At 33.2% G+C, this 72089-nt stretch overlaps 3 protein-coding genes across 4 annotated transcripts; 2 read left to right on the top strand and 1 right to left on the bottom strand.

Moving 5' to 3' along the window:
• The first annotated feature begins 1149 nt into the window (after window positions 1-1149).
• On the top strand, window positions 1150-9337 carry LOC133330391 (phosphoribosyl pyrophosphate synthase-associated protein 2). 2 transcript variants are annotated; one of them, XM_061538863.1, is made up of 7 exons: window positions 1150-1386; window positions 1456-1744; window positions 1806-1972; window positions 6138-6188; window positions 6495-6603; window positions 8952-9098; window positions 9164-9337. In XM_061538863.1, the coding sequence occupies exons 1-7, from the start codon at window positions 1190-1192 to the stop codon at window positions 9320-9322; spliced, it is 1119 nt and encodes a 372-aa protein (XP_061394847.1). In that variant the 5' UTR covers window positions 1150-1189; the 3' UTR covers window positions 9323-9337. The 2 variants fall into 2 exon arrangements, with proteins under 2 accessions (XP_061394847.1, XP_061394919.1); XM_061538935.1 differs by lacking the exon at window positions 6138-6188.
• A 50647-nt stretch (window positions 9338-59984) lies between these two features.
• LOC133330568 (sodium-independent sulfate anion transporter-like) lies at window positions 59985-68140 on the top strand. Its single transcript, XM_061539042.1, has 6 exons — window positions 59985-60329; window positions 65168-65223; window positions 65292-66019; window positions 66084-66386; window positions 67580-67725; window positions 67793-68140. Exons 1-6 carry the CDS (start codon window positions 59985-59987, stop codon window positions 68138-68140), a joined length of 1926 nt encoding a protein of 641 aa, XP_061395026.1.
• A 3266-nt stretch (window positions 68141-71406) lies between these two features.
• LOC133330286 (sodium-independent sulfate anion transporter-like) lies at window positions 71407-72001 on the bottom strand (the record flags this gene model as incomplete). Its single annotated transcript, XM_061538772.1, has 2 exons — window positions 71407-71784; window positions 71856-72001. Coding segments are annotated over 2 exons (524 nt in total), but the record flags the coding sequence as incomplete, so codon positions are not given.
• Between the last annotated feature and the right edge of the window lie 88 nt (window positions 72002-72089).

Below are 72089 nucleotides of genomic sequence, written 5' to 3'. Positions count from 1 at the left end.
ATTGTTTGATCTATACTTTACGGGAAATCTATCAATACAGCCATCTGCCGAAAAAATAATGGATTTGTTTTTCCCCAACCTAACCTGATTTATTATTCTTATTGCGATTTTAATCCCACTTTTTCTTACGAGAGATTTATGTTTTTTGGTAGTTCTAAGTCCAGTTTCCTTCTGTCACCTGGTACTAGTATTAACTTAGTAGATTTCGTGAAGTCTTCCGCCTCAAGTTCATCATTTGGAGGACATTTTATTTCATAAAGAGTAAATTTTCATTCTCCATAAGAATTTCCGTAGTGTTGGCGGCTTATTTGGGATACCATAGTCAGGCGTAATCCCATTTTGTTGTTTTTACAAAAAACAACTATTTATTATTATCCACCAAGGGGTAAGGTAGGGAAGACTATAGTTTCATATCTCGCCATTGATACTCATCAGTTCCTTACTCTTTTCTAAATAGTTTGACCGTACCTGTCTCTACAATTGTATTTTGTATCTTGTTTTTACAAAAGGCGTATTCCTATACCTCTCAAATTTTCTTAATTTGGCTGTTGTTGTAGTCCCACTAGTTTTACACATTGGTTTGGCAGTTGTTGTTGCAGCAGCCCTATTGCTTTTACACAATGTGCTGAGGTGACATACGTTTGCCGAAAAAGACTCGGATCGTTTCGGATCGTAGACCCCTCTGTCTTAGAAACGTGGGGTGAGTCGTTCGCCGAGTTAAATCCGGGACGTTGCGACCCGTGTGTGGAAACGCCTGAATTTGATGTATGTTCTTCTTTGACAATATCCCAACTTTATTTGTTACGATTTATTTGATCCATACTTTCCATAATGTCCATATAAAACCCTTTTATTTCACAATTTTATTAGAAAATCAATAAAACAATATATATTAATAAAAATCATCTAGATTTATTTGCAAACTAGAATTTGTGTTATATATATAGAAACTGTGCTTACAGCGAATATAACATCTTGTGAACGCACACTTACTCATTTTTGTTGCCTATTTTATAAAGTTTTTGATTTGTTAATTGTTTACCCCTGTTTTCTAAAAACAAGTTAACGCTGTTTTTTGTTCCTTACAAATTGCTACTGATCATTTTAAGGATTCAACTAAAACCATTCCTTTTTTCCTTATTTCCATAGATTGGGAAGTGTTCGACCACCGAAGCGTTGTCGCAGCGATATGGATACCACATCGGCATCAGATATTGTTATCATTCATGGTAACTCTCATCCAGATTTGGCCAATTTAGTGGCCGAACGTATGGGTGTTAAGAGTGGCGGCTGTTCAGTGTTTCACAAAACAAATCGTGAAACAATGGTGGAGATTGGTGATTCTGTAAGAGGCAAGGATATTTATATTATACAAACGGGAACCAAGTAAGTTTCAAAATACATTACGCAAAGTAAATAAATATTTAATTGATTTTTTTTAATTCTCTTCCTTAGAGATGCCAATAACAATATTATGGAATTGTTAATTATGGCCTATGCCTGCAAAACCTCCTCGGCCAGATCAATTGTGGGTGTGATTCCATATTTGCCCTATTCGAAACAATGCAAAATGAGGAAACGTGGCTGCATTGTTTCCAAACTATTGGCCAAAATGATGTGTACTTCGGGTTTGACACACATCATTACCATGGATCTGCATCAAAAAGAAATTCAAGGATTCTTTGATATACCTGTTGATAATTTAAGAGCTTCACCATTTCTGTTGCAATACATTCAAGAGAGTGTAAGATTTAAGATATTTCTAATATTCTACCATATTAATGCGATTTTTTCCATTTTATTAGATACCAGACTATCGTAATTCAGTTATTGTTGCCCGTAATCCTAATTCAGCTAAGAAAGCCACCTCATATGCTGAACGTTTACGTTTGGGCATTGGTGTCATCCACGGTGAACACAAAGAAGCTGAAAGTGATCAAGTTGATGGTCGTTATTCACCACCACCCAACAGGTGAGTCATTTTATGTTCATGTATTTTTTTTTTGTGCTACCTCCAAAGGAATCCCATAGCATTGGGGTTCTAATTGTAGAACTTCATGTAGTTGTATGTGACAAAAATAAAGAATTAATAACACACATATGTCTCGGCTCTCTAGGTGTATATATATGTGTGTGTGTGTTTTGGTCCAAATTGCATAATGTCATTGATGTCATATGCTATGCGTCGATTTTTTATTTAAATGTTTATTTTTATTTCATATTGGCTTTGCAGTACTATTTTTAATTTGCTAACTAAATTTCATTAAATTTTTTTATTAAATACTTCATGCATTCTTGCTTCTACATATACGAATTATTTCTAAAATATCCTTATCTACATTCAAACATACACATCTTCTATCTTCTGACACAGCATAATATTTTTCACACATTTTGTCTTTTGAATTTATTATATTATTTTCTTCTCAAATATACAACAAGTACATTTCAACTTTCGAAGTTCTTCTATACAACGTTTTCAAGACTGGGTAATATTTTTGATTTTGAATTGTCTCTAATTTGATTTTAAAATGGTTATTATTTGTGTTATGCATGTTTAACTGGAGTTTATTTATTATTAGCATGTTTAGTGTGAGGTTTTTGGATAATTTCAAAATCACAAGGCCGAGCTAATTTCTTTAACGCAGAGGGAGGGACCGGTATTTGAGAGAAAAATTCTCCGAAAGATCTATGGGCCGATCTGCGTCGACGGTGAATATTGCCGTCGAATAACCCAAGAGTTGTACCATCTAATCTAGGACATAGACATAGTCAGACAAATCAAGCTACGTTGACTAGGTCATGTTGTGAGAATGGATGAGGATGCCCAAGCACAAAACGCATAAAAGCGAACCAGCTGATGGTTGACGCAGAAGGGGAAGGCCACGAATTCGATGGAAAGATCAAGTGGACGAGAACATTTCGGAACATGATATTTAAAATGGAAGAACTGCGCACAAGACTGACGCGCCTAGAAATCTTTTTATTATGCTTATGGAACAAATATTCTGACCAAGCCATCTAAGTAACTAAGTAGAGCCTATATTAGAGAAAATTAGTCTCGATATTTGTAGACGTCAAATGTTATATTTTGAGATGTCACATAATCACCAACCAATGTTCCATAAAACAAGCAGGGATTGCATTTAAAAATGTAGATTTAAGACCAGTATATAGAAGTATAATCCAAAAAGTTATGACTATAATTCGTTCATATGACCGCATGTTTGCGTCTTTCGACGTTGTTTTGAATTGGTGAAAATATCAATTCATACGGAGTTCCACGTTATCGGATTGCAGTTTTGAACCCAAAAATAGGATTTTTTATAAAGAAGATCTAAATTTTCAATTCCTCTTAGAGGAGGTTACCTGGCAAAATGCCGTTTAAGTGCATATTAAACTAGTTAGAAGTTATCAGTTGGTATTGCCGTCAGATGCAGAGGGCAGCCTACGACATATATACAATAAAGTACGGTTATAGTGAACTAGGACCAAGCAAATTAGTTCGTTATAGACGAAGTTCGTTATATGGGACCGAATAAATAGTTCGTTATAAAAAAGTTCGCTATATCCGAAGTTCACTATAAGTGTTAAGATTTGAAAATAAATCTTAAAATGCCGGGATCAGGGAATGTGTTCGCTATAAAGAAAGTTCGTTATAACCGGTGTTCGTTATAAGCGTACTCGACAGTACATATATTTTTGTATTCATTTTACCAGTTCTGCGGAGTTGGAATCTATATCTCATGGTCGCCCAATTGTGTTGTCCATCTTATCTCGGAGAGGACATTAATATTTTCCGTCTAAATAACAAACTACATATTCCCGATTTGGGACAAAAAGGTACCAGAAGGAGTATAATGATAGTATGCATTTTTGCACTCGATCTAGGTTTGGTAAAAATATTACGAGTGGAAGTCACGTAATATTAGATCAGTGATACACAGTGTGAGATGATGGCAATTTGTGAATGTATGTGTGAGACTAACAAAAGTAGCACAAAAAGCTAAGCATAGCCGTAAAAATGATGAGTACTACCACACACATGTTTACTTGTGAGTTAAACTCCCTGCTAGAGCAGGGTCGCATACATACATTTGCTGTAAAGAATTCAATGTGCCGTTGCCTGTTGACCCGTTGCGAATAGCTACCATAAAGAGTGGACCAATAGGCTACATTTACGGATAGTATTTATGTGTGGTAAAATTATTTCTTTGCGCGAAATTTGGATTAAATCATTTAGCAGAATTTTAAGACGTTGACCTTTTTACGACATATCTCATTTTTGAATTTAACTTCGGTTTGCTACAAATCTTACGGTATTCGCTTCATATGAGACAAATTTTCAAAATATTGGCATATATTGTATATATAAACAAAATGTTGACCATTTTGTGGTGGAGGAGTGTACCGATTTTCTCCATCTTCGTAATCGATTTAAGTTTAGAAGAAATATAACGATATGCAATGTTTGGATCAAATCGGTAACTCCCTTCAAGAGTTACACAATTTTGTTCCGATTTCGGTACAAATTCGGCATCATAATCGGAATTTTGTGCAGAGTTTCGTTCCAGATTGGGGAACAATAGAAACAAATTGTTAACTGGGAAAGTATACAAACACATCTTTAAAATATACTTCGCATTAGTACGCATATAGAAAAACGTTGCTCTCATTTACATTCTTCATCATATATCATTTAGCCGTACAATATGAATACAAAATGAATGATATTGATTGATACGAATTCAGTTTATCATTAAAATACAATAAATAGTTTTAGATCCCGTAGAAAACGTTTCTTCTAACCGCTATATTAGCGGTTTAAATATTTCCAAATCTTTAATAATATTGTTTTTAATTAGATTTTAAATGTATGTGTTTTGGCATTCTTTAGTAGTGCTTGTTTAATCCTGTTAACCATGCTTTAGGTTTTACAAAAGTTAAACTAAATACCACCAAATATATTTCAAAATAGAAAGTCAATGTGTTGATGATTAAATATTTCTGATATTTCCCAATGGCAATGAATACTGATTATACGTTATAATACTTTTATTTCAATACAAGACATCAAGTAATCTATAATTATGTATGAAGAGTTTTTTATTTTGTCCGTTTTTTCAACATTCATCGTAATTAGTAATTTTCAATGGGATTGAGAACAAATTTTGAATGTAGAGAACAAATCGTATGTTCAAATTACACGTAAAACTTAGTACAAGCCACAGTTATGAATCGTCATTGAAATTTTGCATATAGATTCGGTTTGGGGCAAAGACGACATCAATAATTTGTGGTCATGATCGGTTAATATTTTAGGACCTTTATTATAAAAATTAAAGGGTATCAACCCTGTGGTCAACCCCGTCCGACTATACTGTTCATTTTACAGTTTTTATTTAGACATTCTATATTAAGTGTTTGCCCAAAGCGATCAATATAGTATCAAAACGTTCAAAAATGTATTATTGTAATGAAACAAACATGTTGTTCTAGTTTGTTATTATTTTCCTTCTTTTTTAGGAATTCACAACAAAAACCTACAATCACGATGTAAATTTACATTTGTCACCTCATGAATTCTATGATTTAAAGCTTTGTTGTCGTAAAATATGGTGATGTATGAAGAAAGATGTTTTCTTCTACACCAAACAAACACCTGCAAAAATGTGGAAATTATATGCAATCTACATATCAAATCAAAAATACAAAAACTGCACATTTTTTTTAATTTTTTTTTGTTTGCACAATACTAAAAAAATTAAAAAAATGTGCAGTTCATTTGAATGTTTTAATAAAGTCATAAATCATTTGTTACACTTGTTGTGTTGTTAGTGAAATTTTTAGAGATTGTGTAACAAGTTGTATTTTGTGTTCAGTTTTTGTAGCAGCTTTTGTATTTGATTTTGTAATTTCATCTATATATTTTCTGGAAATTGTTATTGCTTTTTGATTTAGTTCTTCAATAAATGTTGTTTGTGTACGTATGGTGCTAGAATTTGGTATTGGTATTAAAATTTGAAATTTTGAAAATACAAAGAACAAAACAAAGAACGAACGAATTTTGTTTTCTTATTTCATTGCGGTGATTTGTTTTAATTTATTTTTTGCAAAATTCCAAAAAATCACTCCAGTTCGTATGATGTAGCAGATACAGTTGAAATGTGCTTACCAGCAACACCTAGGTTGGTATACCAAAAATCTAAAACAACTACTATTATGCAAAAGTGTGTTAATCTATTTCGTTTCATCGTATTGGAATAATAACAAAATAACCAAATATATATTTTTACATCATAATTATTTTCTTCATGTGCATTTTCTTTATTATCCATCTTTCATTTGAGAATTTTAACTAACATACTAATTCATATCATATATGTTAAGGATGATATTCGTTTTGGTTTTAAATATAAAATCATTTAATTGGAAATATAATTTTAAAAAATAATGGGTTTTTGTTTTTCCAAAAAAATATATAATTACTTCAGTCGTGCTCGTACCATTTCTGTATCGGTTGGTGTACCCGAACATCCACAAAAAGTTAAACCTCCATTGAATCTAGTTGGTGATGTTAATGGTCGCATAGCTATTATGGTGGTAAGTACATTAAGTTGGGAATACTTTTGTATATACATATATTTTTTAAATTAACATGGAATATTGACATTTCATTATTTTAGTTTTTAGGTTTATGTGAATATGACCTTGAAAAAAATATTCTTTAATAAATCCACGCCTTTTATAGTCCTTGAAAAAAAATATTCTTTAATAAATCTACGCCTCAGTTGGCCCTTGAAAAATATTCTTTAATAAATCTACGCCTCAGTTGGCCCTTGAAAAATATTCTATAATAAATCCACGCCTTTTATAGTCCTTGAAAAAATATTCTTTAATAAATCCACGGCTTTTATAGTCCTTGAAAAAATTTTCTTTAATAAATCCACGCCTTTTATAGTCCTTGAAAAAATATTCTCTGATAAATCCAATCCCCTCATAGTCCACGCCTTTCAAGTCCTTGTAAAAATATTCTTTAATAAATCCACGTCTTTTATAGTCCTTGAAAAAATATTCTTTAATAAATCCACGTCTTTTATAGTCCTTGAAAAAATATTCTTTAATAAATCCACGCCTTGAATAGGCCTTGAAAAAAGTCTTCTTTAAAAAATTCGCGCCTTGGTTAGGCCTTGAGAAAAGTCCTTAAAAAATCCACGCCTTGAATAGGCCTTGAAAAAATATTCTTTAATAAATCCACACATCAGTAGTCCCTTGAAAAAATATTCTTTAATAAATCCACGTCTTCTATAGTCCTTGAAAAAATATTCTTTAATAAGTCCACGACTTTTATAGTCCTTGAAAAAATATTCTTTAATAAATCCACGCCTCTTTATAGTCCTTGAAAAAATATTCTTTAATAAATCCACGCCTCTTTATAGTCCTTGAAAAAATATTCTTTAATAAATCCACGCCTCTTTATAGTCCTTGAAAAAATATTCTTTAATAAATCCACGCCTCTTTATAGTCCTTGAAAAAATATTCTTTAATAAATCCACGCCTCTTTATAGTCCTTGAAAAAATATTCTTTAATAAATCCACGCCTCTTTATAGTCCTTGAAAAAATATTCTTTAATAAATCCACGCCTCTTTATAGTCCTTGAAAAAATATTCTTTAATAAATCCACGCCTCTTTATAGTCCTTGAAAAAATATTCTTTAATAAATCCACGCCTCTTTATAGTCCTTGAAAAAATATTCTTTAATAAATCCACGCCTCTTTATAGTCCTTGAAAAAATATTCTTTAATAAATCCACGCCTCTTTATAGTCCTTGAAAAAATATTCTTTAATAAATCCACGCCTCTTTATAGTCCTTGAAAAAATATTCTTTAATAAATCCACGCCTCTTTATAGTCCTTGAAAAAATATTCTTTAATAAATCCACGCCTCTTTATAGTCCTTGAAAAAATATTCTTTAATAAATCCACGCCTCTTTATAGTCCTTGAAAAAATATTCTTTAATAAATCCACGCCTCTTTATAGTCCTTGAAAAAATATTCTTTAAAAATCCACGCCTCTTTATAGTCCTTGAAAAAATATTCTTTAATAAATCCACGCCTCTTTATAGTCCTTGAAAAAATATTCTTTAATAAATCCACGCCTCTTTATAGTCCTTGAAAAAATATTCTTTAATAAATCCACGCCTCTTTATAGTCCTTGAAAAAATATTCTTTAATAAATCCACGCCTCTTTATAGTCCTTGAAAAAATATTCTTTAATAAATCCACGCCTCTTTATAGTCCTTGAAAAAATATTCTTTAATAAATCCACGCCTCTTTATAGTCCTTGAAAAAATATTCTTTAATAAATCCACGCCTCTTTATAGTCCTTGAAAAAATATTCTTTAATAAATCCACGCCTCTTTATAGTCCTTGAAAAAATATTCTTTAATAAATCCACGCCTCTTTATAGTCCTTGAAAAAATATTCTTTAATAAATCCACGCCTCTTTATAGTCCTTGAAAAAATATTCTTTAATAAATCCACGCCTCTTTATAGTCCTTGAAAAAATATTCTTTAATAAATCCACGCCTCTTTATAGTCCTTTAAAAAATATTCTTTAAAAATCCACGCCTCTTTATAGTCCTTGAAAAAATATTCTTTAATAAATCCACGCCTCTTTATAGTCCTTGAAAAAATATTCTTTAATAAATCCACGCCTCTTTATAGTCCTTGAAAGAAATATTCTTTAATAAATGTACGCCTTTTATAGTCCTTGAAAAAATATTCTACAATAAATCCACGCCTCTTATATAATTGGTTTCTAAGTCGTCATATTCACATAAACAAAATTGTTAGGATACTAATTTCACTCATCCGATACAGTACTGGAATTTTTTGAAAATTGTATTAAATTTAAAAAAAATTATATGTATTACAATTATTTATTTAAGGATGACCTGATCGATGATGTCCAATCGTTTGTGGCCGCTGCCGATGTTCTGAAAGAGAATGGTGCCTGTAAAATTTATGTATTGGCCACACATGGTCTGCTTAGTTCAGATGCGCCACGCCTAATTGAGGAATCTGCTATTGATGAGGTATGTCACCAATAATTTATTTTCCAGTATAATTTAAATTAATCTTCCCTATTCTTCATTTGCAGGTTGTTGTTACCAATACCATTCCACATGAGGTACAAAAATTACAATGTCATAAAATCAAGACAATTGATATTTCCATTTTAATTGCTGAGGCAATTCGTCGTATCCATAACAAGGAATCCATGTCTTATCTCTTCCGTAATGTTACATTGGAGGATTAAACAAGAAAACAGAAAAACGTAATACACGTTTTTAATTTTTTTATTAAATATGGTGTATTTATTGTAGCTTATTTTTTCTAAATTGTTGGCAAAAAAAGAGTATGCATTTCGAACTAAATTGATTATGCCTTGGGCATAATAAGATGAGAAGAGGAACAAGGAAATATGAATCACATTTTATTCGTTTCATTTTTCCTTTTTTATATATAACACACCTATATAAATATATATTTTTCATATTTATATTTACAACATACAAATAATTATTGTCAATGTTTTTTGCCGCAATGTGAATTAATTTTTTATATTAAATGCATTAAGATCTGGAGCATTTTATTATTATTATTGAAGAATAAAAATCATTTTGTTTGATTTGTTAAGTTTTAATTTTTTTTGTTTTTCTATTTTTCTGAAATACGTATTTTTCTCTTAAATCATTTTTATCTCAATTTTTTTGAAATTTTTATTATTATGTATTGATTTTTGTATAAAATTCAATTAAATAAAGATATAAATAGTTATAAATATAAATACTTCGTTTTTTTCTTCGTATTCAAATTTTGAAAAGAATTTGTTATACAATTATGAAAACTAATCAATTTTGTTCTCAATAAATACATAGTGTATAAATAATATATTAAAATAAAAAGGGTCAAGGTATGGTTATTTAAAAAATTTAAAGAAGAGGCACGGATTTTTAAAGAATATTTTTTCAAGGCCTATCCAAGGCGTGGATTCCTTAAAGAATATTTTTTCAACGCGTATCCAAGGATTTTTTAAAGAATATTTTTTCAAGGCCTAGAAGAGGCGTGGATTTTTTAAAGAATATTTTTCAAGGCCTACAAGAGGCGTGGATTTTTTAAAGAATATTTTTCAAGGCCTAAAAGAGGCGTGGATTTGTTAAAGAAAAGGCGTGGATTTTTTAAAGAATATTTTTCAAGGCCTAAAAGAGGCGTGTATTTTTTAAAGAATATGTTTCAAGAGCCAATAAAGTTGGGTATTTTTTAAAGAATAGTTATTCAAGTGCCAATAAAGTTGGGTATTTTTTAAAGAATAGTTATTCAAGTGCCAGTAAAGACTGGAATTTTCACCAGGCGTCTTCTTATTTTTTTTTTTTATAAAATATTACTCATACCTCGTCTATTTTTTGTTTAAGAATAAACAAACAAATTTGCATTTTACAACCATATTTATAAAATAATAAAAATATTAGATATTTGGGGTTCGGGCGATGCGATAATAATTTAATTAAACAAATTGACTTAATGGCAGTTGTATGACAAAACAGTCATTCATTTCATGTACATACATATGTATATAGATATGCATATTTTATAACGCGCTTTATGATTCCAGAATTTTCTAAAAAAAAATTGGTGTTTTCTTATTAAATACATTTTCATAGAGATTTGTATTTAGTTGAACAAAAAAAACTAACTCTGGAAATTGAACGTTTTAAACGTGAAATGCGCAAATATTTGTCAATGTCGACAAATAAAAGTTAATGTAATTAAAACAAATGATCTGGTTGGTTAATTATCTATGTCTGATAGGCGAGTTAACTTTTGCAAACTAATAAAATGTGTCTGTAACACAATTTTTTTCACACCATCTAAATTATAATAACAGATAAACAAATTGTATTTGTTTAGATTTTATTGAAAGTAAAATTATATTTTTTATTAGATGACAGATGGCAAATATCTGTTGTTTTATTATATTTCACGTGGATAGGAAGTGTGGCTTTAGAGAACGTGTTGTGTTATGAAAGTAGTTCAATATAGTGGATATCTATGAATCATTTTAAATATCAAATGACAATTTTTATTTTCACCCGTACAAATTAATCAATTTTATGTATTGTATTAAATGTTTACTGATCTGAATTTGTGCTGAGAAAAAAATTCCACAACTTTCGTATTGCTCTGAAAATTGAAAAAAATATATCTTTTTTTTAAGTGAAATATCTCATCTTTATACAATTTATACACTATGCAAGATTATGAACAAAATACTAAATAAATTATTAGGGTGTAGGTGAATTGTGATGATCAAAAATACAGTTTCGCTGGGAAGTTTCATAGAATAATTAGTCAAATGTATCAAACCTAAAATCTCTTTATATTCGAAAGTATATTCAAATCGCCGCTAACGCAACAACTTTTTGTAACCTGGTCCTTGGTCGCTTGCTGTCATAATATTGGGCTCATATGAAGACAACCCCATGCAAAATCGTCGGGAGTACTTATTTGGAGGTTTGGGGATAAGTTATTCCAATTAGTATAATAGAGTTAATTTCCACGTCTACACAAAATTCTATATATATATATATATATATATATATCCAATGTATTTTTATATCCGATTATCGTTGTCTCAAGTGTTTTATCTGTGATAATAGACTGGCTCGTGCCTAGTGTTGTTCTCCATTTCTATCAAGCAGATGGGGGGGCGCCATGTGTTATTTGTTCCGTCTTTTCCTTTTACAGTTGAAATTGCACTGAAACAATGCATTTTCTTAGAACAACAACAGTGCGGACATAATTTATTCAGTTTCATAATTCTTATTCAAAAACAATGCGGCAGTAGGTATTCAGTGAATAGAGTAAACAAATTAGCAATTATTAATAAAACTGTATTAGGTTAGCTTGATATTTTGGTATTTAAGGGAACCCCACCCATTCTCGATTTTAATTTTTCAAGATTTTCAATGGGCTGGTAAATCAATACCAATGCTTGTTAAGGTTTGTAACTTTGCACATATATATTTGAAGATTTAAAAGAGAAGAAAAATAATTTACAAAAATTTTTTGTTATTGTTTTTGTAATTAAAGAAAAGTCCTTATTTTTGATGGCGGGCATGATAACTCCTCACTGGAACATCGGAATCCGAAAATTCCAACGGTGTTAGAAAGAGTAAATGTCTGACTTCGCTCTAAAATTAACAAAATGGTGGATCCTAAAAAAAATATTTTTGGAAAATCGCCGATTTTTTACCAAAAACCAAGTTAAAAAATAAGGAAGATCTTCACCGATTGGCTTTATCCTAGTTCATACGATAGCTATACACTCACAGAGAAACGTGTAAAAACTTGAAATCGATTGGGTTAATAGTTTTTGAGTTATCGTGACCGCCATTCACAAAAAAATGTTTAGAGAAAAACGCGTTTCAAGTTTGAGAAGCCCTTCAGCCGTCACCTGATGCTGACACAATAAATCGGCTATATCTTCAAGAGTTCTTGAGATTTTCACTTGAAATTTTGTAGGGACATTTATTAATTAGTGTAGATTCGAATTATATCAACAAAATTTTTGACCCCGAGAATGGGGGGGTCCCCTTAAAGGAGATTTTTTTTTGTAGAGAAAAATTAGTGAATATTTATTTTCCATAAATCTTTAATGCCCTTAGGATGATTGTATGATAATTGAATTGGATATATCGATACATGTTTTGGTATATCTCCAAATAGCAGTACTCACCAATATTCGGGGTACATTTTCAATCAAATTTGTTGTAATGTGTTTATTTTGAAATTCCCCCTACCAAAATTTATCAATGTCGGTCTAATTTTCATGGTAGATCTCAATAACTGTGCCCCTCATTATTAATTTTTTTATTTTGATCAATTTTTTCAGCCGAATGGGTTCTAATTTCATATGCAGGGTTCTAATTGTCAAATCTTTCTAGCAAAAACCCATCGGTATTTTTTTCATATATTGAGAATTTCATTAACTAGTCTACTTTTTTGTAAACGTTAACGGCATCCTCAATGTTCGGTATTTGTAAGGATTTTTATTTCCGGTATCTTCTCATTGCAGGAATTTACCATATATAAATTTATCACCATATAAATGCCCCTATCAATTTCGGATATTTTTAATATCTATACCAAGATGAATGCTATAAAAGGTTTATATTGGACGAACTTAACAACGTTAAGAGGAAGCTTTTCTCGGGACTTTTGAAAAATTCGATATATCTGAAATCGTTATGTTATAGCCCCCATAGAATATTACCCTCCAATTCCGTATTTTGAACAAATTTTCTAATCTAATTGTCTGTAATTTAGTATTTGGGATTCTCATTGGGTAGCAGATATTTGAAACAGGAATTGTCAAAATTGGTCATTTTCCAAATTTCGGCATTTTTGGGAATATTTGACAAGCTTTAACCAAAGTGGCTGAAAATTAGTATTTTGGATCCTCATTGGGAAAATATCCATAACAAACTGATCAATATTGACTTAAGTTTCGATGTAGGCATATGGATATTGACTCTTATTTGATAATTTTGGTTCTCATTAGGGGAGACTGGGGCACCTTCGGCACTTTTTTTTTAGAGCTCTATATCTCAGGACTTATTCAACATATATAACAACTTTATGGCTGATTATTGTCCTCTGACACTTAATTATAAAAAATAGTACCAAAAAGATATAAAAAAATAGTATTAGTTAAAAAATTTTACAGTTTTGTAAAAAAAGTCAAATTCGCCGAATGTGCCCCAACCCGGGGTAGCTTCGGCATTTGATGGGACACATTCGGCACCATAGTTATAGCCGGGTAATTGTCATCGCTTTCAGTCTGGTTGAAATTCTGATCCTATAAAGGCACTATTTGGTTTTAATACGCGACACAATGTTTGGATTTTAGGGCTATATTTTCTAGCGGCGGACGTTGAAATCTCAAAGTCGCACACACCATCAGAAATAGGGGTTTTCTATCGCATTTTCGTTAATACAAGCACGTTTAGTCTTATATATGTAATTTCGAACCATATTAAAGGATTATTTTTAAAGCCAAACTCAAAAACATTTTAAGGAAATAATATTGCACTATCTGTATATGGCCGAATGTGCCCCACTTTAAGATGCCGAATGTACCCCGAATGTACTTTTTATAGTTTTTTTCATTTTTTTCGATCAGTTTTGTAAAAACATTATATTTTTAAATATTTCTATAATAATACACATCGTAGTTAACAACTTTTATATAATATTGTCTTAAAAATTTCAAAAGTTTTATACACGAAATACTTACGAAATGAAATTGAAATATTACAGAAACATTTATAAAAATACAAAAACCCATGTATCTAAAAAAGCTTATTAGCTAGAAATTTCAAACTTTGTGTCAGTTATTTATTTCGATACTCGATACCTATATATCGAAACTAGTGATGTACGGTGAGAGCTTCATATCGAAAACGCGAATGCCGAAGGTGCCCCGATGCCGAAGGTGCCCCAGTCTCCCCTACTTGTCAAATATTCCTACTAAAATTATGACATAGTTTCGATCGATTTTAGGTGTTTTGAATGATCACCTTATGGTGAAATATATAAAAAGGTCGACCCTGAACTTACCGACGTTGTTACACTGTGGCACAAATCGAATTTACGGGTTGGGTTGGAATGAAAACTCTTGGCGAGTATATTAAGAATCCAGAAGGACAAATTCGTCATATGTCAATTTTTTTGTGATTAATTTTTTGCTGGTAACTCTAAAGGGCATAAAGAAAATCCTTTATATCTTTGTAAGCGGCTAATGCATATTATTTTCGAGATGATATGTCTTCAAAAAATTGCTGCAAGGAGAGTATCCACGTCGTAATGGACTGAATATATATAACACAAGTATAAATGTATAAATTAACCAGTGAGCGGAGCAGCATAGTCGGACGAGGTCGAGCATATGATACCCTTTACAACGACCAAGGAACTAAACATTCTACGGATCAATATTCCGAGCGTGAATATTTTGCGATATTTGCATTTTTTGATAGACTTGAATCTTATGATTTAAATATGTCTTTGCTTATTTGACCCCCTAAATATTGACCGATCAAATAAAACATTCTCAATAGTAGATGAGGCCAGCTTCCCATTCCCCGTGTTAAATTTGTGAAAGAGAGACAAGTAAACCTGACAGAAATAACTGTTTCGATCCATTTCTAAAACTACTTATACATCTTAACACTATACACCAATTCTAACCGCAACAGAAATATATATTTCATCACTTTATTTTTTACCATCCAAAAAAATCTATTAAGGGGACCCCCCATTCTCGGGGTCAACAATTTTGTTGATATAATTCGAATCTACACTAATTAAAGAATGTCCCTACAAAATTTCAAATGAAAATCTCAAGAAGTCTTGAAGATATAGCCGATTTATTGTGTCAGCATCAAGTGACGGCTGAAGGGCTTCTCAAACTTTAAACGCGTTTTTCTCTAAACATTTTTTTGCGAATGGCGGGCACGATAACTCAAAAACTAATAACCCAATCGACTTGTGAGTGTGTAGCTATCGTATGATCTAGGATAAAGCCAATCGGTGAAGATCTTCTTTATTTTTTAACTTGGTTTTTGGTCAAAAATCGGCGATTTTCCAAAAATATTTTTTCAAAGGTCCACCATTTTGTTAATTTTAGAACGAAGTCTAACACCGTTGGAATTTTCGGATTCTGATGTTCCAGTGAGAAGTTATCATGCCCGCCATCAAAAATAAGGACTTTTTTTTTAATTACAAAAAACAACAACAAAACAATAACAAAATTTTTTTGTAAATTATTTTTCATCTCTTTTAAATCTTCAAATACATATGTGCCAAGTTACAAACCTTAACAAGCATTGGTATTGATTTACCAGCCCATTGAAAATCTTGAGAAATTAAAATCGAGAATGGGTGGGGTTCCCTTAATGGAAGCTATATCTAATCCGATTTCAACAAAGCTTGTCACGGGCTAGTTTATACTAATTTTAGCACATTTTGTGCAGATCGGCCATATTTAGGGTCCTTGGTGCATCAGTTGCTTAAATCGGAGGAAATTTATATATATGAGCTATATCCAAATCTGAGCCAATTTGAACGAAACTTGCCACACGATAGGCTATACTAACTTCATTGCGTTGTGCACAATTTTGTGAACTGTGAACCGATTTTCACGAAAACTGACACACATCATTCTAGACTTAATTCAGTACGCTATGACAAATTTCGTGCAAATCGAAAGATATATAGGGACTTTGGTACACCATTTACATTAAATCGAACAAAAAAATATATGGGAGCTATATCTAAATCTGTACCAATTTTCACAAAACATAACACACATCATTCTAGACTCAATTCAGTACGCTATGCCAAATTTCATGCAAATCGAAAGATATATAGGGGCTTTCGTACACCATTTATAGTATAGTAAATCGGAGGAAAATATATATGAGAGCTAAATCTAAATCTGAACCGATTTTCCCAATTTCAATAGGGTTCTTCCTTGGGCCAAATAAATGAGCTGTACCAAATTTCATCCAAATCGGATCATAAATGCGACTTGAACTTTGTTTACAATTTAACATCGACATAAATCGACTCATAAAGTGATTCTATGCATATTATCAAAAGGAACCATGGGCTATCTCGATTGCTTTCGCTTGTTGCAAACATACGCACAAAGACATAATACACTGTTGCACAGTGCGGTGAAGGGTATAAAAAACGATTTTTTGAAACCGAGATTTGTTTTGAAATGTTGCACATACATTGCTACAACTACTAACATATTTGCTATTAGAAATAAAGTTACCACACAATATTCCGTACTTTGGACAGTTTTCAACCGATTGACATTGAACCATGTTCTAGGGCATAATGGTGCCTTCCATTATTCGGCATTCTTGGCACGTTTTTCAGTCGAATTAGCTCTAATTTCATATGTAGGTGTTCCATTGGGTGTCACATCTTCTACCACATTAAGATTCCGATCGATTTTAGGTATTTGAAATATCCATCTCATTGCAAAAAACATTTGGCCCGACCGAACTTAACGATGTTTCTACATGTTAGTAATAAAATGTCCAAGTGACACATACAGAATCCATTTAAGAAATTATAAAAATGCCACCAAGTGCCTAGATACAATCTTTTACGATCTTAATTGTCATGTTCGGCATCTGTTGGAACCTCAAACCTAAAATGGTACAATAACATAAAAATCTATCGGTTTAATTACTGCCATGCGTAATTGTCACAGATCCAAAAACTCTTGGGTCTAAGATTGTTATTTGGAAATCACATTGTTGATCGAATCAAACTATACTAAATAATAATAAAATGTAGATTGTTAATTTCTTCAATGTGGTCCTCGGACTTTGAAATTACCATGAATAAATAAAATAAAACATATATCCACAGTAGTCACAAGGTTGATATTATTTATGATGTCAATCCCTCTTCTCTAACACATGTCGGCATGAAGTTTGTTTTCGCAAAAAAAAAAAACGTGTATAACCTTGAGACTGATTCGGTTACATATTATATATTTTTGATTGTTTGGTTTCACGTGACGCAAAATTTTGTTTGCTTCCATTTTGTTTATAAAAACTGTGACGCTTAAGAAGAAAAAAATGTTACTTTCTTAAGCGTCATAGATTAAACATTTAGATTAAAGTCATAAATTTCTTAGTGTTCTCATTTATCTCCCACTTAAGCGTATTAACGTAATACCTAATTAACCTTTTTCGAGGTATATAAACAATTTCCATGCACGTGAATTAAATCGCAAAATAATAAACAAAACGAAGACGAAATAAAAATTATTTAATTTAATGCAAAAAATATTATAAATCATTTGCGTGGTTTTGTTTTTCAGATTAAATGCGAAGATAGTTATCTTCACGTTTTATCTCCTTCTATATCTTAAATGGTGTGTGTGTGTACCTTTTCCATAAAATGGTAGTATTATCTGGCGGTGCTAACCACACAAAACACTTGTTTTTATCTTTGTTGTAAGATAATTAATAATTTTAATAATAATAAAAAAGAAAGAATGAAGCGTATTTAACATGAAAATAATAACAGCATTTGTATGCGCCCGCCACCCTCTTTCAAACACGTTGAATGCTTTTGTTTGTCCATGTCACCGATAATAATGCTGTTGCTGTAGCTTTTGATTTTTCGTCTGTTTGTTTGATGTTGGCTATGAGAATTATGATGATGTTGATAGCCGTTGAGAACAATAACCAGCGTTGAAATCAAGTTCATTGCTTTTTAAATGGGCCTTTTCAGAACTAGAGATGAGATTGGCTACCAATGTTACACGGCCCGAGTCAATGACTAGAATGTCATTGCTCCAAGTCAATGCTGGGAGAGAGAACAACAATTCCATTTATTTTTTCATAAATACTAATTGTTTTAAAAAACTATTGTACAAGTTACTACATTATTTGTTTGAATGATTGATTTTGCAAATCAATGCAATTTTATGAGAGACAAAATAGAAACATTCAATACCAATGCTTTATATCGTCTTTAAAATTTGAAATGTGATCCCGCCGCGTTCGTTAGCGAATGTGGGTAGTATTAAAAATCCAATACCGACCATTATAAAATTTTAGAACCATTTAGTACCTATGTTCTTCCAAAACTACATCCATTTTTTGCTTTGTACTTTTGTAACACTTGGTTTGAAAAAATCCAAATTTCAAACATAACTTCACCCAAATCCAAATTAAGTACCAGTTAGTAAACATTAATATAAATTTGCATAGCTACCTTCCTTAAGAATCATAAGTACGAATTTTCAACACTTCCAACATACCCTAATCTTAATTCCAAATTTCAGGATTCTATCGGTTCATCTAAATCCAATTTGTATCAAATTTAGTACCATTTAGTACACATAAGTACAAATTTTCATTACTACCTACATCATGCAATCCAATGGAAATCTTGTTACACAATTTCAGAATTTAAGCTCTATCGATTTACTTTTAATTCAAATTGTATCAAATTTAGTGTCATTTAGTGATCGTAACTCAATATGTCAAGATTACAGCTCTATCGGTTCACCTAAATCCAAATTTGGTACCATTTAGTACGAATTTCCAAAACTTTCTCATATCCCAGTCCTTCCAGGATTCAGAATTCCAGATGTATTGGTTCACCCAAAATTTAAATTGTACAAAACTTAGTACACATTAGTACGAATTTCAAAAACGTCCTACAAAGCTGAATCCTACACCCTAACAGTGATCCAAATATCAAATATCAAGATTCCACCTCTATCGGTTCACCCAAATCCAAATTTGTTTCGGTTCACCCAAAATTTAATTTGCACGAAATTTAGTACACATTAGTACGAATTTCCAAAGCTTTCTACAAATCCCAATTTTACACCCCAATAGTGATCCTAACATAAAATATCAAGATTCCACCTCTATCGGTTCAACCAAATCCAAATTTAATACCATTTAGTACAAATTAGTATGATTTTCCAATACTTTCTCTCCAATTCTACACACCAGCAAATTTAAGTATCCCAGCTCTATCGATTCATCCAAAATTCCAATTGTACCAAATTTAGTACACAGTAGTACGAATTTCCAAAATCTCCTTCTTACCCCAAACCTACACCTCCACAGTGGTCCTAAATCCAAGTTTCAAGGTTCCAACTCTATCGCTTCACCCACAATTCAAATTGTACCAAATTTAGTACAGAGTAGTACCAACTTCCAAAACTTTCAACATACCCCAATCCTACAACTCCACAGTGATCCTGAATCTAAATTTCATGACTCCAACCCTATCGCTTCACTCACAATTTAAATTGCACCAAATTTAGTACAAATATCTAAAACTTCCTACATATATCCAACTTACACCCCAAAAGTGATACTGACACCAAATTTCATGATTCTAACTCTATTGGTTCACGTAAAATTTAAACTGTACCAAATTTAGTATCATTTAGTACCCATAAGTATTAATTTCTTAAACTGAATCCTGACCCTAATCCTAATTTCATTGTTCCCGCTCTATCGGCTCACCCTAATCCATATTGTACCAATTATAGTACGATTTAGTACTTTTCGTACACATAAGTAAACATTTTCCAAAACTACGTACATATCCCACTCCTACACTCCGATGGAAATGTTAATTTCAAATTTCAGGATTCCAGCTCGATTTGTACCTCCAAAATAAATTAGCACCAAATATAGTACCATATAGGACTTTTCGTACACATGAGCACACGCTTTCAAAACCATCACCTAAAATGGAAGCTACTTCTCAACATTAATAATTTCAAGTTTTTAGCGCTATACGTTTCCATGCTACGAAATATTACCAAATTTAGTATATTTTCGTACATTTCGGATTGTTATAGCTCGAAATTCCAAAAAACCCTTTGCTATACTTATCCTAGACTCCATCAACGACCACCAAACCAAATTTCAGAGTTCTAGCTCCACCGGTTCGCCAAATACAAATGGTATCACATTTAGTACTTTTTAGTACATTTCGTACCGTTCTAGTACCAGTTTCCAAAAACCCAGCCTTATCTGTCACATTTGGACAAAGAGTGACCCTCACCCAAAATTTAAAGATTCTAGTTTCAGACGTTTCGTTTGGGCGTTGATGAATCGTTAAATCCGTCAGTCAGCCAATCACTTTACTCTTTTATTAGTATAGATAATCCATCCGGCACCATGGCCTTTAATCATATCAGCATAACACATTCGACCACAAGTACCGACCTTGAAAACATAAAAATTTAACAGACCGGAATTAATACGTAGGTTTACCAGTCGTTTTCACTAAAAACATTTTTAGTTTCCAAATTTTAATATAAATTCGTGTTCAATCTTATTTATCCTCTGCGAATATTTAAGCTTTACAAGTATTTCAAAAATCGCGAATAATTTTTTTTTAACGAATTACTTTTTATTCTTCCGTATCTGTATCTTAGTCGATGGAATACCAAATTTACTTCATCAAATGCTATGAATAGCTTACAACTCAGCTAAGAAAGCTCATCTCTTATCATAATGACAATATTAGTCTATACTAGATACTAGAATATTGGTATGCAAATGAATTCCATAAATTCCTCGAATTCCATAGACCATATTGTTGATGCATTACGGGTAAATGTAATGAAGTCATATTTGAAAACAACCCACCCTCAATGGCTTACTAAGCGATTCTTCTTAGTACTTCAAGTAAATAATTATTTTTTCCATGATGAATATTTTCTTGACGCGAGAGAGAAACTCAAGAGGAATTTATCGCGTAATAATAAACAAATATTTAATAGTTTAACAATGTGTTTTCAAAAAAAGATTTTAATTTCTTTACAATGTAATAATATATGTGACCTCGATAAGAAATTGTATTCCATTCGCGTGGATAAAATTTAGTGTGGTAAATAATAACATTAAGATATACATATATGCATGATAATTTGAATTAAAAAGACTTAATTCCCAGGGTTTGTAATCGCAAAATATCGACCCAAAAAAGCAATCAAAATTTATGAAAATACAAGCTAAGCGGCTAAAATTGCGTATTGTGTTTATGGTTCCGATACTTTAAAAAAATGTCCGCCATTTTAGATCCACCCTATTGAGTTGTTGCGTTTTTCTTGCAGCATATAAATCAGCGTCACCGAAAGCCTTATATGTGATATATTTTTTTGTTTCATAAACCCACTGCTATAAGTACGGCCAAAAATGTGATCTCTGTGTCTCATACATTGATATTACTTCTAGGATGTTTCATATTGAAAATGACATACATATGTCAGTCCCTCATATAACGGCACCGTTCCAATTTTTTGTATATTGAAAATGTCGGTCGCATATTCCAAACAAATCACTGCCCAGATTTGGCATTTCGTGTGCTTGGATTTTTAAGGGTCTATACGCTTACTCATACCGAAATTAACGCAATTTGGCATTTCCATTTCCATTTCTATTTTTTTTTTTTTTTTTTTTGAAGATGTTTATGTCAATTTTTTTACATGATTTCCATAAATAAGACTACGCCCATTTTTTAAAGCTCTTTGTGCCATTTTGTAACACAAGTGACGGTATTATTGATATATATCCAAATTTTATCACAGTCGTCATATGATGTTCCCGCACCATTATCGGCTTTTGACGCCTTTTTCCATCGTTGAGAGTTTTATCATTACATAAAAAATGTAAAGGTCCGGGCGCATTTTCGATATTTTGAAGGGTTTTGATTACCTTAGCAGCATTTTCCATCTGAATTCGGCATTGCGGGCTTGGAGAGTAAAAAACATTTTTGCAGAAAAATTTCAAGTTTTAAAAAAATCGCCCATATTATCCATACTAAAGCACAATTTTCGATATTTTGATGGTTCAGAGTATTTTCCAATCCTCCGGATTCATGGAGCGTGAATAACATATTTGCTTACCACTTATAGCTCCTATATAAAGGTCCCACCCCATTTTATATATTTTTATGGCTCTAAGCGCATTTTCCAATCGAAGTGGCGCTCAAAGCCTAGGTAAATACAAAAATATGTCTCATCGAAATATTGTTTTAAACCCCATGTTTCTTTGGACCAAATCTTTTTTTAGACAATATTAAGTCGATTTACAAATGTCCGTCTGTCTGGCCGGCTGATGTGCTCGATAACTCTCGAAGGGAATAACCAATTTCATCTAAACTTTGCCCATCGCAATATTTCTTCCAAAGTTAGTTCAAGTTCGAAGATTCCCTATCTGAACTAATTTTGGCCCACCCCTTCCCTTCAAAATTGTGCTGAAAATTAATTTTGTAGTATCATGCGTCCATAATAGCCGATTTGAACAAAACGTACCGAAACCTATTATATTTCCAATCTAAGATGAAGTCCGACGATGGGACACATTAGTCTACTCCTACTGGTCAAAATTTTCAATATTTATTATTATGCTAAAAATTGTGCTAAAATGCATGTTTTAATAGCATGTAAACAGAACACCCGATTTAAACCAAATTTTGCACAACCTAATATTTTAACCATGCCTCTATAATGTTGGAAGATCGGACTTATCGGTCCACTCCTTCTAGTACATCTCCCACAAAGAGTCAAAAATTTCAATTTTTATAAATCAAACATTAAGGGAATGTGAATCCGATTTAATACAAAATTTTGAAAATCGTAATACTTTTACCTAACATAGATCATTTCTTAAGAAGTTACCAACAGGTCCACTTCTTCCGGTACATCCCCCACAAACATTCAAACATATATTTCTATAGAGTAACTTCTTCTGGTACGAAACGAATTTTCCCACGGAAGTGATCACAAGTTGACATTCCGGGTTCTCGGTGGGTCATAGCCTGGCTATATGTATTATGATACAAAACATCCATGTAGAAAATTTACAATGTAAGTCCATGTTTTGATGTAGTCTCCATATAAGGATCCCGACCGATTATTGATATTTTTAATGTCATCTCATGGTGGAGGGTATTGATTTTACTTCGTAAATAGAATTTCACCACTTCGTTATAAATACGAATTCAACGTAATGACTTTTATGAAGCCACTGCTAAATATGGCCCGTAAATAACGGCAAAAGTCGTCGAATAAGTATATATTTCTCTAGCCAAATAGATCGACCTGAAAACATAGACTCTGAACTCTACGGTCAATAACCAACAAAAATGTACGTAGAAAAATAAACGGGTACATTTGTAGGTAATATCATTAAAAAATATATATATGGGAAAAAATATTTTTTTTTTCATTAATTATGGGTAAAAAACATTTTGAGCAATCAAAATTTGATCCATTCTTGAACAATTTATAGCATTTTTAATGAAAAGGTACATATGTGCCCGGTTATTGATCGTAGTGTTAATATGCATTCGTGATACGGTCATAGGTTACAAACCTTCCAAACATTTTTGTGACTCAATTGCCGGAACTTCTTACACTATTCAACTAATATGAAGTGTATATTCTCAGTTGTTATACGACTAAGGACACCCGGTTTTTTTTATCTGCACTAAGCCTAAAAACAACATTGAAACTTTATCAGAAACAAAATCACACTAGAAATTTAAATATGTTTCGCCAAAAACATGATTCATTTTTTTGTTTTGAATCTTTTTAACGGATATTATGTTTATTTGTTCTGCACACATCCACTATCAGTGATAAGTGAAATTTTTGCACCACCACCACCATCAGCAACGGAATTGCTTTATTTATTTTATTTACGTCACGTGAACTTTCTATCTAATTAGAATATTTGCATCAAGGTTAACATATCAGTTTCATTAAATTAGCGTACAAACATTTTTGGATTATGGAATTTTTAAGTTATTTTGGGTCAATTGCGATTATCAATTATAAAAACTTATACGCTCATACGTCCAATGGTATTATCGTCTAGTATTTTGTGATAACGGGGTTTCGATTTGAATTTTGTATTTTTATATTATTTACAAATTTGTAGAAGATTTCCTGGCATGGGATTATTATTTATTGCTATTGATTATGGGCTCAATGAAGAACTGTCATTAGGCCCATTAGATTTTAATGACACAAACCTGTGTGTGTGTGTTTTAAATTTATTTGACAATCTCAAATGTCTTAAAACAATTATAATAATTCTTTATTAGTTTATTATACCACACACACTGCTGATAGAATGTTTATGGACGCGTGTAATTTTAATGAACGTGTGATCATCTAACGATGATCATCCAACGACGCCAAGGTCTCATTTTATAATATGATCACATTAACCCCCATGAACAAAACAAAGTAGATAAAAAACAAATATAACACCAATATAATTTCTAATTTTTATTAAAAAAATATGATAATAAAATTATACGTCGCAAAGATAAACTTTTTCTAACCATTGAAAACCTAATATACAGTTATTTTATTAACTTTCTCCTAATTATTAGTTTTGATTTCACAAATACTTATCTCGTTCGTTTTAATGCGCGACTATAAGTTATTATCTTTGTTTCCTCACTAGTTACTCCCTTAAACCAAAGTTCTGTATCCATTGACCACCTTCGCAACGCACTCTATTATTTATTTTAACCATAATAAAAAGAAAGACAAATTTTTGTTTGTTTTTTTATTTTTTTGGTTATGAGTTATAAAGACCTACAATTGGACGAGATAAATTTCAGTTGAATTTTTAATATAAACACGTGAAGTTAGTTAAGATTGAAAGTGGTGTGATACAAACATATTTGGAGAGTGTACAACAATAATTGTTATAGAATAATAGCCGGCGGCGCCTTGTTATCTTATTGCGGATGAGTGAACAAGTTCACTAACCAATTCAAGGATTTATTTTATTTACGTTCATAATTGTGATTAAAGTGGTGGGTGTAAAAACATAAATGTTAACTAACACATAGTCGAAATAAATTTTTATGTGATCTTGTTTATGTGCATGTGTCAACGAATTATTGCGAATTAATTTGTTGGTTTTTTAAATAGATATTTTTATATCTTAAATTAAATCCCTTTAAAATATATACAATCTCATACTATATAAAATGCAAACTGAATAAATGGGATGTAACTTTTTTTAACCCGAGCTGTGCTAGCTTGACCATATGGCCACACTCATAATACGATCAATGAATCATCTAAAAAACCTGTAACTGTAAACCTGTGCAGTGTTAGTGTAAACATACGACCACAGCCCAAAAATTGATCCTGTCGATTATCCTGATAAGACAAAAAAGGATACAAATCAAATTTTTGGATTCAGTGGCCCTCAATCTAGAGATGCTGAAAGTTTCGTCCCACAATTCGAAAAAAAAAAAATAATTACAGCACTATTCGGGTTTAAAATAAAAAATCTAATAAAAAAATCTTTAATTTAAAATTTATTTTGAAATAAAAAAAAAATTGTGGAAATCTAAATTAACCCAATTTTTGCTTGGTCAAAACTAAAGCAACTTTTTGATTTTTCTTAAAAATAGACAAATTTTTATGGTAAACGACAGCTTGGTTATTATTTTTCATTACTCGATTTGATGCTTGGGTTACTATTCCTTGCTTCCTGAATCTTTTGAAAGAGGATATGTCTGTTTATTTGCGAAACTATTTGGATTTTGTTATCTATGATACTCCATAGATAGGGTAAAGATCTGATGACGGCGGTGATCATTATAAAACCTTGATTTTTGACTCATCGAAATATTAGTTTAGTTTTAGACCCCATGTTTCTTTGGATCAAATCCGTTTCAGACAATTTGGAGTCGAATTACAAATGTCCGTCCGTGTGTTGTCCGTCTTTCTGTTTAAGATGGAGAATATCGGTCCACTCATTCTGGTTCCTCCCCCACAAAATGGTCATATTGTGCTAAAAATTACTTTTATAATATCATGCGAACGGACTGTTCGAGGGTCAAAATGTTCAATATTTATAAATCCAATATCAGGCGAATAGAATGTCCAATTTGAACCAAACCTTGCACAACCTATTATCTTTACCAACCCTAGAACAAGTCCGAATATGGGAACCATTGGTCCATTGCTGCTGGTACCTACCCCACAAATGGTTAAAATTTTCAATATTTTGTAAATCCAATATCAGGCGAATGGAATGTCCGATATGAACCAAGCTTTGCACAACCCATTATTTTTACGAAGTCTAGAATAAGTCAAGGTACCACTCCTTCCCTCACAAATGGTAAAAAATATTTCTTATATACAACTAATAATAACATTTGTGTGTAATTCCGAAGACATCCGCAAACCATAGGCTTGGGGTATATATCTGTCGACAACACCGACTGACACTTTTTTACTTGTTCAAGTATACAAGTATACATTTAGGCTTGATTTTTAATGAAGATTTTCAAGCATGCATCAGTCGCGGATTTTTAAGAAATATATTGTATATAGGTGTAGTTTTTTTACTTTTAGTAAATACATTTTAAGGATAACTTCAATGTAATGGTACTAACAGAATTATTTGTGGTTCCCCATAGAAGACATGCCTATAATAACGAAATTGCTACAGTTTGATACAAAAGGGTGTCTCATGGAAATATCGGTTTTTCGACTACAAATCTGTTACAGATAATTCAAAGACCATCGTCTGGCTGACTGGTCCGCATGAAAATCCTCTAATGAAGTAACCGATTTAGTCCAAAATTTGCACACCGTAATTCTTCTATACTAAAATTATGTTGTAAAATGTGAATATCGATCTGCCCCTTCAGGTACTACCTTATAAAGAGTCAAAATTTTTAAAATTTGCTACACTCATCTGATGCTAATGTATGATCAAAATTGATCGTAACACAAAACGTTGAACAATTATAAAACTTGCAGATTTCATTCAGTATACGATAATAACATAAACCGATGATGGGGTCTATAGAACTACTCTTTAAATAATTTTGTCTCCAATTTTTAGTCTTCAACGTTTTAAATATAACGAAATAGATAAAAATACACGTCGAAATTTGAAATGAATTTTAACCGCGTGTGAATTGCTTAAAATCCATTGTTTCGTTTGTTCTAGTTTTTATCAATTTCATATATATTTGATATATCTTTCTTTACATCTGTATTTATTTTTATTGGGTTGTTGTTTGTTTGATTGTCGTTTCTGTTCTGAAATTGTTGTTGTTACATGACTTCTTTTTCTGTTAATTGAAAAAGCAAATAAAAATTGTAATTGTTTATTATCAACATTTTAAATTAACAACAATAAATCAATCCTACTAAATGAAAATGAAAACGAGAAACAATTACAAATGTTTAAATGATGTGTTAAGTAAATAATTATTGTCATATAGATCCCTTGGCACCTCCTAGCAGGCAAGACGTCTTATAATAAAAAAATGAGATATAAAGGAAATTTTATAAACACAGTTTTAAAATGTTTCAGAGTTATATATATATATATATATATAGGGGAGAGGGGGGCACCTTTGAACGGGGGACACCTTTGAACAACGCTCATAAAATCTTGGTTTAATATTTTTCCGACCCGCTCGTAATCCTTAATTTAAGGGTAAAAATATTTTTTATATAATTCTTAGATATATAAATATAATGGCTTTTTAATACACGTGTTATTTTCAAATTAAAATCAAATCAGCACTATTTTACTTTTTTACAATTTTCCACATTAAAATGTCATCTCTTAATTTTCTTCCTCGCCATTTGAACACAACATTTAGTTTGTCGTATTTGCAAATTGTCTGCCGACGGCCATTACCATTATAAAAAATTATATTATTATTACCAATTTACCGAGTTTTTGTTACATGTTATGAGAATTTTATTGCGCTTTAGTATTTATTTGTTTAAATGTCTGTCAACTCGGGCAAGTGAGTTATATGTCAGTCAGATAGTCAGTCAGTCAATCCAAAATAATGGAGGTTACTGCGGCTATTCGAGATGATAAACAGCGACGAGGGGAAAACAGATAAACAAAACTTCCTGGCAGTTAAATAAATATTTTGACTTATATTTTATTTTTTGCTGGCCGCTTACAGTTCATTAATACAACATGGAATGTTTGTTGTAGTGCTGTAGCGATTATCATCGTGATAATGGAAAATAACCATGAGGAGAAATAAAGGAGACATTTTGGTCTTCTATAAAGAATACCTTTTGATTTTTGGTCTTTTAAAAAAAAACATTTTGGTTTCTTTAGTCGTATAAAAATAATACATTTTGGTCTTCTATTATGAATACCTTATGTTCTTCTATGAAAAGACCTACCGGTCTTCTATGAAAAATCAGGACTTCTATGAAGACGACCTTTGGGCCTTTTATAAAGGAGGTTTTCTATAAAGAAGACCTTCTGGTCTTCTATGAAAAAGACCTTCTGGCATTCTATGAAGAACACCTTCTGGTCTTCTATGAAGAAGACTTTCTTGTGTCTATAAAAAATATCTCCTATAAAGAAGACATTACGGTCTTCTATGGAGAAGACCTTGTTCTCTTATATAAAGAAAACCTTGTAGTCTTTTCGCCTTCTATAATGAAGACCTTTTAGACTGACATAAGAAACCCTTTTGGTCTGCTATGATAAAGACCTTCTAGTCTTCTATAAAGAAGACCTTCTCCCCTTCTATGAAGAAGATCTTCTGGAATTTTTAAAACAAGACACATTGGTCTGAAGAATACCATCAAGTAAAACACCAAATCGAAGGCTTTGGTGCTGGCACATCCTCCTGAAAATATGAAGAAAGAAATATGGTGATAGATGCAGACAGAATGTTGAGGATCTGGAAGGAGAATTTTGAAAAGCTTCTGGTATCAAATAGTGGCTGCGAAGAAGATACTCCCTGAACCAATAAGAGAATAGCAATCAATCAGCTGAGAATAATAAAAAGCAGCAGGTGTCGATGGGTTACCAGCCGAACTATTCAAGACCGATTGTCAGATGTTGGTCAGGAGCATGCACCAGCTGATAGTACTATTTGGCTAGAGGAATGCATTCCCAATGTCTGGAACCTCAGCATCCTGTGTCCTGTGCACAAAAAAGGAGACAAGACGATATGTCCCAACTATAGAGGAATTGGTCTCCTCCCCATCGCGTATAAAGTGCTATCCAGTGTGCTGTGTGAACCACTGAAGCTAATCGTCAATGATATTATTGGACCATACCAAAGCGGCTTTAGACCAGGCAAATCCACCATTGACCGGATTTTCACTTTGCGTCAAATCGTCAAATCCACATATCCTTCGACTATACAGCCGCATTCGACAACCCTATCCGTTCAGAGGTGTACGCCAATGACAACGATATAATGGGTCGAACATTGCGAGAGGTAACAGCCACCTTTGAACAAATTGAGGAGTCTGCCGAAGTGGGTGTAGCAGTAAATAACGAAAAGACCAAGTTGATGGTATCAACGCACAAGACGTGCAGTCGACTCAGACCAACTGTGGAACTTGAGAACTACAGCTTAGAAGTAGTCAAAGATTTTATTTACCACGGCACCGCCACAAATAAAAGTAATGACATCCATTTTGAAATCCGGAGAAAAAAATTGTTGGCCAACAGTTGCTACTATGGTCTAAGTAAGGAGTTTATAAATAAGTCCACTCCCCGCCAGACCAAACTCATACTTTACAAGACGCTGATATAATCCGTGCTGTTGTGTGGATCTGAAGCATGGGTACATGCGCAAGCAGATAAGGCAGTTCTTGGAGAGATTTGCGTTGACGGTGAACATCGACGCCGAATAAACCATAAGTTGTACCATCTATTCTCGGACATCGGCATTGTCAGACGTATCAAGCTGCAGCGACTACGTTGGCTAGGTCATGTTGTGAGAATGGATGTGGATGCCCCAGCTCCAATGGCATATAGAAGCGAGCCAAGTGATGGTTTACGCAGAAGGGGAAGGCCACAAATTTGATAGAAAGATCAAGTAGAAGAGAACATTTCGAAACATGGTACTTGGTCTTCTATGGTCTTCTATACATAAGACCTTTATGTATTCTTTAGGAAGGTCCTTTGGTTTTCTATAAGAAGACCCTTGGGCCTACCATTAGAAGACCCTATTGTCTTCTATAAGAAGACTCTTTTGTCTTCTATGAGAAAACCCTTTTGTCTTCTATGAGAAGATACATTTGTCTTCTATAAGAAGACCCTTTTGTCTTCTATGAAAATACCCTTTGGTCTTCTAAAACTGGTTTGGTTTTCGATAAGAAGATCATTTGGTCTCCGGTAAGAAGTCTCCTCTAAAAAAGACCCTGTGATATTCTACAAAAAGACTTTCTGATATATGAAGAAGAACCTCTGATTTTCTATGAAGAAGACATTCGGATATTCTATGATGAATACCTTCTTAACTTCTGTGACGTATACCTTCTGATCTTATATGAAATAAAGACCTCTTGACCTTCTTTTAGAAGGCATCCTGGTCTTATATTAGAAGGTCTTCTACGAAGCTGACTATCTGATCTTATATAAAGAAGACTATTTGATCTTCTATGGAAGATGCCAAATTGAATCAACATCGGTTATGTGAGAAACTATTAAAATAACTGAAATTGTAGTGGCTCATTTATACGTGGACTATTTCAAAACATGAACCAGATTTTAAAATTGTCTGAATTTCTTCACTTCAAGAAGTCGAAATGACAAATTACAGTCATATCGGTTAGGACTCTTTATATCAGGACGAGTCAAGACAGGGACTTGCAATAAAAAGACAAATAACAACCAAGTCGGTTGAAAGTGACCTAGGACCTTTAAAATAGCTAAAATTAGGGCGGAACTATTGTATGTGGAATATGTCAAAATCTAGAACTGAAGTGAATTAATTTTTTGCCAATTGCGGCTAGAACCTTTAGAATATCAAAAATGGGGCATTGCGGTGGTATTGGGGCTATATCAAAAAGTGTACCTATACTTTATTGGGTTACAGGGGAATATTCGAAGTGTAACAAAATATTATAATAATATTTCAGTTCGCATTGATGTCAAATCTTCGACAATCGCATCTTATTATTATTTAAAGTAAATTAAATATATATTCTTACGTCAAGGTTGCCAAACACCGTCGTTCTGTCGTCATGCTTATTGATTCATATGGTTTATTTTTGTCTGGAACAAATCGGTAATGATATATTTTGCGCTTTTTCGCCTGGCACGCGTACTTTACTGACCCAATATTGAACGTAAATACACCCGGTCTAAAATTATATGCAACGACGACATTTGAGTTGCATTATAATTAAATCAATTTGATGTAAACAACCTGTAAATAACGAAATAATGAAAAAAGAAAAATATTGAAGTACGTACTTGTTTTTAAGACCCTTTTCAAGAATTCAGACAACCTACTGACATAAACAAGTTTGAATAAGATTTTTCTGTGTGAACTACTTTGTTTTGTGATTATGGTCACACTTCCTTTGGCAGCAGACTCCAAAACCTTTGGATTTTAACAATATTTGGTATTAAAAGTACAACCACAAGACAAGACTATGAAGATGAAAGAAAACGAGGTTGTCACGTGCCTTGAGATTAAACGAATATGTATGTACACGTAGGTGTGTTTATATCAGCGTACATCAAACAAAGGAGTGCAAATTTTAGTGTTTGGCCTTAAAATAATAATCATTATTGTATTTATTCGTTTACCCTGAAAAAGAAGATAGCTGCAATAAAATGTAGATTACTGGAATTTAAGTCGCATGGCGCCCAATGTTTGCGGAGATATTTTTTCTGCAAACATTATAAACAATGAAAAAAAGTTTTTAAACATATGAAATTCACACAGTTTTTCATGAAGATATTTTCCAAATGAATTTTTAAATATTTATTTTTATTAAAATTAAAGAAACAAAATTATATGGCTATGGTTTACCTTTTTCCCGAAAATGTCCATATAGTACGATTTTAGAGAAGAAACGTTAGCATAACGTAAAATAAGAATAGAAAAATAAGAAAATAAGAAGAATAGAGAGAACTACGATTGTCACACGAAACGTCGATTAGTCTTCTGTTATTTTCGTTAATGCATTTTTTTCTAGCTAAGTACTAGCCTTTTTTAGGTGAAGAGGGTTGCCATCTACCGATGCCTAGAAACAACGCTTCCTTGGATTTAGAGCAGTTGTTGAAGTCATTGCTTATTTAGGGTTACAAATTTTCTCTAGATGGCGCCTCTTACAATTTATATTTTGAGTTATCATCATGAGTTGATGTTAATGCCGAGCTTGGTTAATAGAATATTCAGGGGTGTATTTTTATCTTTCGAAACTAAGAAATGCCTCTTTTTAATATGGCAAATTCCAGGCTTATATTGGTCACTCTTCATCTCAATGGTTAACACTGACTCCCCACGTTGTCACCAGTCACACTGAGGTGAAAAACGCAGCTTATAGGACCGTATCAGCAAACCTTCGTAAACGTGCTCTCTTTAAGAGTAATTTGTTTGAAAAGGAGCGTTAAAAACAGTTCTATACCTGACCCTGCTATAGAGCAGTGTTGCTCAGCCCTTTACGTTTTCGCCACAACAAACCACACGTATTCTCTCTCAATTTAGACTTGCCGTTTGTTTAGAATAGGCGGGAGAGTAATATACAAATACCAATGCATGTATTATGAGCATCACTGCTATAGAGAACCCTGCGGACAGTAGAATTATCGAGATAAAAGGAGAGAGGAGAAACGTAATTTAAACAGGTGAAAACCCACCACCATAGATTATTGACTGGTACATGAAATGAAAATATTAGAAACATACTAAAAAGTGGATATCTACCGACATTTCTACAACCCGATTTATGTAAACCATAATGTACACCAAATACAGATTTCATAAATTTTTAATGGAGATTTTGGCTAAAAACATCAAAAGTGGACCGATATTGCCGAGCATGTAGGGTGATATAGTTCATTCTCGAACCTTACGTTCTAGGTTTTCATCTCGATATCCTCCGCAAGTAGAATGATTACAACAGAGTCTTACAACCATATGCAATATAAAAAGGGGATATATGGCTAAACATAGCCAATTTCGACCTGCCTGCAGACAAAAGTCGACTCTATGCTAAATTTTGGCGATCTATCTAAATTCGTTAAACGGCTAGAGTGATTCAGATATTGGTCAACAAATGCTACTTTGGGCTAAATAAGCAATTCAGAGACCAAACCAAACTCACACCCTACAGGACGCTGATACTACCCGAGCTGGTATATGAATCTGAAGCATGGATACTTGCACAAGCATATTAGACAGTTCTTTAAGTGTTTGAGAGAAAAGCTATCTGAAAGATCTATGGGCCGTTCGATGGTGGGTCGCTGGGTCGATGGTGAATATCGCCGTCGAATGAACCACGACCTATACTATCTGCACACGAACATCGACATATTTAGACGCATCGAGCTGCAGCGACAGCGGATGAGGATGCCCCAGCTCAAAATGTGTATAAAACCGAGCCTACTGATGGTTCACGAGTAGGGGAAGGCCAAAAATTCGATTTTAAGAGCAAATGGAAGATAATATCTCGAAACACGGTCATTCAAATTAAAAAAGGCGCACAAGATCTACTCGCTTGGAAATCTTTTTTTAAGTTCGTCTTATGAAACAAATGTTCTGTCTGAGCCAACTAAGTAAGTCTTTTTAACCCTTCAATAACCCGGAATGCAAAATTACAGTCAATTCGACAAAAAATTTAAAAATAACGAAAATAGAGGTGTATTGTTTTATGGGGGCTATACCATAATCGTTTTAATGCCTCAACCCCATACTCAACCCCATACTCAACGAACCATATACAGATTGTGCATTATTATTTCCTTAAATAATTTTTGAGTTTGTCTTTAAAACTAATCCTTTAATATGGTTCGAAATTGCATATATAAGATCAAACGTGCTTGTATTGACGAAAATGCGATAGAAAACCTCTATTTCTGATGGTGTGTGCGACCTTGAGATGTAAACGTCCGCCGCTAGAAAATAAAGTCCTATAATTCAAACATTGTGTGGCGTATTAAAACCAAATAGAGTCTTTAGAGGATCAGAATTTCAACCAGACTGATAGCGATGACAATTACCCGGCTATGACTATGGTGCCGAATATGCCCCATCAAATGCCGAAGCTACCCCGGGCTGGGGCACATTCGGCTAATTTGACTTTTTTTACAAAACTGTAAAATTTTTTAACTAATACTATTTTTTTATATCTTTTTGGTACTATTTTTTATAATTAAGTGTCCGAGGACAATAATCAGCCATAAAGTTGTTATATATGTTGTGTAAGTACTGAGATATAGAGCTCTAAAAAAAGTGCCGAAGGTGCCCCAGTCTCCCCTATGTAATTTTTAATTTTTGGAACACCACAGAACGACAGATAAAATATGTATTTTAAAAAATCCCCTTAAGCTATTGAAATTATTCACAATTCCAAATAACATTTAATCCACTTACCATATTTCATCATCTATACAACCATACCGAATAATGCAGCCACAATATGAATAATAATTCCAAGAGAAATACTAAATTACGCCCCGATTTGTGTATAAACGATTTTCTTGTGGTTAGAACGACAAATGATTACGGCTGTTTGTCATTACCTTCAGGTGATAAATACTAAAATCCATGCCATTGTTAAAAGCAAAAAAAAAATACCAATTATATTCTGATTACAACTAATTATCACCATTGGAATTAAAAGCCGCAATAACAACAATGTAGAGGTCTGCAGCAGCAAAAAAGAAAAAAACAATAATTTATGTTAATATTGATTAGTGGAAATAAAATTAAATTTTTCATACATTAATTAATGTCAACACAATAATCAGTTACAGTTTATTATAAATTTCTGTATATCAATTAATAATAAATTTGTTTTGGTATTTTAACATGACAAAAAGCAATTATTTATTTAAATATAGTGGTGTTTCTTGGAATGTCAGCAAATGGTTTGGGTATTACTTTAATTTATTGTACTTAATCGGTTATACGATATAATGTTTTAAAAAATTGATCTATAATGATGTTGGTAGAATCGACATAACCATATTACTAGATATCTTAACAGGATCCTTTATCCCTACTGTCTTCCACTTCGACTCAAATGGAGAAATTTTGTTTGCATCCCAATTTAGCCAGAAATGGCATCGCTGAACAAAATTCGCCTAGAAAACGGCGAATCTTCTTGAAACTTTTTGTAATGAATGCATTTTTTACTCCCTCACAATCTGATTATAATTGGAAAGAAAAACTAAAACCTTATCGAAATATTAGTTTAATTCCCAATTGCCTTCGTTCCAAATAAGTTTCAGTCAATTTGATGTTGATTTGGAAATGCCCGTCCGTCAGTCTTTCAGGTGCATACGACAACACGCTATTTTGAATGCTTATATATTTGATAGGAAGCAAATTGATTATTCGATTTTCTGGATAATAATATTTGTATGTCCTATATTTGATATTTTTACATTGTTCATAATTCAACACTATTATACATAGTTACTTCCTCTACCTATCAGTATCTCGATATCAGTTTGTATGGTTTAATTCTTGGTCCTTGTTTTGAACAGACCAAAGTTCAGTTCAACATGAAAGATTTTACACATGGACCTACTTTCAACACCCGTTGAAGTACTGAGTTGATACTTCGATTTCACCCATAATAACTATAAAAAATTAAAACCAAACCCTTGGAAAAACACTTAAAATTTGCGCACGTTAAAAGAACAGACGCAGTTTTCGCTTTGGCGGATGTGCTCAACAAGTACAAATCCGGTATTATTGCCTTACAGGAAATGCGATGGAAAAGAACAAACGTAAGTAAATCAGCTGCCATGGAACGAGATATGAATTTGGCTGCGGAGAATAAAATTCATTGTCTCCAAATTCACTTCAATAGATGATCGAAATGCTATAATATGCATAAAATCAAGTGCTTCTACATCAGTCTCATTTGCGCCCATGCTCCGACCGAAGACAAAAATGAGCAGACCAAAGACATATTTTTCAAACGCCTAGAAACAGCATGGAAAGATCAAGTGGAAGACAACATTGCCGAACATGGTATTTTAAATTGGAAGAACTGCGCAAAATACCGATGCGCCTGGAAATCTTTGTAATGGCTTAGGGAACAAATGTTCTGTCACAACCCAGCTGGTTTCCTGACCATGACATTAAAATCCTCAATTAAAAAACGGAAAGGAAAATATTTTTGATCCCACCGTCGGAAAATTCAGCCATCATGAAAAAACATCGAACAACGGCATGAGATTGATTGAATTTTCGGCAAAATGTACGTTAGTTAGCAGCACAAGATTCAAGCATCTCGGTATACACAAGACCACCTGGCTTTCTCCCGATCAAACAACGAAATTTATCATGTTTTACCAGTAAAATAGGGACGGTCCATGCACATCCTCCTGTAGAACTCTGGTAATAGTTATAGATAGCGTGTTGAGGATCTGGAAGGAGCATTTTGCAAATCTTCTGCTATCAAGTAGTGGCGGTGAATAAGATACCGCAGAACCAATAAGAGGGTAAAGTTTGTCACGAAACACTTCGATAGACTATATTAAAAAGCAAATATTAAACCAGTAAGGAAATTAGTAAAGTCGGACTGGGCCGACTCTATTATACCCTTCACCACATTAGGTATATTCTACATATGTATTGACATGAAATTTAGCAAACTTAAAGTGTGATCTTTGTTTATATGTAAAACGACTAACATCAATCCCTACACATGCCATTCTGCAACCTATGCTAAATTTTGTGCCAATCGGCCAAACTTTGGGTCTTTAGTGCACAATTGGGAAGCAAATATATAAGGGAGCTATATCTAAATCTGAACAGATTTTCACGAAACTTTACACTCATCATTCTAGACCTAATTCAATACGCTATGCGAAATTTCGTGCAAATCGAAAGATATATAGGGACTTTGGTGCACCATTTACCTTATATATGTATATATGGGAGCTATATCTAAATCTGAACCGATTTTTTCCTAATTTCAATAGGGCTCGTCCTAAGGCCAAATAAATGAGCTATGCAGAAAAATCAAAATCGTAACTATAGACATCTCTTAATTACTCAAAATTTAAACTTCTTCAATTACTTTCCATTTAAATTACCTTTACCAAGCTAAAACCACAAACTGTTAAAATTAATGTTAAATCTCTGTGCAATAAAAATATATTTTAATTAAAAATTTCATCAGGTAATGATTAAAATCAAGCGCATACAATTACAGTTCACAGAATTCTCTTGTGACGTATTTAGACTAAATTAACAAAATGATGTTACACACTCGCAATGACTATAGAAATATTTCCGCTGCATTTGCTGGAATTCCCAAACCTGCATAAAGCGAATCAATTAAGTATGCATCCTGATGTCCATCACAATGCTCAATCTGACAAACAGTAGCCGTTGATTGGTCGGTCGGTCAGTCCTTTATTAGTATGAGTGGCAGTTTTTCTGTTATCTGCTGCTGTTTGTAACTGTCTGACGGCGTTTAAACTGGCACGTGAATCATTTTTTTTTAAATTGAACGCTTAAAAACAATCACGTTCCGGCCCTACATCACACAGACACACACACATATACACAGCAGCCGTCATTTGCTAGAGTACAAGTCATCATAAATCGAACAAAAATTGAAATAAAACAAATGTTGGGCTTTATATCATACGGCAACAAAATTTGCATTCACACGCAACAACAGCACAAAAACATACAACAACAACACTTTTAAATTATTTCAATTGGTTGTTCGACAGGACAAAAAGTCATCAAACAATAATAATAATAATAAAAAAAAAAACGTTGTGCAATATATGATTGAAAATGAATAAAACAGAAAAACAAATGAAATTAATTCAAATAAAACGTGAAATTCCTCAACACTAAATACTAGACAAAAAACCAGAGATCACGTGAGAAGCTTAACCATATGTTATATTTTATTTATTTATTTTTTTATTATTTTTTTATTATTTTTTTATTAAATTTTAACAGTTGGTTAACTAATTGAGTTTTGTGATTTTCCACTGCACCATGGGCTCTTTTAATAGGTTTGGTTTTTTCCTGTTCGATTCCATTGGTCACTTTTAATTCGTTTTCAAAGAAGTGCAGATTTATAAATAAATGCCAGTCATTAATACCAAAATGTGATTTTTTCAATGCCAGTTTTTGCAGACTTCTTTAATGTTTTGGATAATGTCTGGTATCATTCTTTGTCGGGGATTATTCACAAAAACCACCTGAAGTGGAAAAATTGCATTTCATTAATCATAAATGTTATAATTTTAGCCCCTTTTTTGTTGTTCAAACATTTTGAAAGAGTTTTTTGTTTTGGGAATTTTGTGGTCACTTCTTTTTTTGTTTTCTTACTTTTAATGATACGTAATAAAATCTTTTGCGCGTCTTCATTTATCGGGGGAAAGACAGAATTAATGTAAGCAGACACAAAGGAAGACAAACGTAGACTGTATTATGAGAAATTTTCATAAAATTACACTGCACTATGGGCCAGAGATTCCATTTTTTATGGCCAAAAAAATATTTAATTTCTGAAGAGTATTTATAATTTTTTACGATTTTCAATCGACTGGAAAATGGACGTTAAGACTTAAAGGATTAGAAAATTAATGAACATAATTTTGTTGCTGTTGTTTTTGTAATTAACGAAGAGTTCTTCTTGTCGACGGCGGGCATAATTTCCGATTAATGGGACGCCCGATTCCCGACTATTAAGGGAACCCCACCCATTATCGATTTTAATTTTTCAAGATTTTCAATGGGCTGGTAAATCAATACCAATGCTTGTTAAGGTTTGTAACTTTGCACATATATATTTGAAGATTTAAAAGAGAAGAAAAATGCTTTACAAAAAATGTTTGTTATTGTTTTGTTGTTGTTTTTTTGTAATTAAAGAAAAGTCCTTATTTTTGATGGCGGGCATGATAACTCCTCACTGGAACATCGGAATCCGAAAATTCCAACGGTGTTAGAAAGAGTACATGCCTAGCTCTCGTATGAACTAGGATTATTGACTTCGCTCTTAAATTAACAAAATGGTGGACCTTTGAAAAAATATTTTTGGAAAATCGCCGATTTTTTACCAAAAACCAAGTTAAAAAATAAGGAAGATCTTCACCGATTGGCTTTATCCTAGTTCATACGAGAGCTATACACTCCCAGAGAAACGTTGCAAAATTTGGAACCGATTGGATTATTAGTTTTTGAGTTATCGTGCCCGCCATTCGCAAAAAAATGTTTAGAGAAAAACGCGTTTAAAGTTTAAGAATCCCTTCAGCCGTCACTTGATGCTGACACAATAAATCGGATATATCTTCAAGAGTTCTTGAGATTTTCACTTGAAATTTTGTAGAGACATTCTTTAATCAGTGTAGATTCGAATTATATCAACAAAAATTTTGACCCCGAGAATGGGGGGGGGGTCCCCTTAATATATTTTTAATTTTTGAAAAATTCCCTATTATCGACCACAAACCCAGTTAAAAAATAAGGAAGATATATTATATATACGTACAGAATAACGCGTTGATATTTGAAACGGATTGGATAAATAGTTTTTGAGTTATCTTATCTTATTCGCCATATGTAAAAACACTGTTTGGAGAAAAAACGAGTTTAAAATTTGAGAATCACTTCTGCCACCACTTGATGCTGACACAAAAAATAGAAATTTTATAGACAATCTTGAATTAGGGTTGTTTAAATAAAAAACAAAATTATTTTTTTTTTAACCGAAAGCCCTTATGTCAATTGTGTTGATCATTTCTGTAGAGAGATTTGGTGTCCAATAATAAACCACAAAGCCCAAAAGTTTATAAGGCCATCATACCTATTATACTTTATAAAAACAGTACAGGCCACAGTTATAAATCAATCGTCACGAAATTTTGCATGTATGTTCGGTTCAGAAAAAGAAAACACTTATAGATGATTAAATAGGCCAACAACTTTATTTTTGTCGGGTTTTCTGGTCGCTTTAGAGGTCACAATTATGATACGAGTATCAATAAATTTTAAACTAAGAATGGGGATTTGGACAACAAATAAGAATTAATATTTTCTAATCGGCAATATATAGTGGGTCAAATGGACGCAGCTTTTTTGCATTCTATGGCGTATACAGTTACCCCTGAAGAAGTTAGACCTGATAAGCTGACAGTATATTTAAGAAGAGTGGTTGACCTTATGTCAATTTTACGAAGGCAGTTCGGAAAGTTCTTAGCGTAGCACAAAAAGCGCGGTATCAACAGAAACCAGTGAGCGGAGCAGTATAGTCGGACGGGGCCGACCATATGATACCCTACACAACTTCCACGAAACTATAACTTTCTGTGGTTCTTAATTCTGAGCATGGGCAATATTTCGTGATATTTGCACCCTCTTGACCGACTAGAGGTCAACAAATATTACAAATATTCAGTACAGCCCTTCTAAACGCTTGTCCAGACTCCCTGGACTTTCAATTTTGGCTTATAGATAGACTCAAAAAAAAAAAAAAAAAAACATCAAAACACAAGCTTTCGGTCCACTTTATCCCAAAATTATTATCTGATCGTCACCGAAAATTATAGGCGTCATCGGTGACCACAAATTGAACCTCATGAAAAATTTCAAAAGCGATCAACGCTATATTTCCACCCTCTAGTGTGGTAATGGCTTACTAAATAATGAATGAATACGTAAGCACCTGTAAATATTTATGTGTAAAACCCGCATCCGAGTACTTACGACAATATAATTGGTATCTATTTAAAGGTCAACCACTCCTCTTAAACATACTATCAACTTCACGGGTCTAGGTGAAAATATATACCCCACAGAATACAAATTTTGTAATTTTTCACATAAAAGTCAGGGTCAATTTTAACCGCTAAATATTGACCGATCTTTATCAAAACAGGCATACTTATTCTCTGGCCCGATGCCCTTCTCGCGGTGTTTGGGTCATAATTGCGGCCTCTGGAAAGACCAGAAAAACCGACAAAAATAAAGTTTTTGGTCCATTTCATCCCCTAAATATTAACCGATCTTTTAAAAAAACAATAGGGGTCTTCATTGGCCAGAACCCATCCTACATGCAACATTTCGTGTAGATTGGTCCATAACTGTGGCCTGTATCGTGTTTACAAATTATAATGGACAGACGGACGGACTGACACACATGTCTAGATCGACTCAGCTAGTCGAGATATGACGATCGGTATACTTAAAGGTAGGTCTAGGACCAATATTTCGCGGCGTTACAAACTTTTGGGCTGCACAAAGCTATAATACCCTGACAACATAGTTGTGTAGGGTATAAAAATGTACGTATACATTTATGGGGATCTACGTATTCTGATACTGTTTAGTATTACTAAACAGTATCAGCGCTGATCACATTGATCCAGTACGAAGCCTATAATATTCAGAGATGATTAGAATTTTGATATATTTAGGGCATCAAATGAACTGAAACATTTTTTTGTTTTCTAGTCGCTCTATTGGTCACCCTTATATGCCGAACATCACAAATTTCACCGGTTAATATTTTGCACCTCAAACTTTTGTGTGTGAAATAACAAAATTTATATATTATGGTTAAGAGATATTTCTTAGATCAGTGATAGTTGTATGGTATGCTCCGTCTGATTATACTGCTTCATTCACTGGGTTTACATTTTCAATGATTATTTTTATATTATGGGGAATAACTCATAAGATTATTATTTTTACTACGTAGGTCATCATTTGACATAGGTCATTATTGTAATTTGGAATTTCGGATTCCTGGCTAATTAACAACTGTTTTCCAAAGGAAATATTAAACTGTCATCATGCCTCTACGATTCAGGAGATCAAATCAAAATTTGAAACAAGAAATCTTAACTATACAAAAACGTGTTTCAGAAGTGTTTCGAGGATTGACAAATCAGATATATAGGTCCACGTTTTCACATAGTCCCTATGAACGATACCTTTCAATTTTCAGTAGTTTTACAATTGCAGTCTTATTTTCCAACTAAAGTGATTCTAATTTAAACTTCCGGATTCTTTGTATGAAAAAACATTTTCTTTGCAGGAAAATGTCATTATCCCTCCCTATTTTAAATAGTTTGAAGTAGTGTATAGGCGTTTTGTATTTGCTAAGGATAAATCTCTTGGTAGAACATTGTCGATATACTACACTCAGATGTAGTTCATTTCATTTAGAACGTATTTTATGTATATAGGATTCTTACCGTTTTTAACAACTTCGACACTTATACCCTCAGCCCTATGGCCAATGAGGGTATATACACTTTACTACGGTTAACATGTGTCTCAGCAAAATACTGATCCGTCCGTCTGTCTGGCTGGTGAGCTCGATAATTAAGCGACTGGAATAAAAATAAGATTTGACAGAAACTCTGCACGTCGTATTTTTAACAACTCTAAAAAAAAAGTCCGATGATCGAACCCATCGGTACCTCCATACAAAAGGTCAAATATTTTAAAATTTAGTAATTCAATATCATGCGAATGGAATGCCCGATTCGAGCACATCGTAATATTTCTTTCAAACTTACTCCACCACGACGCTAAACAGTAATTCCGTAGACCTCCTGTCTACAACACCGACTGACACGTTTTTACTTTTTTGTTTGTTTTATTTCATCGCAATTTTTATTTGTTTACAAATAAAGTAATTACTTAAAATTGTAAATCAATTATATAATTTAATTGTATGTTTTGTCTTCCTTCTTCTCGAAGACATACATATTAATATCAATTTATTTTCGAATAACAAAGTATTCTCAAATTAATTGTTGGCAATGATATTTATTTCACAGTGTTGTGATGCTGCAAATGTTTTTATAGAAGGGCTTTTGTAAAAAAACTGGGAAGGGATTTGTCTTGATAAATTACTACTTATAAATATTGGTTCTCAATATCATTTTTAAATTCTCTGCTATTTTTATGCTATATTTTTAGCATTACGTATTCACTATAAATATTTCCCTTCAACCTGAGTGCAGTTTTGTAATTCGTTTCCTCCTAGTACAAATTTACCATGACATAACTCCATATAAGAGTCCCGAAAAATTTTTAGGTATATTGAATGTTCACCCCATAGTGGGCCAAAATAAATGAGCTTTTTACTTGGTTATAATATTATTTACATACTTATAAAATCGGATCTATATTCCGAGCCTGGATAATATTTCACTTTATTAACACTCTCTTGACCGATCAATGTCCTTCAGGGTAAATATATACGCCATAGAATACATACGCCATTTGACCCGCTTAATATTGACCGATCTTCAAGTCATGTTTATTCTTTGACCAGATTCCCTTCCGTCCTACATGCAAAATTTCGTGACTGTGGTCTGTACTGTGTTTACAATTCTAATAGACACACGGACGGATGGACACATGTTTAAATCGACACAGCTAGTCGATATATGATGGTATACTTAATGGTGTGTCTACGACCAATATTTCGCGGTGTTACAAACTATTGGCGCACACAATGTTATAATACCCTGAAAACATAGTTATATAGGGTATAATTGTATGGATGACTGCATTGTATTTGTTTGCTTTGTAACTGCATTTGTTTGCCTTTGTTTAATGGGGATTTCTTTATCAATGAAAAAAGTTTGTAGATCTCTTATTTAGCACAACTTATTGCTTAAAAAATTTTTGTCACTTCCAATCTTCTTGTAATGTGACAAGAGTTTTAATTATCCTTTATTGGCCAAGTTCCCAAAAAAAAAAAAAACGTTATTTACAGTTTTCGCATTGAGAACTGAATATCTATGAAGGTTTTCAGATGTTTGTCCATGACTTGAGTGTATTTAATTAGCGGTTGTCGGAGTTGGTAATATCCATTGAACGTTCAACAACTTTTACATATCACATAAAGTTGATATCACAAAGTGACATTTTATTTGTGTAAAGCCAGTGTTAATAACAATAACAATAATTATAGTTATTTATTTTTTTGTTTCATTTTAATACCAGTTCCCATCATCCATTTCTCCTCGCCTGGTAAACCATTAAAATTCCATGAGTGTTTGAAGTGTTTTTAATTTTTTGTTTTGCTGTTGCCTTTTCCAGCAAACAATTAATGGCGAGTGTGATTTTAATAATCATAGCGTCTTTTTTGTTGATTATTAAACTAAATTTTATGCTAATTTTGTTCTCTTTCATTCGTAATTGAATTAATTTAATTTTTTTGTTTGATTTTTTTGTTATAATGTTAGGTGGAAAATTGAATTAAATTAACATTGATTTTAGTTCTGTTCGCTTAGGTGTTTTTCTTCGAATTTTTGAATTATTCAATGATTGTCATTATTATTAGTTAATTAAAAATTAGTTAATTATAGAAAAAAAGTCATAAATAAATAACTTTTATTTTTGTTCCAGATGTGAAGATTTGTTTGTTTTGTTTTTTTTTTTGCATTTCTCAAGGTGTAATCAAGTAATTGCCGATCTAATTTGGCATTCACATTTAATTAAAATAATTTCTTTAAATGCATAATTTATTTTATGAAAAAAATGTGTTATTTCATCAATTATTTTTAAAGTGTCAATATATTTTTAATATAATTAATATGAGTAACCGGGCTTCAAATCAATACTATACATTTGATGACTCTTTAATTCGTGAAAAACATTAATCGCTCCATAACTCCAAAACTTGACCTATGGCGATGTTGGCCTTCTGAGTTCTTCATATACTCGCCAAGGGCTTTCGTCGTAATAAGGAATTTTACGCCCCAGACCAAGTGTTCCATTTTGTGCAACAGTGTAATAAACCATTTCGAGTTGTTAGAGGGTCGGTCCCTTTTCAAGATCCTGACGGCATTTTCAATCGAAGTGGCTTTAAATTGATATTTCGGTTTCTTCCTCGCAGATTATAACATGGAACTATGTCACCATAACTCCAATGTATTTGCACCACCAGAATGTCTATTTTCTTTCATTGATCCCTTTAAATTACGGGCATTGAAAATATGGAGTAGCGACGTTTGTACATTAATCTTTAGATCTGATCAGAGTGAATTGGTGGGAGGGAGTATGTTTAAATTATGCCTAACCCAAATGGAAAAGTGGCTACAAGTGGCCTCGATAGTCTCACGAACTCTATATTTGTGGTTTAGATTCGACTCTAGGGGAAGTCGTAAGTTTATAAATCACAAGATCTCGGTGGCCATTTAAGACTACTCGGCGATGGATTTAGATCACTCGGATACCACTGGTCCGGTGTATTCATCCTGAGTACCTGAAAAGAGATGATAGAGCAGAAAATGGATGAAGGAATGTAATATGAAATTGAATGTTATAGCTTAACAATAAAAAAGTGTCAGTTGGTGTTATCGACAGATATATACCCTCAGCCTATGGTCTGCGGAGGTCTTAAACATAGGTTTTATTATTTTTGTATTAAGGGGACCCCCCCCCCATTCTCGGGGTCAAAATTTTTGTTGACTTAATTCCAATCTACACTAATTCAAGAATGTCCCTGCAAAATTTCAAGTTAAAATCTCAAGAACTCTTGAAGATATAGCCGATTTATTGTGTCAGCATCAAGTGACGGCTTCTCAAACTTTAAACGCGTTTTTCTCTAAACATTTTTTTGCGAATGGCGGGCACGATAACTCAAAAACTAATAACCCAATCGATTTCAAATTTTTACACGTTTCTCTGTGAGTGTACTGCTATCGTATGAACTAGGATAAAGCCAATCGGTGAAGATCTTCCTTATTTTTTAACTTGGTTTTTGGTAAAAAATCTGTGATTTTATTTTTTCAAAGGTCCGCCATTTTGTTAATTTTAGAGCGAGGTCAATAATCCTAGTTCATACGAGAGCCAGACATGTACTCTTTCTAACACCGTTGGAATTTTCGAATTCCGATGTTCCAGTGAGGAGTTATCATGCCCCTCATCAAAAATAAGGACTTTTCTTTGATCACAAAAAACAACAACAAAACAACAACAAAATTTTTTTGTAAATTATTTTTCTTCCTTTTTAAATCTCCCTTAAATTTATTGGGAGGTACCAAAGAGAGTGTTCTCATCTTCGAATTGATCTAGATTTGATGAAAGTATCGGTCATTCAATTCGCTTGATATTGACTTAAAAAGGTACCAGAAGAAGTGGACCGACGGGTCCCATCTTCGAACATAATCTTTGTAAGATTAACATATTACGATGTGCAAATTTTCTATGAAATTGGATATTCTGCTCGTTGCATATGTGATGTAGAAATTTTAAACTGTTGACCCTTTGTGGGGGAGGTACTAGAAGGAGTGGTCCGATAAGTCCAATTTTTCAACATTATATAGTTTAGTTCAAATTGGATAATTAGTTTAAGCAAGAATAAAAAATAAATGTTCAACAAAATTTGGATTATTTTGTGGGGGAGGTACCAGAAGGAGGGAAGCGACGGGTCCCATCTTCGGACTTGGTCTATGATTGGTAGAAATATTACGATGTTTATAGTTTGGACCAATCGGAAAATATTGAACCTTTGTGGTGGTACAGTGAACTCTCGATGATTTGAACATCCAAAACAGTGAACTCTAGATAATGTGAATAAATTAATGTCGTGGTAGTCCATATTTTCGAATTTTTTCACATTTTCGATTCGACCAGCTTATTTATCTCTAACTCCCGGATTTTTTGAATACTTTAATGTCAGTTTTAGTGTTCACATTATCGAGAGTTCACTGTATAGGCATACTTAAAATATTAGGTTGTGCAAAGTTTAGTTCAAATCGAATTGTCCATTCGCTTCATATTATAAAATTCAATTTCAGTAAAATATCTATTTTTTCTGGGTGTGTACCAGAGGGAGTGGACCGATATTCCCCATCTTCGAATATGATTTAAATTTGGAAGAAATATTACGATGTACAACGTTTGGATGAAATTTGTTACACCCTTCGAGATTTATTGTGCGAACCAGATGGCCAGACAGACGGACTGACATTAGTGAATGGACTCAATTGTCCCTAACAGATTTGGACTAAAGAAACATGGGGTCTAAAACCAATATTTCTATGAGGCACATTTTTGTCGTATAAAAGTGTATTTACACTCATTAGCCATAAGACTGAAGGTTAATCTCAATTAAAAAAGGTCTAAAGACCCACTGCAACTTAACTGTGAGGCATCTAAACATTAACTTTTGGATGAACGCAGCCATCGACCTGGAAAAGGATATCATCAAGCCTTGAGTACCAGTTCCAAGGGACAACGAAAAACGGACAATCCTTAGTTTTCTTCAAAACTTTGGGCAACAGCAACATTATTATAGCATTTCCTCAATGCCAGACTTTCAACTGAAAGGAACAAATTGGTTTAACAAATTTGTTTGATTTGTTCTCCTGGCTGTCCTTTTCATTGGTCATTTAAATGATCGTCGACCTAAATTCAAATAATAAAAAATATATTCCTTTCAGTTCTGCAAGGAGAGAGATGTTACTCTGAGAGCTTACTGCAATGTTTTCAGTTTTTTATAATGATTTTCAATAATTTTTTCAAGTTGGCGGAGTAGTTTATACTTGTCAAATCCCTTTATAATGCATAAACTAACGATCTGACAATATTAAAATGTGTACGAACGACTCTTGAATATTAATGCCAACTAACAAAAACCTTGGGATTTCATTGAATTATCGCCAACCCTATGTCAAGCTAGGGACTTTTTAATTAATATAATTTCCAAGTTACAAATGCATTTAACAAATAGCATCATACCTATTTCCATCCCATTATCATCACTACTACATAACTAAACATCGTTTTTCATTGGAATTTCCTAAAACCTACTACATCTTCAACATCTCCTCCAGCAATCTAGATATAAAAAATCTTGTAAAACTAGTATTTCCTTCACCGTCTTCTCCATCATCTTTCTCTTAATACACATCCGTTTTATTTATGATTGTTGTTATTTGAATGTTGTTATTATTTAATATTAAAAACAAATTGCTGCCAATAAAAATCAAATGACCAATCAATGAATTATTATGCAATAACGCCCTCTATCAATTAATCGATCGTGGAGAAACCACGGTAGCATTCTAGAATTATTTGAATAATTGACATATTAATTTGCGTCATATGATTACTGGTATTAGCGCAGATTTATTATTCGATTTAGTCCGTTTACCTCAGTGGGTGCACGTGTGCCACTTTGTTGTTGTTGTTAGTTTTTGTTATGATTGCAATTTGTCACAACTTGGCAACATTTATGTAAATTTGTATTTCATCAGATTTGTTGATTCTAAAGAACATAACCATTCATTTGTTGTGGTTTAGGTTGCTGAACTATAATCGGTATATGGGACATATCAGATAATTCCAAAAACCACCTCCTTAGAGTGTAGTGTGGGGACTACACTCTAATAGCGATAAACAATTCTGTCACTAATTTAGTAATACCGCCTACAAAAACCCATTATGAAAATCAAAATTTCAAGATTATGTCCATATTTCTTCACTCATTGCAAACTGTACTTAAATTGAACTTTGTGTGTAATACATACGTCGGAAACGTCGGGAACTGATGCAAAACCATTAGGTTTTTGACAAAATATTTTTTTTCATTAGTCAATATGGAAATTACACAATTTTCAACTTTCGAAAACGAACAAATTCGTCACAAAGACCTTCCCTGATTATCCTCTAAAATTATTGTCGCAGAAAATGAGGAACAAAAATAAACTTATAGAAATAAAAATTACTTATTATAGAAATTTTGGTTGAAAATCCGTCGAAGTAAAAATACCGAACTTTTTACACCCTTCGCCACGTGGCGTACATATAAAAATCTTCGAAATGATCAGAACCTTTATATGGGGACTGTATTATTCCATTATGTGGTAGTAAGTTGTTTACGCTCTGAAAATATTAATATTTTTTTATAAAAAAAAATAAGTAGGATTGAGCCCTCCAAGACAATAAAAATATATCCAATTCAGTTGAAGAACATATCCAAAATCCTCAATATACCGAATATTGGGGTGTACCATTATATGGATGCTATCAGAAACATGGACCAATATTAATTATTTTTGGTAGGGAGATCTTCTACTCAATGAGAGCATCAAATAACAAATTGGAATCAATTAGGTTGAAAAACGTGCCCAAAAGTTTCAAAATACCGAATATTGGAGGTACCATTATATGGAGGCTGCCCTAAAAAGTGGGGTCTTAGGAGAATATCTTGGGGTTTTAGGGCTATGGGGACTATACCGAAACGATATAAATTTGACATAAGATTTTATTCGGATGAAGTTTATGTTTACCCTACCCTAGTTTTCTTGAAATCGGTTGAGATTTAGTTATACCTTCCATACATATATATGTTCGTGCGCTTTCATGTAAATCGTGAACCAAAGTTTTGTCCGATTGTCATAAATATCTACAAAAACAAATTAAGCCTAGAATTGCCTATTTCAAGTATGTAACACCCAAATTTAAATTGTTATATACAACAAAGTTCCAACGTGGTTTCGTATATCCCTACTGGTTTTCAATGTGAATATCCCACATCCACGATCTGGTATATCTCCATTTTACATATATTTAATGAAACCAATGAGTGGAGCAGTCTACACAACTACCCTCCCTCTTAGCCGATAAGATGTCGGCAGCTCATCTTTAGTACTGTGGAATATTTTTCGAATAAAATTCAAATGTTGTTATTTTACACAAAAAAGTTTTGGACCCGCTATATCAAGGCAGCTGTTCGAATTAGTTAGTCAGGTCGCCTTCCCGATGCAAAATTTGTGAAATTCGACGGATAATTGTGGCTTCTCGAAATCGATACAAATATACAGTTTTCGGTCCATTACATCCCCAAAATATCATCTTCCGGTTATAGTCCATCAGCACTACATTTCCGCCCGCAAGTGTAGTAATGATAATACAGAACAATATCAGAATAGGTATGCCCCTGTAAATATTTACCTATAACTCCCACATCCGACTACATACAACAATATAATTGGTATCAATTTAAAGGATATAATTTCATCTTCTCCGGTCTATTACCTTCAGGAGTAAATATATTCACAATTGAATTCAAATTTTGACATTTTTCACACAAAAGTATTTGTATTTTTGACCGGCTAAATATTAGCCGATTTCAATGAAAATAGTCATGCTTTTCCCTTGGCCCGCTCCCCTTCTCCATGTAAAATTTCGTGGTGTTCGGGTCATTATTGTAGCCTCTAGAGCGATCAGAAAAACTGACAAAAATAAATTTTTTTTTTCCAATTGATCCCCTAAATATTAACGAGCCGAACCGAATTTCTGAAGATTGGCAAAAAAAAGATTGGTCCAAAACTGTGGCCTGTATAGTGGTTACAAATTATAATGGACATACAGCCACACATGTCTATATCGATTCAGCAAGTCGAGATATGATCGTGGTTGGTGAAGGTGGTTCAAGGACCAATGTTTCGCGACGTTACATACTCTTGGGGCCACACACAGCTATAATACCCTGGCAACATACTTGTGTAGGGTATAATTAGGGTGCATTTAATACTACACCAACCAATTCAAAAAATGCCTCTTGATATTTTTTTACAATTGTAAGACGCCATAACTTTTATGCTTTATGCACCGATACTTAATTAAATTTCAATTTAAATTTATTTCTGGTATTAATTTTGTTTATTACAATTATTAAGACTTCTAACAACGTAATGGACTTTAAACCAGTGTTCGCAAAAAAACGGTACACTATCGTAGTGTACCGTACCAGGAACACAAACACTAAAAAATTTTTAGCGTTAGTGTTCCGGTACACAATCATTAAAAAATATTTTAGTGTTACTGTTCCGGAGCACAACGAAATTCGTAGTGTACCGCGGTCGGAGCACTAAAAATCGTAGTGGACCGCTTTCGGAACACTAAAAAACCGTAGTGTACCGCTGTCGGAACACTAAAAAACCGTAGTGTACCGCGGCCGGAACACTAAAAATCGTAGTGTTCCACTGGCCGGAACACTAAAAATCGTAGTGTTCCATTTGGCGGAACACTAAAAATCGTAGCGTTCCACTTGGCGGAACACTTAAAATCGTAGTGTTCCATTTATCGGAACACAAAAAGATGTATTAATTATATTTTATTTTTTGCATGAATACAACTTATATATTTTTTTAATAGATTTAATAAATAGAAAACTTGTTAAATTTGTATTTGTTTATATTTTATTAAAAATTAGTAATATTTTATTAGCATCTACAGTTTAAAATAATAAATATTTTATAACTAAAAAAGGTCGATTGCGCTGATCGGAAAAAATGTATTGCATAAGACTACCTGTGCAAAAATCATAAAGAATATGTGGTTTTGTAAGATTTATCCCAAAATCATAAAAATATTTTTTTCATACCCGCGTAATTTGTACACTTCTTTTAATGAATAAGCAGGTAATAATTATGTTGATTGTGTGACAATGCCAAATTTTGAATATTTTTGTTAAAATTTCCTAAAAGTATGAATCATAGATGGATGCAGGTATAATTGTTTTAAGAAGAAAATTTTCGTACTAGCATTTTACAAGGAGATCTCCCAATATTATGGAAAATATGTTCGTTGTGTAAATTAATGAAAATGTTATCCTAAGCTGTATAATTTTGTCACAAAAACTGGCCAAAATACCTATTTCAAATGGACATTTTCACTTTTTTAATTGCAAGTAAACTTATATTCAGTATTATTTTTTTATTATTTGATCTCATTTTACCTAAAAAAAAAACAGACGTGGAACGTGGAACGCTACGATTTGTATTGTTCCGACCAGTGGAACACTACGATTTTTAGTGTTCCGGCAAGTGGAACACTAAGATTTTTAGTGTTCCGATAAGCGGAACACTAACATTTTTAGTGTTCCGTCCACAGGAACACAACGAATTTTAATGTACCGCAGTCGGTACACTACGATTTTTAGTGTACCGCTGTCGGTACACTACGATTTTTTAGTGTACCGCGGCAGGTACGCTAAGATTTTCGTTGTGCTCCGGAACAGTAACGCTAAAAATATTTTTAGTGTTTGTGTACCGGTACAGTACGTTATTTTAGTGTACCTATCCACCTTGGTACGGTACAGAACACTATGGAACGGTACCATAATGTTTATTTTCGAACGCTGCTTTAAACTAACAATTTTGTTGTTTCAAATACTGCATCCCTGTCTTCCGCTCTCGATCTCGCTCTCGACGACGGTATTCCTGATTGATTAATTGATAGTAGCAACAACAAAATGATTATTCTACGTCTGGTGCTTAATGTCGATCAATAAAACGCAATAGGGTCCAAACACAGCATTCCCTATACTGGCTGGTGTAGAGGCATGGGAATGAAATCACGATTCATTCATCTGTCTGTTTGTTTGCCCATCCAAAGTTAACAGCAGCCTACGACGTACGTAACAAACAATTAAAACAAAAACGACAACAACAACAACTAAAATCATTTATTGATTTATTTTTCCTTTAGATTTACTCAAGCAAAATCGAATGCATTCCATTTGGATGTTTTTTTGTTGTTGTCATATATACGTCACCATTGTTTTTTTGGTCTACTATAAAATAGAAAAAAAACAACAACAAAATAATTCAGGCATTAAATTGTCACGCTTGTATGTTTATTATAGTGTCATATAATTGTTGCAAATGATGCCGGTCGATTGGTGGTAGCTCCAACTTTTGTAGCGTTTAACTAATTTGTTAGAAACAAAAATAATTAGCTTGAGATAATAAGCACTTCGAACATATCAAGCCGCTGCGAACTATACTTAACGCGACACGACAGACAATAAATAATGATAATCGGGCTTTGTTATGTTGTTGCGAGAGGGAGAGCGACTAGAGACACAAGCTGAGTTCATTACTCGGCACCTAGCTAACAATGGAGCGTTGGGGGATAACCATCCAACCTGTTAAACGTTTATTCACTTGGTTGGTATCAAAACATGTTATACAGTATCCAGCACGTGCTGCATGTATGATTGTTATTGCAACAACAACATTTTTTATACAACAATTTTAGAATTTGATTATAGAAATGCTTTTTTTTGTTAGGATTTAATGTTGTTATTGTCGTCGTTTTGGTGTGAAGTTCAGTTAGACGAGAGTTTGACTGGTGTACAACTAAAGAACAACTAGCTACAACGTTGTCATTTAAGTTTGAAACATGTGCATTTTATTTAAAAACAAGTACAAAATTTCTAAAAAGAAACCCCCTTTAAATTGCAATGTGATTCACATTAAGTCATGTTATTTATTAGGTATTTTAGGCCAAGGTTTGTTGATATTTTCTGGATTTTTTTATTGTTAAAAAATCAACATTATATTTATTCCATAGAATCCAGAATGCGTAAAAGTAAAATTAAAATAATAATCACGTGTTTTATACAATTTAAGAGACAATAACCTATTTATGGGAAAAATTACTAAAAACACAACAATGAGATGATTCAATTAGGTTGGGGAAAAATAAATCCACATTTTTTTGGCAGATGGCAGTACTGATAGATTTCTCATAAAGTATCGATCAAACAATTTCAGATTTATGCTATCTCTACAGGAAGATGTGCCTGTACCAAAGCCTTCGGTTTGATGTTTTACCCGTTGGTATAGATCCACCTTCTTTATATATATATATATATATATTTTTTTTTTGTTTTTTATTTCATCCATTTTGTTGTGAGAGCAAAATTCTTGTTGTTCTTTGACAAAGGCGAAAATATAAGCCAATCGGCTAAAATTGTTAATGGTGTTTATGGTTCAGATACTGTAACATCCAATTATGTGCAATCCAATGTGGACTTGGCACCAAGGGTCTATCGTATTTTTCTTGCATTGCAAAATTTCTTTAAGGGGACCCCCCATTCTCGGGGTCAAAAATTTTTTTGATTTAATTCGAATCTACACTAATTCAAGAATGTCCCTACAAAATTTCAAGAGAAAATCTCAAGAACTCTTGAAGATATTGCCGATTTATTGTGTCAGCATCAAGTGACGGATAAAGGGCTTCTCAAACTTTAAACGCGTTTTTCTCTCTTGTGAATGGCGGGCACGATAACTCAAAAACTAATGACCCAATCGATTCCAAATTTTTTCACATTTCTCTGTGAGTGTATAGCTATCGTATGAACTAGGATAAAGCCAAGTAAATATCTTCTTTATTTTTTAACTTGGTTTTGGTAAAAAATCGGCGATTTTCCAAAAATATTTTTTCAAAGGTTTGCCATTTTGTTAATTTTAGAGCGAAGTCCATAATCCTAGTTCCTACGAGAGACAGACATGTGCTCTTTCTAACAGCGTTGGAATTTTCGGATTCCGATGTTCCAGTGGGGAGTTATCATGCCCGCCATCAAAAATAACGATTTTTCTTTAATTACAAAAAACAACAACAAAACAATAACACCAATTTTTTGTAAATTATTTTTCTTCTCTTTTAAATTTCTTCTCTTTTAAATTTCTTCTCTTTTAATTTTCTTCTCTTTTTATAGGTATTGATTTACCAGTCCATTGAAAATCTTGAAAAATTAAAATCGAGAATGGGGGTTCCCTTAATAATAAAAAATTGTTATCTAGGGAGGTTTGTGAAAATCGACTACTACATTTTTTTTTGCAAATAGAGAGCAGGACTTCTATGAGAGAGGCATTAGGAAGTTACCTTTAAAATGGCAACAAAACGATGCATATTTGGACCAAAACGGACATTCCGAAGCATGTTAAATAAATTTATATAGTTCATATAAATATAATGGATTTCTTTTTCCCCAACCTAATATTTAGCCTGCCTCTGTAAAATTCGAAACGAAAGAATTCGATCGACTTACGACCAAACTCCTTGGTTTTAGTTTCCGTAAGGATGATCCGGGTATACATACTTTTTTCAATTGCTTTTTCTATAGATCATCCTATTTTTGTTTAGTATGAATCGATTAACACTTTTTCCTGTGGGAAAATGTAAAGTTTATATGGACAAACCGACATCGATTCACTGATGCGATAGATTAGAGGCGACCGGAATGTGAAAGTCATAATCTAAAAACAAAAGGAAATAACAAGCGTTAAGTTCGGCCAGGCCGAACTTTAGATATCCTCTACCAGAAGTATACTGACATTTACTTGAAATTGATGTTCTAATGTTTTTAATGTTCCAAGTATGGTTAAAACTTCCCAGTTTTTTATTTCGATATCCTCCGAATGTAGAATGATTAAAACATATGGCTAAATCGTCTAATGGTAAAATACGCCTATATGAGGGCAACCCTAACACGTGAAACCAACAATTTGGGGCGAATATTAATATTTTTTGGAAGTTAGATAGGAATACAAAATACCGAATTACAACGAATACTGTTGAAAAGCGCGGTCTTAATCCTTAATATTCCATAAATTTGGAGGTACCGTTATATGGGACCTACGAAAAAGTCGACCAATATTTATATTTTTTTGCATGAATATTTGGTTTCCAATTAGAACAAAAGATACAAACTTACAAAACAAGCTGAAACTCCCCAAAATATGTCAATTTTGGTGGCTACACGAAAAAGTGGACCGATATTGATAGTTATTAGTGTGGAGATTTGGTACCCTATAAGAACACAAATTGTTGAATTACAGCGAATTCGGCAGAAAAACGCGCTCAAAATCTTAAAATACTAAATATTTGGGGTAAATTTATGTGGGGACATGCCTAACAATGGACCGATATAACCCATTATTGGACTTGGTCCGCCTACGTAATTTTTGGGAGACGAATAAAACTTGTTTTTTAATTTTTTTTTACAAAATTGTAAAGTTTTGTGGGCGAGGTACCAGATGGATGTGTATACAGATCACAATTTTGGCCATTTTGTGTGGGAGATACCAGAAGGAGCGGACCAATATTTCCCACCATCGAACTTGAACTAAGTTTGGAAGAAATATTAAGATGCGCAAATTTCGGATGAAATCGGTTACTCTCTTCGAGAATTGTAGTGCACACCAGTCGGCCAGACAGACGGACAACGGACGGACATTTGTAAATCAACTTAAAATTGTCTGAAACGGATTTAGACCAAAGAAACATTTCGATGAAACACATTTTTGTCGTAGAAAACTGTATATACCCTCATTTGCCATAAGACTGAGAGTATAAAACACAAATTTCTACTTTGTTTCATTCTAATGAGTTCCACGTTCTCAATTCTTCATAACTACATTTTTTAACATAGTTTTCTTTTTAAATCATAAATTAACACATTTTTTAGTTTTGCCATAACCCGCAAATACATCATTTAATGCTATAAAAATTTTTCGAAACAATCGCAAACATTTTCATTTAATTTACACTATAGGAGTAATAAATCTTGTGACGGGACTGACGAACACTAAATATTTTCATATGTATGTCATAGTTTTGAAACTAGGTGAACTACTTTCAAGGTCAAATTTTAATAATTCGCATGTATATAAACTTTTATAAATTACAATCATAAAATCATATATTTCTTAATTACAAAGGAAAATATGAAATAGATAAAATTTATACGATTAAGTTCCGCAAATTTCGCAAATGTTTCTGTACCCGTCTTAATCTTTTCCAAATGAAAAAATTCTTATGGATTTTTATACTGGTAACTTAAAATTCTATCAAGAGAAAACTGTATATGTTTGTTTGCGGCTATTGCAGGTTATTTTTATAAAAAAAATCCTCACTCTATCTCGAAACGTTGTACATCTTTTTAGTTATTATTTTCTTGAACCATAAACTAAATACCCAACGACGAGTTTAACTCCGAAATTTCGATATGTTGAAAATTTTTTATAGTTATGTTTCTTTAGTCGGTATTTGGCAACACTTGTCACCAAATGTTACTGGATGTTGTCTGTCCGGTGAAAGAGAGCAAAATGAGACAGAGCTAGTTTAACAGTTCTATACCAATAAATTACTGTTGATGTCAAAATAGCAATTAACCGGCTGAAGAACAATAAAGCAGCAGCTGCCTATAGTTTACCAACCGAACTATTCAGGACAGATGGTCAGATTCTGATTAGGAACATGCATCAATTGATTATTTCAATTTTGCTAGAGGAATGCATGTCCAATGATTGGAACATCAGCATCCTATACGGCTATGCAGGATAACTTTAACTGGTAGAAGGTCAGCAGTTAAAGTCGGAAAGGACAGTTTGACGTGTGACCTTTTTAACATGCTGCTGGAAAAGGTCGGTTAAATACTAGTTTCTTACTGACGGGGTATGGTTCTCTCAATGCGTTTTTTGCATAAAAGATACCTGTCCCAGACGGATTTATGTGTGTGCTGCTGTTACTATAAATACATTAGAGATTTAGCAAATATGGGTATATCGAATGGAGGGGCATTGTGGGATTTTAGTATGGTACTTGTTTAGGAGAAGGAGGTTTTCCGTACCGCGGGTGTCAGGTGCCCCTTAATCTGTCGATCCAGCCTGACAGTTGGTGTGGCCCCCTGGGGTCCAAGGGGGAAGGTGTGTTTTTGCATGCTCTTCAATTGGAACAGCACTACGGTAATAACACGCTGGCGGGCGTTATTACGCCTGTGTCTCAGCCACTGTGAGGTTGGCCAGATGGCAGGAACTCACATAAAACACTCAGGTATTGGACAATGTTATACGAGATGCAAAGGTGTACAGAAATGGCACTTTGTACACCAAACAGTACATGTTACTCGCCTATGCCGATGACAATGACGTAATGTGTCGAACATTGCGGACAGTAATTACCACCCTTGAACGAATTGAGAAGGAGTCTGCCAAAGTGGGATTGGCGAGAAGCTTATTGTATGCACTGTTTTCCGAGTCTACTAGATGTCAGTAGACTCGGACCAACTGTGGAACTTTAAAACTACAGCTTTGACGAAGTCAAGGATTGTATATATCTTGGTACCGCCATAAATAAAACTAAAGACATCAGTTTCGGAGAAAGATACTAATAACCAACAGGTGCTAATATTATCTAATTAGGCAATTCAGAGTCAATACCACCTCTCGCTAGACTAAACTCACATTGTAGAAGGCGCTGGTGTATGGATCTGAAGCATGTGTAGTTGCGCAAGAAGATGCGACAGCTCATAAAGTAGTTGAGTAAGATCTACCTGACGATCTGCGTCAACTGAACCATTAGTTGTATCATCTATTATCGGACATCGATAAAGTCAGACGTATCGAGCTGCAGCGACTACGGCGGCTAGGACATGTTGTGAAAATAGATGAGGATGCCCCAGCACAAGGGGCATATAAAAGCAAGCTAACTGATGGTTCACGCAGAAGTTGAAGGTAACTAATTCGATGGAAAGATCAAGTGGGTAGATAACATTTCGAAACATGGTCTTTCAAATTGGAAAAACTGCGCAGAAGACCGACACGGCGTATGGAATACATGTTCTGTCCCGAGCCAGCTAAGTAAATATTTTTAAGTTTATTTGTAATGTCTACCAAGAATTCTATATAATCAAAACAAAATAATTCATTCTTGTGCGTTTCTACCTCAATTGTCCACGTGATTCATAGTTTTAGCCTGAAAAGAACTAAATATTCTGTTATGCCAAGTTAATGGAAAAATCCCCACGAAACAAGGACGACTCGTTAGTTATGGATTCAAATTCATTCGCCTGGCTGGGCATCTGGTTCTTCTCTTTCTCTCTCACTTTCGTGGAAAATACTTTGTCTGTGGGATTTTCTAAAATTTAAATTTGCATTCAGTTTGGGACTGACGTCGGACATCATCCCCACCTTATGCCGTTGGTATTTGTTTATTTGGTCAAATACAATAGCAGCAGATGTTGGTGCTGCTGGCATCGTCGCATTTGTTGATCGACGTAACTGCAAATCATACTCTCGTTTCGTTGGAAAATAAAAGTTGACAGCAACCGCAGCCGAGTGATGCCGGCAATTATTTTAGTTGTTGATGCTAACCATAACGACGACTTGTTATCTGTTTTTTGTTTTGTTTTACTCCCAGCTGTCTGTCGACTATCGTCGGTGTTTTTCTCTGCCTCAATTGTGAGCAAATGATCTTCTTGCAGCCAGACGAACGAACGAACTCAGTTCGCAAGTTGATCAGTTATCTGAAGTAACATTCGCGTTATTGACTCGCAAAAGACAAGATCACATAAAAAGAAAAAGCGGATAAATTAATGGAAATTTGTGATATTAAAAATATTTTAACAATATACAAAAATAACAATTGAAATAATATAATCGCTGACAATCGTTTTATATAAAACAAATAATTACTTTTTTATGAAACAAAAAAATAATTTCAGTGTTTTAATATAAAATAATAAAAAACAAAACGAAATTTGAATAAGTGTCGCCCCCACCATAAAAACATCGAAAACCATGCGTTCGGATCAACCAGCTCAACGTAATAACAGTTCGGGTTCCGAAGTGTCCTTGGAAATACCGCCGAATGCCATTTACAATACCTCACGTGATTGCATCGTTCAAGACGATGATAGCTCGGATAAACGTGGTGCCTGCACAATGACCAGCGAATGGTTGAAACAAACATCGGCGAACATTTTTCGCAAGAAAACACTATACAAACGTTTGCCGATTTTAACCTGGCTACCCAAATATAATCGTGATGATTTTGTTGGTGATCTTATGGCTGGCATCACCGTCGGTCTGACGGTTATACCACAGGGTTTGGCTTATGCTGGTATAGCTGGCTTGGATTTGCAGGTGAGTGGAAGGATGTTAAAAATGTGTGGCTTAATTGGAGGCATATCAAAACATAAATGAATCGTTCATTTCATATAGCGACCACAATTTATACGAAATAAAAACAGCCCCAATAAATTGTTGCAAAATGTTAAATTCCATATGGAATTATAAATAGAAAATGCTCTTAAAGCCTCTTAGAAACTTAGTGATTGCAAATTATAAACTGCTATTTTTAACTATTTTTATTATTCTTTGCAATTTTTGTGTGCGGAAATCTTTTAGACTAGGGGATCTTTTAGGAAGGAGTAAATTTTTTTATTAAAAATATTGCCATGAAAGGATATTGAAAAATAGGATTTTTCATAAGAATAATATATTTTCAGAAAGTTAAAAGACTAAAGATCTTGTTAAAAACGAAAGTGCTTTTCCTGTGGTATTTACCTATATCACTACACCTTAATTTTATTTTTCGGTGATTTTTTTTCGAAATGCCACAAGCCAATTTTTACCCTCCAAATATTCTACAAACATTTAGCTAATAAGATTTTAGTCCTTTTCCACATTCACTCGATCCTTACTTGAAAACCTTATATCTATGAGTACCAATAAATTTAGAATAAATTTTTGATTATATAAAACTCTCGGATTCGTCTGAAATATTTACCATAAAAATATTTCATTATCATAAACACATTATTAGAATTTATTCACGGGAGACAGATCCGAATTGCTAATTTTTTTAACAGGATTTTCAAATAATAAACCAGATTTTTGTACCGGTTTTAATACACCGATTAAACTTATATGTATACTATTTGAAATATAGTAATGTTGTTAATCACGCGGAATAGTCTGATCAAAAGTTATCTAAAAATCTGTTGAAAATATAACTATTGTTCCAGTCGATTTTCAAAAAAACAGTCAATATTCACAAAAAATCACGAAAATGTGTCTAATAAGAAAAAGAAAATCGGTAACAGACCTTTTCCAAAGTTGCTGAAAGTTCTGAACAACACTGATGGTCATTGAAAAACTAATCTAAACTTCAAAGTTCTATTTTAAAAATTTTGAGATTTAAAGTGATACTGCCGAATATTTCGAGATATTAAAAACGTGGATGTGTTGTCCATAATGGATCTGGAATTTTCTGTCGGTTTTTAGTAATATAATATTTTACTCAAACCTAAATTATGTTCGAAGTTGGGAAATATCGGTTCAATTCTTCGGGCACCTTCCCCACAAAGTGGCCAATATTTGAAGAATGCGATATGAATGGAGAATCCGTTATGAACCAAACTTGAACCACCTAATATTTTAAACAAGACTTAAAGCGGATTTACATAAAACATTTTATCATGATTAAAGGCCGAAGCAGGGCTATATTTATCATGATTTACCATATAAATTTAAAGATGGACCACTCCTTCTGATGTCTCTAGCACAGAGTATCAAAATTTGTAAATAAAAAATCAAGCGGATGGATTTTCCGACTTGATCCATACTGCACATATCTTTATCGGTTCACCCCTCCTTGTACCCCCCACACAAATTGACAAAATGTTGAACATTTATAATTTCTATATCCAGCAAATAGAACTACCGTTTCCACGACAGAGGGGTCTACGATCCGAAACGACCCGAGTTATACTCGGCCAACGTCTGTCACCTCAGCCCATTGTGTAGAAGCAATAGGGCTGCTACAACAACAACCGATTTGACTCTTACTTTGCACATTGAAATATTATGTTGGGGAAAAAGAAATCCATTATTTTTTCGGCAGATGGCTGTACTGATAGATTTATCGTAAAGTATCGACCAAAATGTCGATAAAATCGAAAAAATGATCGAGAAATGTCTTTAAAATGGCAACAAAACTACAACAAAATATATAGCCCAAATCGGACATTCCGGACATATCCACCATAAGGTGGATATTCAAAATAAATGTACACATTTTGAATCTTTATAGTATATGGTAAGCTTTGTCATAACACATTTTTAGTACGAAGATTTGTTACCCACGGATAACTAAATTAGAGATTATTCTACTATTCGTAGAAAGTGGCCCAAAATTTAAAATTTTTGTAAGCTATCCTTAGTGAATTCAAAATACGAAATTATAGACAAATTTGTTGAAAAACATGAAAAAAAATCTTCCCAAACTCCATAAAATACAAACAATTTTGGAGGTACCATTATTTGGGGGATATCCAATTAATAATTTTCGGTACAAAGTTTTTTTTACCAAAGGACCATCGAATATACTTAATTATAGTCAATTTGATAGAAAAACATGCCAAACTCTCTAAAAACGTGCCAAAAATATTCTACCCTTGTTTCCATGTGTGTCACACTTTCCTGCATTATTGAATTAGAATTTCTTTTTTTCAAAGTAAGTTAGAAACCGCCTTGATAAATGTTTACCTAATTAGTGAAAACAAGCATCAAACTTGGTTTTTAATAAATAATTGCAATGCTGAAAATGTAGTAGTAGAAAATGTAGCTCTGATTGTAAAAGTGCGACTTTAACATTTTTTAGCACAATAGTCGAACGTTTTTGCAAAATAGTCGAACACTATGTTTTTCTCGAATATAAAGAAGTTATGTGGTTTTCTTGTTTTCTTTAACAAAAATATACGTTTAGCTTTAATTACAATCGTTGATTTTTAAATTTTTATTAATTTTTTTAAATATTTTCAAATAAAAATATTCTATGTCGGGTAATGTGGACCACTATAAAAAGTGGGACCTTCTCATGAGGACGAGTTCGAAACATAGGCGCATTTAATGTGCGAGGAGGTATTCTATCCTCTGAAAACTCGATATGCGAAATTACAGGTGCTTCGGTTGGATAATGAAGCAAGGGCCATAAAATATCGCAAATGGGTGCTATTCCAAGACATGAACCAATACATTTTTGCATTAATTGTTACCCAAGAGTGCAATAAATTGAAATTTATCACAAACAATCCACAACCTACCTTTAACTTGCTGATCCTCATTACCCACACATACTATTCCACATTACCCGCCGCGTTATTTTTATTTGCAGTTTAAAGTTTTTTGAAATATAATGCAATAACATTTTTATAGACAAATTTATATAATGTTTGGCCTGGAATACATTTAGCCAACAAATCTACTATGTTGTGAAAACATTTTTTTTATTTTTACCGTTGTTACGCCCGCCCACAATATCAAAAAAAGAAAATGGTGGTCCACATTACCCGAAGTTACTCTAATTTGCAAAATTTGTTTTTTTAGAGATTAAAGAAAAGTCCTTACTTTTGATGGCGGGCATGTTAACTCCCCGGGTGTTAGATAGAGTACATGTCTGGCTCCCATAATAACTAGGATTATTGACTTCTCTCAAAAATTAACAAAATGGCGGACATTTGACCATTTTTTAATTAGCATATTTTTGACCACCAACTAAGTTAATACGATAGTTCATACGATAGAGAAACGTGTCAAAACTTGGAACCGATTGGATTATTAGTTATTAGTTTTTGAGTTATCGTGCCCGCCATTCGTAAAAACACTGTTCCGTCTGTTAAATACCACTTCGCAGATATACTACCCTAACCCATAATGGTTCGTATTCCATGTTAAAATATATTTGTCTTTATGAATCCAATTGAAAATGCCGTTAAGAAATTAACTCCAAATAACTGAAGGAACAATTAGTGAAATATGGATTTCGATCACACCAAATGACTGCCAATATTAATAAATTCGATTAATAGTAGAATAAATAAATTACTTAATGGAGAATGTGATGTGAATGCTTAATTGTGTTTATTAATCTCGTACGAACCTTTTATGGTAAAAAAAATAAAAACAATTATTATTAAGTATCTCAATTCTTTTTCTTTTTATTATTTTTTTAAATAATCGATATTATACATTTTTTTTAAAATAACAAAATCATCTTTCAAATAAATGTAGTTTTGTTAAATTTGGAACAATTTTTGTGGGAGTTAGATTTAGAAATTTTAATACTTTAATATGGGTTACGAACCCAAATTTAATTTTACATAATTTTAGATAAACAAAATTTGTTAGGACGAAGATGGCTCCTTTTTTTTAAATTTTACAAAGTAGCCATCGACATAAGTACCAAAGATCTCATCATCAAGTCGTGTGAACCTTTTTTCCTATAAATGTATTCCTTGCTTTAATATTTTAAGTTATCTATATTCTTGTAATAGTCAAGATGTAACCTAAAAAATAATTTATCTAAAATTCATACTTGTCTAATATTTTTTACCCAAAATGATTCACAACACATAACCTTGATAGTTGTGCGGAAAATTTTTTAGCCGCTGTTTTATCTCAGTATCTCGTGTGTGAACTTATCTACCAGTGTTTTCAATCATAAACTTGTCATTGCCTGTCTAAAAGTTCTATTTGTGTTATACAAGAAAAATATTATCTTACAATTAAGTACTACATGTACTATGTACTTGATTTTTTGACAACATCATTTTTTCATTTCGCCCAAATTAAATTAAAAAACAATCAACAAACACTTATGTTATACAAATTTTATAATACAAGGGTACACTGAAATTATGAAAATTTGCTGAATAACCTTTATTTGTTTGAAATGAATCAGTTATAATGAGATTTTAATCATTAGGCTTTATGAGTCATTCAGGGCGATTAGAATTTAATTTTGGGAAAATTTTACATTTTCTTAATGATTTTATTAAAAAAATCCAAATAATCATATTATATAGAAAATTTAATAATAGTAGCTTCCAAATTATCCGCTCATAACTCTTTTACATAATTTTTTATTATTTATGGTCGTATATTAATAGGAATATTAATCTATTTCCTTTTATTTCCAGTATGGTTTATATGGCTGTTTCATGGGTTGTTTCCTTTACATTCTCCTGGGTTCAAGGTAAGAATTATTAAAACCGTCATTAAAAATTAAAAAAAATCTAATTACTTTCACCTTTTCTCCTACAGCAAAGACGTTCCAGTGGGTCCCACAGCCATATCGGCGCTCTTAACATTCCAAACGGCTCATGGTGTCTGGCAAAAAGCAGTTTTACTTACATTTCTAACAGGCCTAATAGAAATTGCAATGGGCATATTTCGGCTGGGCTTCCTAATCGATTTTGTTTCGGGTCCAGTTAGTGCGGGTTTTACAAGTGCCGGTTCCTTGATCATTTTCACATCCCAACTCAAGGATCTACTAGGTGTCAATACCAAAGGTGACACATTTGTTGATATGTGGATATCGGTATTTAGTGATTTACACAACATCAGTTGGAATGATGCTGGTTTGGGTGTTGCCTGTATTATTGTCCTGCTGTCAATGCGTGCCATGGCCAGTATGAGTTTTGGTCCCAAAGATAACAATGAAAAATCTTTCTGTCAGAAATTTTGGTCTGGTCTCTTTTGGGTTGTTGGCACATCGAGGAATGCTGTTCTCATCATTGTTACCTCTTCAATTGGTTATTATTTGTTGAGTTCCGGTATTGATATATTCCGTATGGTTGGTTATGTGCCGCAGGGTTTGCCTAAATTCAGTGTACCCCCCTTTTCAATGACCACAGTGACAAATAGCACCAACGGTGAACCAATTGAGATTCATGAAAGTTTTGGTCAAATGGTTAGCAGTTTGGGTTCCGGGTTGATTGTTGTGCCTCTGATTTCGTTACTGGAAAATATGGCTGTCGTACAGGCTTTTGGTAAGTTTTCAATTAAATTATATGTTTTTCATTATTTTAATTGTTATTTTTTAATTTGTTTCAGCTAATGGCAAACCCTGTGATGCCACCCAAGAACTAATTGCTGTTGGCGTATGCAATGTCGCGAATTCCTTTGCCCAAGGTTTCCGTGGTAATGGTGGTATTGCTCGTGGTGCTGTCTTAAATTCCAGTGGTGTCCGTACCCAAATGTCCAACATCTATACGGGTCTTATTGTCATCGTGGCATTGTTGTATTTGACTCCTGCTTTCTATTATATTCCAAAGGCAGCCTTGGCCGCTGTCATCATGGCTGCTGTTATTTTCATGATTCAATATCGTGTCGTCAAACCCATGTGGAGAAGCAAGAGTAAGTTATTTGTTATAATACATTATAGACTACTTGGGAAGGGTTTAATATGTCATAGTCTTATATCCGGTCTCATCTTCTATTTGTTCGAATTGTTCGACTTTCAAATGTTGGGACCATAGATTCATAAGAATGAAACCATGGCATGCCGTTAGAAATTTGATTGGAAATTCATCGATTGGAAGTCCATATCTTCTAAAATGCCATCTTCAATTTTTACGATGTACAAACAATAGGAGTTGGGTGCACAATTTACATAAAATCGGAAGCAAATATATATGGGAGCTATATCTAAATCTGAACCGATTTTCACGAAACCTAGCACACATCATTCTAGACTTAATTCAGAACGCTATGCCAAATTGCGTGCAAATCGAAAGAAATGTAGGTGCTTTGGTGCTCCATTAACATAAAATCGGATGAAAATATATATGGGACCTCTATCTAAATCTGAACCGATTTTCACGAAACTTAACACACATCATTCTAGACTTAATTCAATGCGCTATGTCAAATTTCGTGCAAATCAAAACGTATGTAGGGGCTTCGGTGCTCCGTTAACATAAAATCGGACGAAATTACATATGGGAGCTATATCTAAATCTGAACCGATTTTCATGAAACTTAACACACATCATTCTAGACTTAATTCAGTACGCTATGCCAAATTCCGTGCAAATCGAAAGAAATCTGGGGGCTGGGAACATAAAATCGGACGAAAATATATATATGGGAGCTACATCTAAAACTGAACCGATTTTCACGAAACTTAACACACATCACTCTAGACTTAATTCATTGCGATATGCCACATTTCGTGCAAATCGAAAGAAATGTAGGGGCTTTGGTGCTCCATTAACATAAAATCGGACGAAATATATATGGGAGCTATATCTAAATATGAACCGATTTTCACGAAACTTAGCACACATCATTGTAGACTTAATTCAGTACGCTGTGCCAAATTTCGTGCAAATCGAAAGAAATGTAGGGGCTTTGGTGCTCCATTAACATCAAATCCAACGAAAACATATATGGGAGCTATATCTAAATCTGAACCGATTTTCCCGAAACTTAGCACACATCATTCTAGACTTATTTCAGTACGCTATGATTAATCGATTTAATTTTGTTGGAGACTTAAACTTACCCATTAATATCATTAATAAAAATAAATGTTTCCCTTATTTCAGAATCTGACCTTATCCCCGGCTTGGCTACCTTTGTTGCTTGTTTGGTATTGCCCCTGCAATTGGGTATTCTTGTTGGTATTGGTATTAATATTGTATTCATTTTATATCATGCTGCTCGTCCCAAATTGCATGTGCAAACTTTATGCGTAAGTATTTCAAAAAACAAGAAACTAATTCGAATTCCTATTAATTATTTCCCCCATCTCTTTACAGACCTCCAATGACATTAAATACCTAATGCTTACACCCGATCGTTGTTTGATATTCCCCTCTGTGGAATTTGTACGCAATGTTATTACCAAACAAGGACGTAAATCTACCCTACCCGTGGTCATCGATTGCACACACATTTATGGTGCTGATTTTACAGCAGCTAAGGTAGTCTCATCAATGATTGATGATTTTGAAAATCGTCAGCAGAAGTTGTACTTCTTTAATTTACAACAACGTGTTGCACAAGTATTCGAGGGTATTAATAATAATCTACAAGTTATTTACGATTTGAATACATTGGAAATGAAGTTGTCCGGAAAAGATGAACAAAATACATCGAAACTGTGAAATTCGAAACCAAATAGTTATAGTTATAAGGCAAGTTAAGTTAAAATTAGTATTTAAATTTGAAAAAATACGCCCATTATATATTTATACGAACGATTACAATATAGTTATAGAAATCCTTTATCATGCAAATGAGTTAATTTCCATATACCCGAAAACTAATATATCTCAAAAGGAAATTAAAGTAGAATCTAATAATCTCTCACAGATACTCTTGGTGATTTAAGGATTACTAATCCATATTTGGCATTGGATAAAAAATGCTTGAGATATAATCTCCTAATATTTGAAATTTGTTAACAAGTGCCAACAATTATTGTATTTATGCAACAATTATTATTTTTATTTTGTTGTTAGTACTACACAAGTATTTTAGTATTTATTTTTATTAAGTATTACTCTTCCTAATACGTTGTAAACAAGATGTTGTATACATACGAACACACACCTGTATTTAACACATTCCTTAAGTACTTAAATATGTATTTTAATATAATAATTAGTACATACTTACATAGTTTTGTATGTGATACTAAAATAATTATCTGTAATTAGTGGTTTTTGTTGGTAGAGTCAAATTATTTACTTTGTATTTTTTTGTTTTGATTTTTTGACAATAATTACTCTTGTATTGTATCATTTTTGTATTATTGTAGTAAAATGAGTATTATTTTCTATATTTGTTGTTGTATAGTTTTATATACATTCCCGAAAATTGATATTTTTTGTATTTAAGTTTAAGTAGAAATAAAAGTAGCAATCATGAATTTTTTGGTGTTTTGTTTTTATGGTAGTTTATTTGTAGATGTCGAATGTAGGTATTGTGGTAGTAAACTTATAAAAGATACATGTAGCTGTTCAGTTGACAATATGAATTATTTTCAATCAGTAAGAAGGAGAAATCTCCACCACATTGAAATTTATAAGTGTTTTATCGAAAAGTATACAGAAATGTAAATTTCTGCGGAAAAAATGCATTATCGTTGTCAAGGCAATGATCATCATTAAACTATATGGATATACAAATATCTAAGTGTTTCCAATAAGAATAGTTTTTGTAGGAATACTAGGAATACCGCGAAATATTGATTTTAGTTCCCATGTTTCTTTGGGCCAAACCCGTTTCAGACAATTTGGAATCGATTTGCCAATGTCCGCCCTGTCTGGCTGGTGCGCACGATATCTCTCGAAGGGATTAACCGATTTCATCCAAACTTTGCACATCGTAATATTTTCCAAACAAAGTTTATGTTCAAAGGTGGGGCATATCGGTCCGTTCCTTCTGATAAGTTCTTCACAAAATGGACAATATTTAGCTAAATTTTAAATTGTAAAATATTATGCGAACGGACTATCCGATTTGAAACCAACTTTGCACAATCTATTATCTTCACCAAATCCGAAAATGGACCCATTGGTCCACTCCTTCTAGTACCTCCCTCACAAATGGCCAAACTGTTTATAAATCCAATATTAGGCTAATGTAATGTCAGCTTTGATCCAAACTCAAGTAAATTCGAAAATAGGCTGAAAATGTATTTTATATCATGCGAACAGTGGATCCGATTGAAACCAAAGCTTTGCACATCATAGTATTTTAATTATGCCTGTATATTGTCGACTAGGTAATATTTTTACCTTGCCTTAATTTTATAATATTATGCGAACGTACTATCCGATTTGAGCTAAATGTTGCACAACCTAATATTTTAACCATGCCTGTATAATGTAGGAAGATGGGACTTATCGGTCTACAACTTCTAGTACTTTCCCCAAACAGTGACACAATTTTTTAAAACTTGTAAACCGGAATATCCAATTTCACAAGGGAATATTTTTACATACCGCCTACGGGAGCAGAGCTGATTGCTAACGGACGCGTCCACAGCTTGCGGATAGTGGGAAGCCCAATATTATTTTTTGGGTAGATGTGAATATAAAATAAATAGTCGCGGACAATCAACGGGTCCTGGGAAAGAGTCTCGGAGAAAATGACCGAGTGCCTCTGATCAAGGCGACCTTGTGCCCAGAACTGAGCCTTGTTAATAACTGGGCGCCTCAACATGTTTTTCAGGCTTAGTTGCCGAGTCCTCAAATCCTCGCAAAATAAATTTTCTGTGGAGTCGAATTTTAATACACCCCCTTCTTCTAAAAATAAATAGTGTTGCGGCCTTGGCAGCTTCAGTCTCGAAATATACATGGCCAGAACTCATTCAACCCCCACTAATGATGTCGATCCACGCTATTCTATCGGACCATTCTTTTGCCTGAAATCCTGCTACACTCGATGACGTAAACGAAAATCTGGTGAGGCATAAGGACCTCCTGCTCAATCTTATAGAGGAAACCAGCTCCTTCCGCATTAGTCGGGAGAGCATCCTGAATCAACCCTGGGACGACTCACACGGGACAGAGACTCGATTACGGATATGGAGTTCTTTCTAATTAAGAGGAACCTTAAATTCATGCGGAAGTTCTGCAGGGACTATCCGAACGATATTGCGAGGGACTTCTTAAATAATAGAATTCCAACATCAGCACCATCCAAGGGACAAATGAGCGCTAAGAAATCCCTGACATCACTGCAACTGAGGGTAAGGGTCTGTCGAAGTCAGGATAAACCAGAGGTGGTGAACACGAAGCAGGTACTCGCGACACCTGAGTCAGCGTTGGCGTTATCCGGGTTGGCGTTATCCGGGTTAATCCAGTTAGTTGATTATTAAAAAATATTTATGTTTTAAAATTAAAGATTCGATATTGAAAAAATTTGTAAATATATTGTTTTAGAACTTAATTTCTTTGTTACTGCTAAGGATAGCACATGTTAACGTAGTTACTTTTGTTGCAAATTTGCAGCCACCTTAAATTTAAACACCCATCCATCGTAATTTATGACGGCTAACATATTAATAATTTGTCCTGATTTACATTAGATAATTTCAATTGCATAATTATTTAGTTTGCTGAGAGATTTGAGATCTATCCTTCCCATCTAACATACCAATTAAAATTGTCGCTATTAAATTTGTCAAATGTAAATCAAAAATGAGATTTTGACACTTTATAGCATAGGATTAAAAACTAATTCTGTAAAGTATTTTCCAACATAAAAAACATTTAACATTAATATTATTTAATAAAAATTTCATACGAAAACTGTTAAGCATTTTATTCAGAGCTTTCATGCTATTTAATAATAAATTACTAATACTATTGCATACTTTTAGACACACCAATTTAATTTTGAACCCATTTGTTGTATATATTTACAGTTCGGTGACTTCATGAACATTAACACCGTTCACTGCTGTTAATCCATTCGATTGATCGTCCAACAATTTCTCAATACAATTCAACGAATAACATAATACAAATTGAGATTTTAAAGTTTTGAACACTTTCAAGAGACGTGGACGTAAATTGAAAAATATTAATTTTTGATTTCTTCTATTGAAATCTTGTATTATTAATTCTATGGCCTTGGCAGTGGTGAAATCGGCAGCATATATAAACGTGCAATCGAATACTACAGGAATGGTGTATTTTTGTCCCGATTTTACAATTTTGTTGCGGACAAATTCGACTGAGGGAAATATAAGGCAACGATCGGGAGTGATTTTTAAAAACTGCTTGCCCGTGGAGGTCTGTAAGGTAAAAGGAAGAGAGGAGGAGAGTGTGAGAGAGGTAATGAAAGTAAAATTTGTAAGTACTTTACCTTAACCAAATCTACATTTATTTCAGGTCTGGCCGATTGATATAGAATGTACAAAATATTGATGGTAATTGCCACAAATACACCAACACTTAAAGGACCCACCAGACATGCCGTAAATGCCAGTAAACCAATGAAGAGATCGGATTCTGAAATAAGTCATCAAAAATAAATTACATTATATGGATCGGAATCTATAACAGGTGAGTTACTTACTTTTACTATGCCACATTGGTT

Source organism: Musca vetustissima, unplaced genomic scaffold, assembly GCF_032173495.1.
Source record: "Musca vetustissima isolate MV318-11 ecotype Yass unplaced genomic scaffold, APGP_CSIRO_Mvet_v1 utg49915, whole genome shotgun sequence".
Classification (NCBI taxonomy): domain Eukaryota; kingdom Metazoa; phylum Arthropoda; class Insecta; order Diptera; family Muscidae; genus Musca; species Musca vetustissima.
Note: the sequence above shows the minus strand (reverse complement) of the source record. Positions and strands in the feature narration are given on the sequence as shown.

What these genes read in the sequence shown, in the direction of transcription:
- LOC133330391 (XM_061538863.1), top strand. Translation starts at nt 1,190, where the DNA reads ATGGATACCACATCGGCATCAGATATTGTTATCATTCATGGTAACTCT. An exon ending in TATTCACCACCACCCAACAG is followed by an intron (nt 1,973 to 6,137) that starts GTGAGTCATTTT and finishes AAATCACTCCAG; the next exon opens with TTCGTATGATGTAGCAGATA. An exon ending in GTCGCATAGCTATTATGGTG is followed by an intron (nt 6,604 to 8,951) that starts GTAAGTACATTA and finishes TATTTATTTAAG; the next exon opens with GATGACCTGATCGATGATGT.
- LOC133330568 (XM_061539042.1), top strand. Translation starts at nt 59,985, where the DNA reads ATGCGTTCGGATCAACCAGCTCAACGTAATAACAGTTCGGGTTCCGAA. An exon ending in TAGCTGGCTTGGATTTGCAG is followed by an intron (nt 60,330 to 65,167) that starts GTGAGTGGAAGG and finishes TTTTATTTCCAG; the next exon opens with TATGGTTTATATGGCTGTTT. An exon ending in ACCCATGTGGAGAAGCAAGA is followed by an intron (nt 66,387 to 67,579) that starts GTAAGTTATTTG and finishes CCCTTATTTCAG; the next exon opens with AATCTGACCTTATCCCCGGC.